Raw genomic sequence first — 65,716 nt, 5'->3', positions numbered from 1 at the left:
CAAGGTGGCGACCGAGCGGACATGTCCGGGAGCGGTGAGGACGCGTCCGGCGGCGCGAGGGGAGGAATTTTTAGGGTTCATCTGCGAATTTCGAGAGGGGAGCACATATTTATAGGTAGAGGGAGCTAGGAGAGTCCAAATGAGGTGCGGTTTTCGGCCACACGATTGTGATCGAACGACCGATATGATGGAGGAGGTTTAGATGGGTTTTGGGCCAAAATGGAGGGGTGTTGGGCTGCAACACACACGAGGTCTTCTCGGTCCCTCGGTTAACCGTTGGAGCATCAAACGAAGTCCAAATGGTACGAAACTTGACATGCGGTCTACCGGTAGTAAACCTAGGCCACTTGGCAAGTCTTGGTCCAATCCAGAAATGGTTAACCCCCACACACGAAAGAAAGGTAGAAACAACCACCGGAGAAGAACGAAGTGCCGAAATGCAAAACGGACAACGTGGAAAATGCTCGGATGCAAGAGACGAAGACGTATGCAAATGAAATGCACATGATGACATGATATGCAATGCATGACACGCCAGCAATGGCAAGGCAACAACAACGAATAACTGGACGGCACCTGGCACATCGGTCTTGGGGTGTTACACTGACACCCGCCAGCCACCTATGTGCAAAGCACGTCAGTAGAACCAGTCTCGCGTAAGCGTACGCGTAATGTCGGTCCGGGCCGCTTCATCCAACAATGCCGCCGACCCAAAGTATGACATGCTGGTAAGCAGTATGACTTATATCACCCACAACTCACTTGTGTTCTACTCGTGCATATAACATCAACACATAAAATCTAGGCTCTGATACCATTGTTGGGGAACGTAGTAATTTCAAAAAAATTCCTAGGCACACGCAAGATCATGGTGATGCATAGCAACGAGAGGGGAGAGTGTTGTACACGTACCCTCGTAGACCGAAAGCGGAAGCGTTATAACAACACGGTTGATGTAGTCCTACGTCTTCACGATCCGACCGATCAAGTACCGAACGCACGGCACCTCTGAGTTCAGCACACGTTCAGCCCGATGACGTCCCTCGAACTCCGATCTAGCCGAGTGTTGAGGGAGAGTTTCGTCAGCACGACGGCGTGGTGACGATGTTGATGTTCTACCGACGCAGGGCTTCGCCTAAGCATCGCTACAGTATTATCGAGGTGGAATATGGTGGAGGGGGGCACCGCACACGGCTAAGAGATCCAAGGGATCAATTGTTGTCTATGGGGTGCCCTCTGCCCCCGTATATAAAGGAGGGGAGGAGGAGAGGGCCGGCCAAGGGGAGAGGCGCGCCCAAGGGGGGAAATCCTACTCCAAGTAGGATTCCCCCTTCTTTCCTAGTCCAAGTAGGAGAGGGGAAGGAAGGGAAGGAGAAGGAGAAGGAAGGAGAGGGAGGAAAAGGAGGAAAGGGGGGCTGGCCCCTTAGTCCAATTCGGTTTGGGCTAGGGGGGCCGCGCGCCCTGCCTCCTCTTTTCCACCACTTGGCCCATGAGGCCCATTGCTTCTTCCTCGTATTCCCGTAACTCCCTGGTACCCCCGAAAATACCCGAATCACTCGGAACCTTTCCGATGTCCGAATATAGTCGTCCAATATATCGATATTTATGTCTCGACCATTTCGAGACTCCTCGTCATGTCCCCGATCTCATCCGGGACTCCGAACTCCTTTGGTACATCAAAACTCATAAACTCATAATATAACTGTCATCGAAACTTTAAGCGTGCGGACCCTACGGGTTCGAGAACTTTGTAGACATGACCGAGACACGTCTCCGGTCAATAACCATTAGCGGAACCTGGATGCTCATATTGGCTCCCACATATTCTACGAAGATCTTTATCGGTCAGACCGCATAACAACATACATTGTTCCCTTTGCCATCGGTATGTTACTTGCCCGAGATTTGATCGTCGGTATCTCAATACCTAGTTCAATCTCGTTACCGGCAAGTCTCTTTACTCGTTCCGTAATACATCATCCCGCAACTAACTTATTAGTTGCAATGCTTGCAAGGCTTAAGTGATGTGCATTACCGAGAGGGCCAGAGATACCTCTCCGAGAATCGGAGTGACAAATCCTAATCTCGAAATACGCCAACCCAACAAGTACCTTTGGAGACACCTGTAGAGCACCTTTATAATCACCCAGTTACGTTGTGACGTTTGGTAGCACACAAAGTGTTCCTCTGGTAAACAGGAGTTGCATAATCTCATAGTCATAGGAACATGTATAAGTCATGAAGAAAGCAATAGCAACATACTAAACAATCGGGTGCTAAGCTAATGGAATGGGTCATGTCAATCACATCATTCTCCTAATGATGTGATCCTGTTAATCAAATGACAACTCATGTCCATGGTTAGGAAACATAATCATCTTTGATCAACGAGCTAGTCAAGTAGAGGCATACTAGTGACACTCTGTTTGTCTATGTACTCACACATGTATTATATTTTCGGTTAATACAATTCTAGCATGAATAATAAACATTTATCATGAAATAAGGAAATAAATAATAACTTTATTATTGTCTCTGGGGCATATTTCCTTCTGTTATATGATCTAATTATGTTATCATTGTTGAGAGAACTTGCACTAGGGAAAGTATGAACCCTAGGCCTTATTTTCAAGCATTGCAATACCATTTTCGCTCACTTTTACCGCTTGTTACCTTGTTGTTTTTGTATTTTCAGATTACAAAAACCTATATTTACCATCCATATTGACTTGTATCACCATATCTTCGGCGAACTACTGTACGTATACAATTTAACATTGTATTGGGTGTGTTGGGGACACAAGAGACTCTTTGTTATTTGGTTGCAGAGTTGTTTGAGAGAGACCATCTTCATCCTACGTCTCCCACAGATTGATAAACCTTAGGTCATCCACTTGAGGGAAATTTGCTACTGTCCTACAAAACTCTGCGCTTGGAGGCCCAACACGAGTCTATAAGAAGGTTGCGTAGTAGACATCAACAACTTCCAAAAATTTTGAAATTTTGCGACATGAAACTAATGCAGACCTCTACTGTCCATGCATTGCTGGCGAGTGCAAACTCTAGCTAATAAGGATTTAAAGCAATGCTTGAGAATTGAAACCGGACTTCAACTCGTTTTGCTGATAGTAGTTCTTGGTTTATATAGAGAAGATGTTCAAGGCTAGCCTCAACTCAGTCCATGACTTGAAGTGAACAGATTTAAGAAATGTTGAAATTTCTTGCCCTAGTGAACATTTTGAAATTAGATAATTTTGTGCGAGAAATGAATTGAACCTTGTATACATAGTTATTATAAATGTGTTGCCATTCCCAAAACTTTATCAGTAAATAAACCCAAAACATATTGTGAAAAATAGCATGATAATCAAATATTGCTCTCCTCATAGGAGAATAAATAATAATCAAATATTAAGTATTTGTGTTAAAGTTCAAAAATTGTATGTGGAACTTGGACAGAGGTGTCGCCTTAATGGAAGACAACTTGGCAAACATGGATGGGAAGAGTGTAAAAGCTTTTCTTTTGGTGTCAATGATGAAATAATACATCACTTATTTCCGTGTTGTCTACTTGCCACCTGCCTCTAGCGCATTGCCATATAGCATATGATTTGCCTGACCTATGGGTACAATGACTATGTTCGGAACTGGTTGGTGGCAATTCACTTAGGCTAACAACTCAAATCTGTATTGGGGGGGGGGGGTATGAGTTTGAGCTATCTACAATAGTCAGAAATGATTGTGTTTTTAACATAACTAAAGTTTCAAAATATTTATCGTTTATCTTCAGGCTACCATCTGGACCCATACATGGTATTATCTACAACGTGTGGAGAGCCGCCGGGAGTCTAGGGCCTCCAGGTGCAGCCAATTGGAAATGATGGCGCAGACTATTTTCAACTGATATGGATGTGGGTCCATAATATGATTAGTGAAGCATAAGGGTGTTGTCTAATCTAATTACGATTTTTGTTATGCTACCATTTGCACTCTTGTATGACATGTTTAGATGACGAAAAAATGAAGTACCAAATAGTTGTGTGCATCAAACAATGTAGAGGCCATTTTTCCCCTTTTCGGAAAAATGTAACCCTGTGATTATTTTTAAACCCTAGTCGCAATTCTGGTGGGTTTTTTTCCAGCTTACTCCTACATTAAAGATGAAAATCCTTCTAGGAAGCTCAAACTACAAGTGTTCTGATCTTTCAAACTTTTAGTCGCTATGGACACACTGACCTTTGTGACCATGCCTCATGGGTTGTTCGTGGTCCACTCATATCACTTGGGAAATCTACTTGAAACCGGCGTTCCCATGAGGGAGACACACACGAATTTAATGAAGCGAACCACAAACATAAACAAATTGTATTTCTCATCTGTGAAGTGTATGTTCTTTTCTCAAGAATGGCAATGTACACATGAGAAGTAGGCAAGAACTGTATGAGACGATTTTTTGTTGAGATACACCTTCACTTAAACTCCTACATGTCTATAAATAGTATGCGGCTAGGAGTCGTGGGAGCATGTTTTTCCTTGTCGAAATATAGCTCGGGATGAATGAAAATATTTTTTTGTATGCACGGCGTTTCATGAGATATTTGAGTAAACCAAACAAATAGTCATCCACCTTCCCCTTCAACGATTCCATCTTCGCCTCCTCCTCCTTTCCAACCACTTTCATCGCCTTCTACACTATACATCTTCCAGGTCCAACACTATCTCTCGCAAGTCGAGGTATTTAGTTTGGATCCATGGTTATGTGGATACAATTGTAGCAGGTCACCTCTTATTGAGAAAGTTGAGGTATCAGATGCTATCGATGGAAAGTCAAGTGCCCTTAGGGGATCCACTTGTGGAAAAGTAAGACCGGTGTATCCACGTCAACTAATACAATTATTTGATGCAAGCAATGGACTCTGTGTTGATGCACTCGTGGGAAGGCCGTACTGGGAAGGTGTTATTGTTGATCATGCTGAAGGCTCCATGGAGAGGAAGGTTTTTTTTCCTTGATGAAGGTCATCAAAGCATTATGCAGTCAATCAAGTACACGTACTAAGAACTAGGATGGACTTACTAGAAAATGGAAACCGCCCGGAATCTAGTTGTTTCTCTAGATGCTTTTGTCACATGAAGAGAAACGTAGTTTACGTGTATCAGTCAGGCAGATATGGTATGAATTGAGGTCAAATCCTTCCTTAATAAAAAAAATCAAAATGTGGATGTGTGGAACACAATCTTTTTGGAGAGATCAGTTGCAACCCTTATTCTTGAATTATAGTCTGTGTGTGATAGACCTCCCCAAGATGGAAACCAAATACCAAACTCTTGTAGATCTGCAGAAACTTCATCATCTACAACCTTTCAAAATAAAAACGGGATAATCTATAGAATCCACATCAGCTGCTATCTCGTGGACCATGTCAAAATTCAGCCCATGCTATCATGATAATGACATGATAGGTGATCATGCCAAACGAGAGTATGCAAAGTACCATATTAAATCATTAGTGTTGACCTTTGTAGATGATAGAAAGTATTGTGTCTCACCTAATAGGAAGCGGTTCGCATCGGTTAAGCATGTGAGGCTTACGTGGCGCAGAAGGAGAGAAACAATTGTCCCAGGTTTTTCATATAAATAATTTTTTCTTTACATAATGTGACTCAAAATAGTGAAGATTACAACCCAACTGGCACAGATCATACCCTAAGGGAGAACAAACCCCATAATAAGTTGAGTATGGATGCCTCAACTTCTTGGGTACCAGTGCAGCTAGATGCAAAAGTTTCCCCACACACAGTGTCACTTACTGCAGTATAGGAGTGGCGGTAGCGGCACATTAGTGGCTCGTTCTGGTGGCGACAGTGATCGTTCGGTGGTTCAAAGACCTTGATGCAATTTTATTATGTTTGAATGGTTTTGTGCTTCCAATGAATTTTATAACAGATCTGAGTCCTTTCCACACAAAAAAAGACGTCATATAACAGAAGCATGCCTGGTACTCCTCCATAATATACTAGCACGTGAATAAGTTCTTTATATAATCCTAATTAAAGATTTAGGTACTCCTCTAATTAATATGACTTAGACTATTGTGTTCACTAACGAATGCATTTTGCATCATGTTTTACTTGGTCTTTTTGCATCGTAGATGTAAGATTTCTGCATTTTACCATGATCGCTCACCTGTTTTCATATGATTTCACCAGGATTCCCAGAATCGGTAGACTTGTATTGTTCATTTGAAAACACCCATTTTTGGTCAAAAATATATTTATTGGACCTCATAAAACCATCCATACAAAAAGACAAACACGTAAGAAAAAACAAGTTGCATTTGGCCTCCCAGAAGAGAAGATGGTGGGTGGTATGTGCGCACCTACTCGTACCAATAGTCATACCACTCGTTGTCGCCTTCTCCTGGTTAACTATTTCCACCCTAGGCAATCGGATATTAGTTACGACAAACAAAGAGACTCCGTCGTACGAAACAGTACCAGTAACCTCGCATCCGAAAGGGATCCGCTCGGCAAAGGGGTGTCCATCTCGCCACTGCTTCGATCATGGAGGACACGACATCGAGTTTGATCCTCTCCATCACTATCAATGACATCGTCGTCGACTCTCCCATCCATCTTGTTGTAATACCAAAACTATTGTGTATTCATATGCATATCACTTTAATCATTCATTTGCTATTCATGTGAACACCTCGATGGTGTATTGTACAGTCATGACTGAGTAGTTTCCTTAGTTCTCGGAGATATGAAGGAACCCTAGTATTTATATGAACTAGATGCAATAAGATATTTGATGTACGTGATAAGGTTTGTAGTAACGTTCTACATGATATTTGTGTGAACATCGGATGTGTAATATTTTTTCCCTTCGTGGACATTAAGAATATTATTACCATTCCAAAAGAGGAGTTAGAGGTATTGTGGTGACAGAAGCTACCTCTCTCCTTAGAGGATCATTGGTAAGGGAATAACGAAGACTCATATGATTTACGCCACATTCATGAAGAGACCTTAATCATTATTGTACTATGGAGGCAGCTATGGATGGGTAATGGTAGTTGTGCGTGATACAAGACTAAGGCATTAATATATCTCTTATTATTGGATTTGCCCTCACATCAAAGATATTACAAAGATTCGATGTCTACACCTACGACTATCTTAAATATTGGTGATGAATCCCGAAACCCTGAGAATGCCTTTAGCCATATTGCAGTTTCATAAATTCAGTTACTCTCTTGTTCTTTGTTATAATTCTTGTGCACTTAGTTCTTGCTGTCAAACACACTTGCAATCTCGCAACCATCACATCACTTTTGCTTGAAATCTAAGGGCATACCAACGGTTTGCCTCAAGTCGGACACATTAAACATCCGCGCACGCGTCCGCGGACCCCTATACGGAAGTCGGGCATCCCATCCTATGCATTAAATGTTCATCTCTATTTTTTCGTATGTTCCCAGCACTCAAAATAATTATAGAAATAACATAATCCATCAATAAATAGTATGCAAATATTATAGTACAACAATAGTTCAAATATAAATATTACGTCCGAAATAAACCTAGAGCAAAGTATTTTTCATACACAGATTGTGCCCCTTGAGCTTCATCCAACAATGCATCAACATGAATGGTCCGCCCTCCGTTATTTGATACAACATGGCAGCGCGTGCGGGCTATACAAGCCCGTGATCATCAAATTGGAACATTGAGTGAATCAATAAATTGACCAATATATAGATCAACAAAAAGAAAAACTTATGATCTCCATGATTTTTTATCTCGGTGGCCACCCTCTTTCCTCGTACAGTCGCACTACAATACTTCATGACAGAGTTTGGGATGGTCTACCGTCAAAATGGGCTAGCAACTCCACATTTCATTCATGGATCACGTGCAAGTTGTAGGGCTCGAAGTGTTTTTGCTCATGAAACCAAGAATGCATATTTTGCCAAATTACCGCGCCCTCTTGCTTCAGGCCTACAAAGTCCGCATTTCTGGCCAACCAGGATCGCACAACAACTCATCCACCATTATCGAGTATGCCCATTCTGCTTGACTCAAAGTAAACATCGATAACATCAAAGAAAATCTCATTAGCATTTGGCCGAACATTTGTCGGGCGTGGTGTCCGCCATGGACCACGTCGGCAGGAGTATACCTAGTTGCGGACAGATCCAACGCGGATGGTGGCGTAGTCCAAGGCGGACATCCAGCAAGTCCTCAGGGTGGCAGATGTCCGACGCCTGGGCGGTGATTGAAGTGGTAGAGCGGCAACGTCAAACTTGAAAGGTGTGGATATAGAGCAAGGGGGCGACGGAGTGGGGGAAGTGGTTTTGGAGAAGGGTTTGGGTGGGTTGGGGGTGTCGGAAGCCTACATGGTGCATGTCCGGACTCTCACAAACCTCCCACTAATTTGTGGCTGGTTTGTGGGAATTCGGACACCCGGACGTGTCCGCGGACGTTTGTGCACGGCGTTGGGTGACAGAAAATGTCCGGACATCGTGGTCCAGATGTTTAGGGACGCTTTGGAGTATGCCGTTGGAGATGCCCTCAGAGAACTTGCAGGCACTTTGCGATCAATCTCTATAGAGGCAAGTGACCATTTTCTCAGCTCTTTGTAGGATCAATATTCTTACTTCGAAAGCAGCTACAACAAACCCTGCACACTTACAAGACATCATTCACCTTTTTTTGATAAAGAGCGATTTTATTATCTCAAAATGTAGCATCAAGTGGATATAAATCATTATGAGTAACACCCGGCCTCTGCATAATTAAGATGCACATAACCAAAACCAAAAGCCTGACAAAAAAATTACGAAATACAAACCGACAAATCGGCAACAGTAGAGTCCTATAGACCGACACTATGCCTATGTCGAAGAAGGGGGTGGACCAATCCGTAGGTTATGCTGCCATCCATGTCACGAAAAAATCTCCGTAGCCACCTGCTCCAATCGCGTACACACTACCTTGAACAGTGGTTGGTACTCCGGTCATTGTAGCATAGACTATGTACGTAGCGAGTGTGTGTTCCCGCTCTTCAAAAGACCTTGGTTGGGGGCTCTTCATCACACCGATAAGCTTCTCGCCTTCAGTTACTGCAGCCCTTGTGCGTTCCCGCTCTTCAAAAGACCCAGTTAGAACTTCCTTCTCGTTGCGATCTTTCACAAGAGAGAGCTGCACCAACAACTGGTATACGAAGCTTCGGTTCGGCAGATCACCGGAGACCATGGTGCTCGTCCCACACGGCAGCGGCGCGGGTGGATCGGCGACGATGGCGATGGCGATGCTGACCGCGGACAACTACACGGTCTGGGCCATCAAGGCGCATGCGATCCTCGACGTCCACACCGTGTGGGAGGCGGTGGCGCGGGGCGACGCGGCGGTGAACGCGCGGAAGGACAAGATGGCGCGCGTGTTGCTTCTCGGGGTGTTGCCGGAGGATGTGCTGCTGCAAGTGTCGACGAAGCTCACCGCCAGGGAGGTATGGGACTCCCTGAAGGTGAGGTTCGTCGGTGCCGATCGGGTCCACGCGGCGAGGCTGGCGACGCTGCGCGGCGAATTTGACCGCCTGAAGATGGCGGACGGCGAGGAGCTCGACGTGTACGGCGGGAGGCTCGCGGTGATGGCGGCGAGGTATGCCAACCTTGGGGAGACGCTGGGCGACGCGGCACTCGTCAAGAAGCTGTTGGATATGGTGTCGGATCAGCTCTTCCCCGTTGTCGCCGGCATCGAGCAGTTCCACGACGTGACGACGATGGCGTTCGACGAAGCGCTCGGGCGGCTGCGCGCGTTCGACGAGCGAGTTCGGCGTCGACGGCAGGACAACGGCGAGCGGGCGGACGGTCAACTCCTGTTCACGGCGGCGCAGTGGCGGGCGCGGGAGCAGCAGCATGGCGGAGCACGGGACGACGACGACGGGCGCAGCATGGCGTCGGGGAGCGGCGGCAACAGACGGCGCTGCTACAAGTGCGGGGAGCACAGACACTTCGGGCGCGAGTGCCCGCAACTGCGGAAAGGACCGGCGGCGGAGCAGGCTCTCTTGGCCGGCGCCAACATCAACGACGACGGACTTCTCTAAACCGTGGCTTAGGGGGTGTGTGTTGGAATAAACCACAATGTGTGTGGTCGGGCTCGTCGGACGTGACGGATTCGCGCAGGACGCACTGGTGCAACCGGACTCGTCGGGCGCGTCAATGGGCGCCGAGCGTGCGGGACACAGCGGCGGCGTGGCGTATATGTGTGTATGGCTGGTGTGTGGCCGCGTCAGGTTCGTAGGTGTGCGTGCGTGTGTGTGCTCGTGATGTGCGTGGCGTGGTGGTCAGCGGCGTGGGTTAGCTAGATGGCCACGTCGTGCGCGCAACGCACGTTCGTCTGCATGGCCGGGGCGGAATGCTTGCATGCAGCGGAGTTAGCTATGCATTCATGTGTATGTGCGCAACGGAAACGTGGGCGCTGTGCTGCTGTGGACTACAAAGCCGCAGTGTGTGTTTGTACGAGAGTTTGGTGCTCGGGGAACAGTAACGAAACTGCTCTGCGTACGACCGTTCTCTCATCCGACCGGTACGACCAGAGAGCAAATCACCTTTAAATGCTATGGCTCACAAATTGAATTATCTACAATTGTCTCTGATCGTACAGTGTTGGACAGGCACTCTATCGTACGTATAGCAAGGTTCGAACAGTAACGAGGTTGTATGTGCAACCGGGTGAAACTCCAGTGTATTGTGCTCCTCCTTCTTCTACCTCTAGTCTTGAGAGAAAGAGCGCTGCACCAATAATCTTTCCCAGTGGACCAAGTCCAGTTAGGTTCAACCTTTGGAGGAGCAACTGTCAATATAGATGGTCCGCCACGACACCCGTACCAGCTCAAAGCACTGAAATCCACACCACCAGGTTTCTTCTTCTTCAACATAGCTGCAGTTGAGAGAGCTAAAAGCAGCGTTAAAAGAGACCCTGACCACCTGATCATGACATATCGTCCTTTTAACATTAGTGATATATGGTTCATATTACTTCTAACAACCAAAATGTGCCATATTACAGCAGTCAGAAACAAAATATTCCCTCCGTTCCAAACTACTTATCTTATATTTGTCTAGATACAAATGTATCAAACACTAAAAGGTGTCTACATCCGTTCATATCTAGACAAAGCTAAAACAAGTAATTCGGAACGAAGGGAGTGGACAGGATAAGACAGTCCAACTTGCGATGTTTGCTAATGCAACTTTAGGGAAGGGAACACTGGATCTATGTAATCATGATAAATGCGTTCTTTAGCCTATAGCCCTCCCTAAGTGGTCAACCTATGGACTTCTTCGGTGGCCCAAATGAGGGCTTGAGCCTCGGACCCTCTGTTGAGCCCACTGTCTGAAGGATATGTTGGTGAGATAATGCAAGGGCTGTTGATACAACTACTTCACCGATCTTCCAAGTCCCAGCCATGATGTGGATGCGATCAGGGAACCGTAGTGATCAGGAATTGGGATGTGCTTCATGTACTCTTGATACATTTCATCCCTCCTAAATAATGCACATGCATATAGTAAGAGTACAAATATGCAACTCTATGCAGAAAAATAATAATCATGTACATAAGTTGTTCCAACGTAGACCTCTATTGTCCATGGCTGGTATGTGCAAACACTAGCTCAGGAATCTTTTTGCTGACACTAGTTCCTGGTTTATTCCATTGATATATAGAGAAGGTGCAGCACTGAGGGTCGAGGCTAGCACTAAACTCAGTATACAACTTAAAGCGAACAGGTTTAAGAAATACTGAGGTTTCTTGCCCGGGATACCATTACAAAATTAAATACTTTTTGCGAGAAATAAATTGAATCTTGAGAAGCTCTAACTACAAGTGTGCTGATCTTTCGAGTTTTTAGTCACTCTGCCACACTGGCCTTTGTGACCATTCCTCATGGGTTGTCCATGGTCCGCTCATCTCACTTGAGAAATCCACCTGAAACCAGTGTTCCCATAGCTTTGGCAGACCCACAAGAATCGGATGAAACAGACCACAAGCAGAAACAAATTGTGCTTCTCGCTTGTGAAGATTATATTCCTTCTCTAGAACGGCAATGTACGCATGAGAACTGGGCAAGAAGTGTATGAGACGATTTTGTGTTGGGATGCACCTTCACTTGTATATGTCTATAAATAGTGTGTGGCTAGGAGCCGTGATAGCATGTTTCTCCTTATCAAAAGATAACTTAGGATGAATGAAAATGTTTTTTTGTCTGTACGACATTTGATGAGATATTTGAGTAAACCAAACAAATAGGTATCGACCTCCACCTTCCTCGATTCCGCATCCGCTACCTCCGCCCTCCCAACCACCAACTCCAATGTCGCCTCTATCCAGCTCTTGAATCCTAGGTTATCCTTCGTTGTTCACGTCGCGCGCAATGTAATGCGGGGCCACGATGTGGAGGCATGAGATGTCCCTATCGCCACGGTAGGGGAGAAAAAGCTTCTTCCTGTTGACCAAGTCGAGGTCTTTTGTTTGCATCCAGGGCTATGTGGATCATGGCATCAGGATGTTCTCATTAGTATTTTCGACTGGAAAAGTAAGACCGGTGCATCCACATCAACCGATGCGGTTATCTGATGCGAGTTATGGATTCTGTTGATGCACTCTAGGAATGACTCTACTGGGAAGGTGGTATTACATTGATGATCAAGCTGAAGGCTCTATGGAGAGGAAGGACTTTTTTACTAATAGGTGATGAATGCATTATGGCAGTCAATCAACCACGCCATACTCACGACTGGGATGAAGTTACTGGAAAATGGAAACCACGTGGAATCTGGTTGTTTCTCCAGGTGCTTTCTTCACATGAAGAGAAACATTGCTTACCTCTATCAGGCAGGCAGAAATAGTATGACTTTGAGATCAAATCCTCCATGATGACAGAAGTTAATATATGGGACATTTTCTTTTGGGGGGAGCGATCACTTGCAACCCTGATTTCTGAATTATGGTATATGTGTGAAATCAAATAGTAGACTTGTAGATAGCAGAAACGTCAAAAACAGTTTTTCAAAATAAGAACATCGAGCCTAGCACGACCCACTTAGCCCTGAACAAGTATTGTGTCTCGCCTGATGGGAAGCGGTTTGCATCTGTTATATAAGCATTTGAGGCTTAGAGCATCTCTAGCCCATCCACAGTAACATAATTTACCGTTTTATTCCCCATCCTTTAATTGCTCATTTTGTAGGAATTAAACTTTCGTACATAGAGCCCAACGCCTAAAATTTAATCATCAGTTTTTTGTTTTTTCCCATTCAGCCAAACGTTTTTCATACAAACTTCATTTAAACATTTATGTTTGCAACATATTAATTCAAAACTTAAAAATTCAAGTACACATAGTTGAGATACATATCAAATTTAACGTTTCCTTCTCAATTGAAACCAATGACCGTGTTCCACCATAACTCTTGCAATAGTGTTGAAGAGATCCTAATGCATCCGGAATCATCGCCAAAAATAGTGAAGGGAACATACTGCGTTGGGTGCAAAGTAATTGCTGGTTCATAATACTGGCATATCCATTTATAGGATTTCTCGTGGGGCGCAATACACATGAATATTATATTGGGAGCACACAGGACGAATGATTTACCAAGGTTCATGACCTCATGGTGGAGGTAAATACCCTACGTCATGCATGTCAAATTATATTGATTGATATTTCGTATGAGAGATTTTGACATAAATTGGATGTCGACTTGGGAGGCCCCTACCTCCCCCTATACAGGTCAATGAGGGGCAGGATATGCTCTATGTCATTTGACCGGATATGCAACTTGTTGGCCGGATATGCTCTATGTGTTGGTCATTGGCCATATGCACCTTCATGACAATGTCTGTTTATTAGTCTTCCCATGCATGCAACTTGCCTTTGAAAGTGAAAAACAAGATTTTCGTCCTCATGCATTATTGGTTGAATTTGAATATGCAACCCATGTGGCAAAATTGCATTGCCAATTCTATCAAGACTGTTGACATTGGCAATGAGGAAGAAGCGGGTGATCCAATTGACCCAACAAAAGAGCCGTGCAAGAAGGCTAGAAGAGGGATCTAGAGAAACAAGTGGGAGGATAAGAAAGGTTTAAGCGAGAAGGGGCAGCGGTCAAGATGGCGGAGAGATTCGAGGACTTCCGGGCGAAGAAGGAGGAGGCATGTGGCAAGCACTATGACGTGAAGGAGAAAAAGAAGGCAGGGAGGTTTAACATCTTGATGGCGGCGACCGAGAAGAATATCAAGCTCGAAGAGAAGAAGGTGAGCTTGCAGCCTCTTAGGAGGATACCAAGATGTTGACCATAAGGGTGGACCAGTAGGATCCTGATGCGGCAATGATCGTGCGCGTTGTCCGTGTTAGGATATTGAAGCGCTTGGCAGCCGAGAAGTAAGAGGATGGTGAGGAGGAGGCGGTGGCATAGTGAGAGAGGAGGCTCGGACAACCGGTCTGGAAGGGCAAAAATGCATATTTTTTGCATGGACTACCAGACTGGATTTTATGTGATGAGGTGCATGTAATAACTATGAACATCCGCCTCTTTTTGATTGCGAACAGAAGGTATACAGACCACACTTTATTTTTCTTATATTGCTATGCATTTGAAATGAAGAATGACCAGACCTGGGAAGACGTTCAAGGTATGCGGCTGGGTGACTGGCTTCCATATCCGTACCTGCAAACTGGTCCGGATGAGTCTGTGGACAAATGGTGTATCTATTTTAGAGGTCATCGTTGAAGATGCCCTAACTAGATAGTAAAAGCTGGATCTGTGTTGACGAGTCTATCAAATACAGACTTTGTAAATTATACACATAAATTGTATGGAATACATACTCAAATTGTTTCTGACCTTGCACCAAGGAGGTGTCGCTCTGTTTTCATATTATGGCCAGGTTTTTTGTGGCTTTTTTGGGCTTCTAGAATAAGCTGCCCCTACCCACCTTATTCTATAAGGCCAACCAAAAATATTTTTAGAGCCTACTAGTCAAGCCTTAATTAGATGCCTTCTAAAAAATTAAACTTAGTTGGGCATCTAGAATAAGCTGGGTAGGGGCAGCTTATTCCAGCTTTTTCTATAAGCCAACAAAAGAACTGGCACTTAGTAACACCGAGTACACATCTCGGTTGTTTTTTCTCTAAAGCACGCCATTCTATATTTTTAATGGTACAATCGAAGTTGTTCACATACACAGGCATACACTCATCCCTATGAATGCACGCATATCTACCCTACCTCTATGAACACATCCGAAAGACTCAGCCAACACATGATCTTAAGATTGACGAAGTAGCCACAGATGCCTTCATAGTCAACAGAAACATCTCATTTCACTGAACGCACATTGCCGGAAGGCCTGAAATAAATCCAGAAAAATACGAGCAACAATGTCAAGTCTAGGACTTGAACTCTCGTGGGCTGGGATACCACTGTCCTCCTAACCATCCAACCACAGGTTGGTTCGCCAAGCCATTCTATGTTAATGGTGCTTTCTCTACCTAGCATGCATACCGTGCAACAATGTAACTAGACATGAATTGTTTATACGGTTGTGTTACTTGCAAGATTTTTAAGTTGTACTAGGATTAACTATTGCAAGTTTTTTAAGATGTATTGGGAGTAAAGCTATGGATGAGATATTGCACACATGTACCCCTATATATCTTCCATGTTAGATGTTATATATTAGACATCTTACGCTTGAAAATGTATCCCCCTTTTGTTTTTATTTCTCCTGTCGCAAGGCCAACTGGGCAAAGCTTTCCTTCCCTCGATCTACGCAGGCGAGCCCATGGATTTGCCACCCCTCTACCCACCACTCCAGTGGCTAGTAGCGGTGACGGGAATTCCGGTGTCTCAGTTCCAGTTAGTAGATAGGTTAGGGTTTTAGTTGGCGGCACTCGGAAAGATGGCGGCGCTTCTTCTTCTAGTAAGTCTTTCGAGCTCTGACCCTCTCAAGTTCGTATGTCGGGACGGACCAGACGGTGCTCCCACGTAGATTCCTGCCAACTCCTCGAGGCGACAAGGTTAGGACATCTCGTCGTGTGCACGTGACGATAAGATTTGGTGTCGGGTTCTTCAGATCGATTCAAAGGTTCAATGGAGACAACAATGGTTCTGGGGTGTTGTTCCTTAGAGGCACGTGCACGAAGATTTTTCAGTTGTCATCGACAAGGTCAGGCCTACTGCAGTATGGGAGTGGTGACAGCGGCACACTAGCGGTGGCAGTGGTTGTTTGGTGGTTCAAAGACCTTGATGCAATTTTTATTATGTTTGAGTTGTTTTGTGCTTCGAGTGAACTTTTATAATAGATCTGAATCCTTTCCACACAAAAAGAATACGTCATATATTAGAAGCATGCCTAATATTCTCTCATAATATACTAGCACATGAATAAGTTTCTTTATATAATCCAAATTAAAGGTTTAGGTACTCCTCTAATTAATGACTTACACTATTGTGTTCACTAATGAATGCATCTTGCATCATGCTTTACTTAGTCTTTTTGCATCGTAGATGTAAGATTTTCTGTATTTTACCATGATCGCTCACCTGTTTTCATATGATTTCACCAGGATTCCTAGAATCAGTAGATTTGGATTGTTCATTCGAAAACACCCATTTTTAGTCAAAAATATATTTATTGGACCTCATAAAACCTTCCATACAAAAAGACAAACACGTGAGAAAAAACATGTTGCATTTGGCCTTCCAGAAGAGAAGATGGTGGGTGGTATGTGTGCACCTACTCGTACCAACAGTTGTACCACTTGTTATCGCCTTCTCATGGTTAACTATTTCTACCCCTGCAATCGAATCTCAGTTACGACAAACATATAGACTCTATCGTACGAAACAGTCCGGTAACCTCACATCCGGAAGGGATCCGGATGGAGAATCAGCGGAAGGGTGTCCTTCTCACCACTGCTTCGATCACGGTGGACACGACATCAAGCTTGATCCTCTCCATCACTATCAATCCCATCGTCGTCGACTCTCCCATCCATCTTGTTGTAATACCAAAACCTATTGTGTATTCATATGTTCACCTCTATTTTTGTTATTGCTCTCAAACACACTTTCAACCTCTCAACCATCGCATCACTTCTGCTTGATATCTAAGGGCATACCAATGGTGTACCTCAAATGGACACACTAAATCGTTCGCGGACGCGTCCGCGGACCCCTATACAGAAGCCGGAGATCCAATCCTATGCACCAAATGTTCACCTCTATTTTTTTCGTATGTTGCGAGCACTCAAAATAATTATATAAATAACATAATCCATCAATAAATAGCATGCAAATACTCTAGTACAACAATAGTTCAAATATAAATATTACGTCCGAAATAATCCTAGAGCAAAGTACTGTTCATACACAGACTGTACCCCTTGAGCTACATCCAACAATGCATCAACATGAATGGTCCACCCTCCGTTATTTGATACAATATGGCAGCGCGTGCAGGCTATACAAGCACGTGATCATCAAGTTGGAACATTGAGTGAATCAATAAATTGACCAATATGTGGGGCAACAAGAAGAAAAACTTACGATCTCCATGATCTGTTATCCCGGTGGCCACCCTCTTTCCCCGTGTAGTCGCACTACAATACTTTATGACAGAGTTTGAGATGGTCTATCGTCGGTGGGCTAGCGATTTCACATTGCATTCATAGATCACGTGCAAGTTGCCGGGCGCGAAGTGTTTTTGCTCATGAAACCAAGAATGCACATTTTGCCAAAATATTGTGCCCTCTTGCTTTAGGCATACAAAGTCCGCACTTATCGCAACCATGCATCGCACAACAACCCATCCTTCATTATCGAGTACACCCATTGTGCTTGGTTCAAAGTAAACATCGATAACATCAAAGAAAATCTCATTAGCATTTGGCCGAATACTTGTCAGACGTGGTGTCCGCCATGGACGACGCCAGCAGGGGGGAGTATACCTGGTTGCGGACGGATCCAACGCATATGGTGGGGTAGTCCGAGGCGGACATCCGGCAAGCCCTCACGGTGGCAGATGTCCGGCAAGGCCTGGGCGGCGGCCGAAGTGGTAGAGTGGCAACGTCGAACTCGAAAGGTGCGGATACAGAGCAAGGGGGAGGACGGAGTGGGGGGGAGTGGTTTTGGAGAAGGGGTTGGGTGGGCTGGGGCGTCGGAAGCCTACATGGCGCATGTCCGGACTCCCGCAAACCTCCTACCAATTTGTGGCCGGTTTGTAGGAATTCGGACACCCGGACGTTTGTGCACGGCGTTGGATGACAAAAAATGTCCGAACATCATGATCCATATGTTTAGGGACACTTTGGAGTACGCCGTTGGAGATGCCCTTAGAGAACTTGCAGGCACTTTGCGATCAATCTCTATAGAGGCAAGTGACCATTTTCTCAGCTCTTTGTAGGATCAATATTCTTACTTCGAAAGCAGCTACAACCAGCCCTGTGCACTTACAAGACATCCTTCACCTAAGTTTTATGAATCATATTTTGTTTACTATTTTTATCCCTTTACAAACAAGTACAAATTCACAGTAGTTATTATACACTCTATGTACGCATGTTGTATGTATCCACTGTAGAGCTTTGTCGAAGCCTATGCATCTTACGTGTAGATGGTAAAGTTATTCTACAATCATGACGGAAATCCTGCTCGGTAGCTGGAGAATTACAGCTTGTGTTTTTACCTTGAAGTTTTTAGTTGATGATATCGATACACGAGCCTTTGCCACCATCCCTCACAGATTATCCGTGATCAGCCCATAAATCCGCCTGAAATTGCCATAGCAAAGGGAGGCTGAGACGAACCGAATGAAGTGGTCCGTAAGCAGAAGCACGGTCCACTTCTCTTATGCTGAGATTTTTTTTCCCAGGAAAGGCAATCTACGCATGATAACTGGGCAAAAAGTGTATGAGACTGACTTGTGTTGGGATGCACCCTCCACTTATATATGCCCGCAAATAGCGTGTGGCTAGGAGCCACAAGAGCATCTTTTTTCTCTTCTCAAGTGAGAGCTCAGGATGACACTTATATATCCCTGCAAAAAATATTTCTTTATCTTTTGCTGTCGTAGTGAAACGTTTCTTGAGATATTCGAGCAAACCAAGCAAATAGAATTGAGTCCTAGAAAATAGCAGCAGGAGATTAGAATAGATCTTGCGAAGGTAGAAGAGATTGATCGAACAAAGCTCCATATAGATTCCGCAGATTGTTCCCATGTGAGGCACAACGACACCTCGTTCTGATAAGAAATTCCCAAGGGCTTACAGGTGCGGGGGCACGCACCTGCTCGGCACCGCCCGCCGGGAGCATTGCCCCACAATCCGCAAACTCATTTGATTCCATTTGATTCCTTGCAATTCCCTGTACAGTTTTAAGTTTTAGTTTCTGAAAGTTATTGAATTAATTAGTTCATTCCTACCAAGTTTTAACAGGTCAAACTTTGTGAAGTTTTAAAAGCTTGTTATAACGTATTGGAAGTGATCTTATTTCAAAGACCTTGTCACAAGGAACCCGAATATGCAAACTAAACATAAATTACACTTTTGGTTCAAGAGATATAATAGATTTAAATTTGAAAGTCCAAAGAAAAAGCATGAGAGATGGGGTCACAAATCGCCTCCCTTATTCTGATCCAAATACCATTTGATGCATGTCTCTGCGAAAATCAAGAACGCATGATTCTGATCCAATACCATTTGATATCTCTCCCTGTAATTTCATTAGCAAGAACATAAGAATGCTGTGCCTTTTGTGGACGAGTTCATTGAGTTGACCAGTTTAGTCGGTAAACCCATTTAGTCAGCCTTCCGAGACAGAAAAGAGAAAGAGAAAAAACACTTCACCGTAACACACAGATTCTCACCAGTAAGAATGGCTATGATACATTGCCGCAAAGCTGGTTCGCAGGATCTATCATAGCCGAAGATGGATACGGGAGCACACAGAAAAGGGAGCACTGCTCTGGCAAAATAGCAGGCGTGTCAAAGTTTAAACCAGCCCAAAGACAGATAGGTGATACAGAATAAGCATAGCCCGGAGTGAACTTCGCGACAAAACTAAACAGCAGACACACCAACAGTGACGACCGAAGCTAACACGGACAAATAACATATGTTCTGGACACTGTCAAGTATCGAAGCCAGAGTAGACACCACTCCCCCTCAGGAGCCGCTTCTCCTCCTCAACGTAGTTCTTCCCCCTGCTGGCCTGCCCGCGGTCTCTCTTCCGCTTCTCCTTCTGTGAGAATGAAGCAGCATCCTTCTCTTTCTCGGTCTGCCTTGGTTGGGGGTTCATCACACCGATAAGCTTCTCTCCTTCAGTTACTGCAGCCCTTGTGCGTTCCCGCTCTTCAAAAGACTCGGTTAGAACTTCCTTCTCGTTGCGATCTTTCCCAGTGGACCAAGTCCAGTTAGGTTCAACCTTTGGAGGAGCAACTGTCAGTATAGATGGTCCGCCACGATACCCGTGCCGGCTCAAAGCACTGAAATCCACACCACCAGGTTTCTTCTTCAACATAGATGCTGTTCAGAGAGCTAAAAGCAGCGTTAAAAGAGACCCTGACCATCACATATCATACTTTTAACATCAGTGACATATGGTTCATATTACTTCGCTAACAACCAAAATGTGCCAGATTACAGCAGGCAGAAACAAAATAGACAAGGATAAGACGGTCCAACTTGCGATGTTTGCTAATGCAACTTTAGGGAAGGGAACACTGGATCTATGTTAGCATGATACATGGGGTCTTTGGCCCAGAGCTTCTCTAAGTGGTCACTAGAGGTGGTCAGCCTATGGACTTCTTCAGTGGCCCAAATGAGGGCCTGAGCTTTCATAGGGTGAATGATAGCATCCAGAGGCTGGTGCTCATTATCGCTCCCAACCCTCTGTTGATCCCACTGTCTCAAGAGGATGTTGGTGAGGTAATGCAAGGGCTGCTCGTACAACTGCTTCACCGATCTTCCGAGTCCCAGCCATGATGTGGATGGGATCAAGGAGCTGCAGTGATCAGGAATTGGGATGTGCTTCATGTACTCTTGATACATTTCAGCCCTCCTGATCAATGCACCTGCAGTATTATCTCATAATAGTAAGAGTACAAATATGCAACTCTAATACTCTATGCAGAAAACATATAATCTTAAAACCACAGGAGCTAATCCAATGCAGATCTCTACTGTCCATGGCTGGTTGAGTGCAAACTCTAGCTCAGGATCTCAAGCAGTGTTTGAGGACAGAAACATGACTTGAAACCTTTTTGCTGACATTAGTTTCTGGTTTACTCCATTGGTATATAGAGAAGGTGCAGCACTGAAGGTCAAGGCTGGGCCCCAACTAAGTATACAACTTGAAGCAAACAGGTTTAAGAAACACTGAGATTTCTTGCCCAGGTGAACATTACGAAATTAAGAATCTTGTATACATAATTATTATAAGCATGTTGCCATTTGCACAAATTTATCGCTGAATGAACCCAAAACACATTGTGAAAATTAGCATGTTAATTAGATATCACTCTCCTCGCATAAGAATAAACAAAAATCAGACATTGGCCTCACCCAGTAAAACATGCTACAGTGGTTACCAGTCCAGGCTGATCAGAATCAGTTAGCGTATGCCCTAGTGTGTAACAAAAACTATTATTTCCGACACAACCTAAGCTATTCCTCTGTTAGTAATGGTAACAAACAAGATAAGCGGTATCTGGATACCAAATCTCAAGTATACAAAATACTAATAAGATAAATATACATGATAAACAGGCAATAACTCCACAACACTTGCGATAGCTCATGATTACATGACAACAAAAAACATTTATATATGGCACAGTATTAAAATTTCACTCAATCACATGAAATAAATATATAACATGTTCAAATATGGACCTATACAATATGTTGCTAAAGTGGGGGTTCAATACACAACTACTTAAGAAAGATCGTCATAACAATTTAACATCTAAGCCAGTTTGTTAGGTGTGTGCAGAATTATTACCCCAATATCTAATCCTAGGCAGGAAATCAATTCTCTTGGACTTTTTGGTGAATTATTAACCCCAACATTGTTGCTTCTCCAAGAAGGCAAAATAGCGAACCCCTAAGAACAAACGCTGTGCATAGACTAAATTGTGCCTTGTGCGCACCAATACAAGCAAATAAAAGCTATAAATTTTAGAGTCGTTTAATTCATCTTAGAGCCATTGGACAGATACAAGCTAAAATCACACCAAAATTTAGCATAAACAAGGAGTCGGAGACGTTATATCAACTCTAATGAGCGCGCAAATCGATTATTTTTGTAACAAAAAGCGACCGAAATAGCTCTCACCTTTTGCTGGAGCTGTAGATTTGGAGGACATGGGCAGCCGGAAGGAGTTCTCGCCTTTCCCGTTCCCGGCCTCATCGTCGGAATCCGAGCTCAGGTCGTCGCCCGAAGAGAGCTCCACCGGCTCCTCCGACGGCGCGGCCCTCTTCATACCTACTCACCGGCCCACAACAACGTCAGCGTCACTCCGTCCGAACAAGACCGTAGAAGAGCGAAGTTCTGTGCCCTCACCTGGTCTACGGAACGGGGAAATACGCCGCCGGCGAGAGGGCGGGGGTTGGAGGTCTCGCTCCCGGGTCGCCGGCGTCGGAGACGGCGAGATGACAAGGAAGCCGAAACCCTCGATTCTCCGCTTGGCCTGTCCTTTTTTTTTCTAGAAGAGGCCTGTCCCTTTTTTAACATGTCCCTGGGGTTGTTGGGCTGGGATGAGAGAGTTCTCTTCCTGGGGCGTCCTAGGTAATTGGTTTATTTTTCTCCTTAAAAAACGACATAATTTTCAAAAAGCGCTCAAATATTAATTTTAAAAAGCGCCGCTTGTATAAAATTTAAAATCAGATTCAGAATTTAAAATAAATACCTGAAAAAAGACAAATCACGATGCGAATTATAGATAATACAAATTGGGTCATCGATCCGGTCCATTTTCTTTATCGTAAATGAAATTTGTAATTATTTTTTCTACGAAAATGTTAACGCCCACACGTGTGGGCGTTAGCCAACTCACCCACACGCCTCCATCACCGTCCAATAACTTCTGCACGAATCTTAGCACGAATTAGCTGATTTTGTATGCTACATAGGACGACTCGCGTGTGTGGTGTGTAAGAGAGGTCGCCCACACATCCATTTTACCACACGGAGGGGCCGGTGTGTGGGCGTTTAGCAGTTCGCCCACACACCAGTTTTCAGTCACGCACAAGGGCTGGTGTGTGGGCGTTTGCCATCTCGCCTACACGCCTGCCTCCTCTCCCACACCCAAGTTGCCAGTTGCCATGCGTTTTGCAGTGTACATGGCAACTGCCCTAGTGTGATTGCAAGCAGATGGCAACTCTCTTTTTTTTATCCAAACATGTCAGTTGCCATATGTTTGGCATGGTACATGGCAAACTGCCCTAGCGTGCACATAAGCAGATGGCAACTCTTTCTTTTTAAATGGCAACTGCCCTAGCGTGCTTGTGAGCACATGGCAACTCTCTCTTTTACCCAAACATGTTTTTTGCCATGCCTTTTTTTGTAGCGTTACATGGCAACTGCCTAGTGTTAGTAGGTGGCAACTCCTAAAGTTTTGAAATCATGGCAACTGCAGTAGATCAGACCACGCATGGCAACAGCTGTAGTTGTCCAAAAAATGGCAATCTGAAACTTTGACCTGAGATGGTAACTGCAGTTGAGCAAACATGGCAACTGTAGTTGTCCGACATGGCAACCGTAGTTCAGCGACATGGCAACTGCACTTAAACGAACATGGATGAGGGTCCGGCCAATGGCAATTGCGGGGCGCGCGGTAAAGTGTCACGTGGGGTGTGCGGGACCACGAGGTACGAGGCCTGACGTACCAGGCGTGTGGGCGTTATCTATTTCGCCCACATGCACGCGTGTAAAAGGGACCGGGAGGGGAAAAAAGAGGCGTGTGAACGCTAGTTGTTTTGCCCACACACAAACGTGTGGGCTAATCCTCTTAGGCACCACACAGAACATGTGGGCAGATTTCTTAACATCCACACGTGTGGCAGTTAGCGGCGTCCTTTTTCTAATACTATGTTCGAATGTGGATTTTTGATGAATTCTTATACTACTACTACTACTACTACTATATGATTTTTTTTAAATCAACAACTATAAATATGACAATTTAACTCGGGTGCACTAGTACCACTAGATATTTCCCCATGCCAGCCCAATTGCCCTATTAGGCCTGCCTCCTTGGTTGTAGAAATTTTTGCACCAATTCTATAGGATAGGATTTTTAAAGAAAAATTAAAATTTTCTTTGGATCTTTGGTTTGTAGGGATGGATTCCTATTCCTATGTAGGATAGGAACCAATCCTTCGCATTTCAAAGAAAAAAAACATTAGCCTAGACTCAACGACAAAAATCTATTATGTGTGTCAAATGATATCTTTTTCTCTATAGAAATTAAGATACATAAAACCTTATTTCTTATGATTTTCCTATTACTACGATATTACCATCCCACGAACAAAGGAATAGAAAGCTAGAGGAAGTGACCAGCTTATTGATAGCTATAGGATGGGTAAGAGGGTAGTGGTACCCAGCACCAGGGATCAATCTCAGGTTAGACGCTATGGTGTCTCCTAAAAGCAAAATATTTTTTTAATGAAGGCAATGTTCCCGTTGGTAGTGAGGCATCTGTGGTGACTTCATCAATACCAAAACCCATCGACTCAGTGCTCACCGGGATACGGTGTGTGCGCGTGTGCGTTTATAGGGTGAGTATATGTACTTGTTTGTGAGTGTTTGTATTTGTATTATTTGTATTGTATTTCTAAAGAAACACGGGGATTTTACAAAGTTGTCGTGTAGTTGTTCTAAGAAATTTACATAAATATCTTGCCTCAGACATCTCAAAGTTAATTTAATATGTGGTTTGATCTTAGGTTTCGACTCCTACAAAATTTAGAGGAAATTGATGTTTCCTACAGGAATTTATAGGTTAATTTCTTAAAGAAAAAAAATGTTATAGTATTCTCATCCTATGATTTTTTTTAGAAAAAACTGTTGTACCCAATGAGCCCTAAGAAATGACAGTCAGACAATGTAATAGCCAAATGGGGAGTTATATTGTGGGGGCAATGGTGAAAAGTTAGAAAAAAAATTCAAACAAAATTTTAAAACTAGGATGGAATGTATCAAGAATTGAGGGAGCAGAAGCCAAAAGGTAACATCTGTTATTGATCAAATTTATTTGTGCCATGCACCAAGAAAGCGTCACATTGTTCATCTTATTGTATCCCAACTTCCCACACTGTTCTTCTATCAATCTCTGAACCTCTAACATCAAACTTTGGGAATGGCACCCAGAGACTCCTTGAGCTTCTCAGAGGAGTGTGAGAGATCAATCATGTCGCCTCTCAGGTACCGGTCGTAGGCGGCGAGGTCGAAGTGGCCGTGGCCGCACATGGCGATGAGGATGACCTTCTCCTCCCCGGTCCTCTTGCACTCCAGCGCTTCCCTGATCGCCGCCGCGATCGCGTGCGTCGGCTCCGGCGCCGGGATGATGCCCTCCGTCCGTGCAAATTGTAATGCAGCTGCAGATAATTCATCAACGAAGGCAAGGAATGTCTGAGTGAGTTCAAATACACGGTCAAGAGACGAGAAATCGACTGCAAAATGTATGGACATGTACCTTCGAAGCACTCAGTTTGCTGTATGGACATGGCCTCCATGAACCCGAGCTCATACACATGGGAGATAAGAGGCGCCATTCCATGGTAGCGAAGCCCACCTGCACAAATGGCTTTGCGTCAGTAAACAGAGCAGGAAGCCAATTAATGGAGACAGATAAGGAGTTGCAGTGATGAACACCTGCATGGATGGGATCGGGGACGAAGTCGTGGCCGAGGGTGTGCATCTTCATCAGCGGCGTCAGCCCGGCCGTGTCGCCGTAGTCGTAGGCGTAGACGCCCTTGGTGAGCGTGGGGCACGCGGCGGGCTCCACGGCCCTGAACTGCGGGTTCATCCTGCCGGCCAGCTTCTCGCGCATGAAGGGGAAGGCGAGCCCGCCGAAGTTGGAGCCGCCGCCGGTGCAGCCGATGACGACGTCCGGGGTGTCGCCGATGGCCGCCAGCTGCTCCAGGCACTCCTCGCCGATGACGGTCTGGTGCAGCAGGACGTGGTTGAGCACGCTGCCGAGGCAGTACTTGGTGTCGGCGTTGGTGGCCGCGACCTCCACCGCCTCGGAGATGGCCATCCCGAGGCTCCCCGGGCTGCTCGGGTCCGCCGCCAGGAGCCTCCTGCCGGCCTCCGTCACGTCGGACGGCGACGGGTGCACCTTGGCGCCCCACGTCTCCATCATCAGCCTCCGGTACGGCTTCTGGTCGTAGGACGCGCGCACCTGCCACACCTCGCAGTTGAGGCCGAAGAGGGTGCTGGCGAAGGAGAGCGCGCTGCCCCACTGGCCGGCGCCGGTCTCGGTGACCACGTTCTTGACCCCCGCCGCGGCGTTGTACCACGCCTGCGGCACGGCGGTGTTGCCCTTGTGCGACCCCGCCGGGCTAGTGCCTTCGTACTTGTAGTAGATCTTCGCCGGCGTGCCGAGCAGCTTCTCCAGCCTCTTGGCCCTGCCATATCAACACCTTGTTTACTCCACGCTCCCTTGAATCACGACAGCAACAGCATCTTTCTTTACCTGATCAGCGGCGTGGGGCGCCAGAGCTCGTAGACATCCCGGACCTCGTCGGGTATGTCGATGAAGCGCTCCTCCGTGAGCTCCTGCCGGATCAGCTCGTCGGGGAAGAGAGGGGCCAAGTCGCTGGGGTTGAGCGGCTGGTGCGTCCCCGGGTGCAGCATCGGCGGCGGCTTCACCGGCAGGTCGGCGATGAGGTTGTACCATTGCTTCGGGACGCCCACGTTGCCTGGATACGAGCCGGCCCTGGCGGCGAAGCTCCTACGCCCGGTGACAGCGACTCTGTGCTTTGGTAGGCGATGAAGCGAGGAAGCCTGCTCCGGGACTGCTGCAATGCAGGTGGTGTTCGCAACGCCAGAATTCAGAAACCACAACGGTGAAAAATCTAACTGAAACAATTAGATAGTATATAATTACTAATTAACACAGATTAGATGTGCCTAATGATTTCAGGCTGAATAATAAGCATTGAAAATGTTGTTGATCTAGAAACTATTGATAGTCTCATGGAATGAAATGATTATTGGTAGGTGCCAACGACACAAGCGTGCTTCCCCCATCTACACTGTTCTGCTCTGTATTCATCCAACTTGGACCAACGCGATGCTGACTTGACGCCTAACCAAAATTGATTTTGTGATCTGTATATCCAGCTCCACAGATAGATAGAGATAGCCCTTCTTGATATCGACCCGTGTTGCGAATGGCCTCACGTTCTTTTACTGAACAAAGATCGCCGGCCGGCAATAACCACCTTGCACACATTGCAGAAAATAGATTTTCCTTTTTCTTTTTACTGTCATCACCCATGCTCTCTCTCTCTCAGTTCATCTATTATCTGAAACTGCATGGCTAGGCATCTAGTATTATCTGAAACTCCAAAGGGAAAAGGAAAACTTTGAGGATTGAGGAGCTGTTGTATTGGCTGGGGGTTGGGACTGGACAAGAATAATACGTAAGTGAATAACAGCACAACTAGAATCTAATAACATGGTGAGAGAGAAAATCCTTGGAATCCAAGCCCGCATAAACCGAATCAAACCTACGGATCGAAATCGTTTTGACTTTCGGGCGAGATCAGGGGTTCATGCACGGGCGGACGCACCTGGGAGCCGGGGAGGGCGGAGGGCGGTGGCCATTTCTTGTCGTCGCGATCGAGCCGCCGCCGCGGGGGCTGCTTTGCCGTTCCTGGCTTCCTGGATCGCGCCCCGAAGGCTGCTCTGCTCAGTGGGTAGTAGTCAACCACCCGGCCTGTGAGTGAGAGTGGCTGCCTGTGCCTGCCGCCGAGTGGTGTCGGGCGAGTAGTTATCGTTGCAGGGTGGCTTATCGGGCAGCGTTTCTTTTTGTTTGATGGTGGATTGGATTCTGCCTGCGACGACGTACCACGCACGGTGTCCTTTACTTCTACTTTGGTGGGTGGATGGTGGCGGCTATTCCGCCGGCGTCATGAATTTAAAAAACTGAACCGTGAAGCGATCTGTCGATCAAGGACAGCAGCGCTTGGCGCACTTATTATCGAAGGTCAGGAAGATCAGATCCGGGACCATTCTTTTTTTGTGTGTGTGATTTGATGATAGTGACATTGGACGATCCATGTTGCACAAAATCACCCATGTGGGGATAGAATAGAGCAATAAGGCTAAACATACAATACGTACTCCACGGTGAACACTAGCCCGTGGCTGGAGCTGATTATGCACTTGTCTTCCAGGCATCATTTTCTTTTCTTTTCGGCGAAAGAGGCGTCATTTTTCTTGGATGCTATGGTGTTTTTTCCAAGGGGGTGTTGACACGGTTGCAATTTGCAGATCGTTTTTCCTGGAGAAGTCCATCTTCTCGACCATTCTCGCCATGCTGAGCCATCAGCGACGACCACGGCAGAGAGCGAGCCACATTATCAGCAGATCGTCAATTGCTGGTTTGATTCCCGGTTCACCATGTGGCCAATCGTCAATGCAGCAGCTTGAGAAAGAAACCTTTAGAGTTGATTTTTTGTTGTTTGTTTGTTTCAAGGAATGTAGTAAGTAGGTACTTGAAAGTGATCGCATCAGTACTGATAATTTAGTTTAACCATGTGTGCGTGTCCCTGTCAAAGCTGATGGTCCGGTGGTTAGCAGACGGTGCAACAGTGTACAACTTGACGAGATGGAACGTGCGGCCAGCCAGCTGCTCAAATTCTCATTGCTCTTCCTTGGGGTGTGGCCATATCACTGCATGCACATCCTCTCTCTGCGGGGAATTTTTCCTTGACAAGAGTCGTAGCACTGAAGGAGTAGCTGGGACACGTTAGATTGTCCGAAGATTACATCGTGACGCCGCCAGTTAAACTGAAGCCAACCCACAGCGTCCCTTTGCAATGTCAGCAATTGAAAGAAAGCACAAAAACAATAATGCAATTGACAGAAACCACGGATAAAGTATGGGGTAATATACATACTAGTATCTTCAGCAAGCAAAATAGAACAAAGCCCTAAGAATATATTTCTAGATTATAACATACTAAAATCATATCTAAGTAACTCCAAAACACCAATCTACGTAGCAATGAACAAGCAAGCAAAGCACAAGAGAGCAATAGAGTCAACAGAAGGTGGCTTCGCCTACATGTCAACTATTTGTAGTACTAACATAACAACACGTGCTCATTCCATTTGAGACCAAGTTTCATATTTTTGTTCTTGCTGTTCAATATCTTTACTGCCCAGTCGATGAGTTAAAATCAAAGGCTAATAATCTGGAATGGACGCAAAGGTGTACCCTGGTGCTCCTCTCCATGAATAGTATGCAACTCGGGTCTCATAAAATCCTGCATAAGCAATGTAAATATGTACATGTAAGAGTTATATGCTTGTTTGGAAAGTAGAACAGTCCTAAAGAGCGAGATAATTTGTTTCAAGCGTAACAGTAGAGATGCAGAAGAACGGGAAAAGTTCTGTTTTCAGCATAATAATTGAGATGCAAAAACGGGCCTGTTTCGTCTAAAATGGAAGAGCCTATACCAGTTATGGTTATATATCAACAGTAAACATTGCCTTGCATACTCCAGTAATGCAAGTGGACACATTATTTTTATGGTAATGTTACCTGGCGAATGGTTGCCAGGAACACCCCCAACGAACCGCCTCACACGCCACTCGATCAAGATCTGATGGTGGCAGTTTTTGGGTGAAAACTGCACTAAAATTAAACAAATGCCATCCCAAAAAACACTAAAACTGCCACCCCGGCAATTCGCAAATGCCACCCCTAGCTGGCGAACGGTCGCCAGCTAGTGGGGTCCTATTTTTGTAGGAAGTATGTACATATGTAATGAGAAGAGAAAAAAACTGCACCATGCTTAATTACTCCAGTGGTGCAAGTGGCCGTTGTTTACGTTTCGCAAATGCCACCCCTAGCTGGCGAACGGTCGCCAGCTAGTGGGGTCCTATTTTTGTAGGAAGTATGTACATATGTAATGAGAAGAGAAAAAAACTGCACCATGCTTAATTACTCCAGTGGTGCAAGTGGCCATTGTTTACGTAGGAAGTTTTTACAGGAAGCATATGAGAGTGGCCATTGTTTTTATAGGAATATTTATCGAATAATTTGAATAAGATAATATTCACTCTGGAAGATGAAACAGTGGCATATCAACCACAATACGGAAATTGAAGTGATATAATTGTATAATTGACATACCAGGAAGAAAGGCAAGGATACCCAGGAACAATAGACCATACACCTGAGTGCTATCACCCTCCATGTGACCTGTGAATATAAAATACGAAAGGAACAGAAGAGAGCTTCCCAGGAAGAGGAGGAATAATGCTAGGGCAATCGACTTCGATAGGATCCTCCTCAAGGATTTTGGGGTGTATGTGAACCGACGGTCAATATTGTCCTCATCCCTGTCCTCCGTAGGAAGAACAGAATAAGGAATGTTGCGTCTGGCCGCCATGCTGCAGTATCAGCATTGGAAACACATACAGTGAGTACAAGTGCAAAAAATGACCAAGGTTATACAAGATAAGACAGAACAGCTGAGAAATGACTAATATGAAACCACGATAAGAAATCATCACCAAAGCATGAAAAAAACAGAGAAATGCCATTCAAGGAAAGAAACAGGGTCTGTTTGATTCCTACACTAAGCAACATGCCTGAGAATATTCCCTGCCTGAGAGTAACCTGAGTGTGCTTAACAAATTGCCCAGGCAGGCACACAAAGAATCCTAGGCCATGTTTGGTGATGTCTTGAAGATATGCCTGTGTGGATAGAAGCTCCACGCAGTGTTTGGTTCATTTTTTCCCTGGGTTACACTCACCACTTGTTGGTCACGTATTACAGGAGTGAATTAATAATCAGAGAAGACCAAACATAACCATATCCAATTATCATTACATTTCAGGTCTCAGTTTACATCATACCTTGAAGATATTGAACAGATCAGTACTTAGATTGTTAACCACTAACATGTCCAAAAGTCACATTTCCTACCAGATCAGTACTAGATCGTTTGAACACAATAGTGCATCAATCACATAACCAGAAGTCCACCAAAAGGAAACTCGTGTACTTATCTTTTGTAATCAACAATAACTTAAAGATTAGCAGGATCATCAGTACGACCATGAGTAGGATCATCGGTATGGTCATCAATAGGATCATCAGTACGGCCATCAGCAGGATAATCACCGGATAAATGATTCAACACCCAACATGAGATGTAATCCTCACCCATGCTTATAAGGAAGCTACAATGAACTTGAAACTCTGGCTTGCAAAGGTGCATCCCTACTGCCATCCTATCTTCAGGTGTTAATGCAATATTCTCGAGCATGTTCCAAAGAGGAGCATTTGGATCTGGTGGAGCTACAGTTTGTATTGGTTGTGTAAGGCTTTGCAGATACTGACATGGTTCATAAAATTGAAGTCATCCAGATAGGAGACCATCTAAATATGCTATGGCAATGCTTGATAATGGACATTAGGCATTTCATGTGCAATCACCCTTAGGTAAGAACTCAAATTTCATTAAATGACCAAGAAACCGTTTATCAAGATTTTTCTTCATTATATGATCATAATATAATGAAGAAAAATCTTGATCAAGAAACGATTTATAAAGACCCTTCCCCAGACCCTGCGCAAGCGGGAGCTACATGCACTGGGGCTGCCCCCTTTCTTCATTATATGATCAAGAAACGATTTATAAAGACTTTTCTTCAGTATATGACCAAGAAAGGGTTTATAAAGATTTTTCAGTGAAGCTCATCAGGAGTTCCTTTCTGCATGTAAGAACCAACTGAATGAACATGTAGAAGTAGAACAAATAGAAACAATGGCATAATACTTGTATTATAAACCATAAGGGCCTGTTCGGAAGTTCTCCAGCTCCGTGCTCAGCCTACTCGGTGGAGCCCGACCAAATGTTTTCCCGGATCCAGGAACTGTTTCAACAGTGCCATAGTAAAAATGCGGAGCGACATTTTCCTGGATCCAGGGAATCGTTTTCAGTGGAGTTGAAAAGATTACGAAGTGCTGCCACCGCCAAGTAACAGCGTACCGGTTCGGCGCCTGTTCTCTCCTTTCTTTCTCAAAGCGGCACAAAATATGCCCGTACAACTCTTGTCGGTTTCCTTGCCGGTGCCCTTCGTCTTCTGGGAAACGAAGAAGAACAGCTGCCGACGTGAGAGAATGGGCGGATGATCGAACCCGCCGCCTAAGCTCCGAGCTCGCCGCCACGAGCTTCTCTTCCGACCTCCAGCCATCCTGTTCCTGACGTGCCCCGAAGCCAAGTTCTCACCCACGGCTGAACCGCCCCTAGTTCGCCAACGCGTGCAAGGAAGAGCGACACTCACGCCAGAACAGCCCAGCACCACTACCGTCCTCCCGCTCCGGCAGGTGACCCTCGGATCCACCCGTTGTCATCAACCCCCACCTACCACGTGTGCCTTCCTGTAAACCCACAAAATCGATCCAGCGCTTCGCCCTAAACCTCCCGGACACCTCCGTTTCCCCAGCCGAGCATCACAATGACAGGGTGGTCCTCGCCATCGGTGCCGGCCGGCCTCTCCTCTGTTCCCAAGCTCATCCCGAATCGACTACGCTGACCTTGGCCAGCTTCTCCATGCGAACGGGCTGGCATCAGTGCTAAATGGGTTGTCACTTGTCAGCCCAGCCTACTGATCGGAGCCAGAGTTTGGCTGCCGAACGTTTTTCACTCGACCTGGAAACCCCAGCGGATCACGGATTTGCAGATTTAGCAGAGTGGAGATTTGGGATTCTCGTAACAACTTTCAACATTCAATTCAGTCCTTTCGCTTATGATTTTAGTCCGAAATCTCTGGTACACAATCGGTAGAAAATAAAATAATAGTGCTTATTACAATTCAAAGTCAAGAATATGCAGCTTCAATCGCTAAATTTTCTGCAATACTTCTACCATAAGTAGTAGGAAAAAAAATGAAGGTACGATTTCAAGTATTTATATCTCAAATATACGGATGTCATTTCCTTTTCATACATGTAATCCAGAAACTCGTGATGGTATCTTTGGTCAAAGCTGGATAGAGTTCTTTAACGAGTGGACGAAGTATCATGGTTTCCACTTAAACAATATATTGTTGTATGAAAGCATTAGACATCATATAATGCATCAAGTATATCGATGCGACTGGTAAAAGAACATGATTATAACTTGCATTTATATGTTGAGTTCGACCTCCAGTTCCATAAAACTTTGTGTGGACCTTTTAGATTGGAATACTTTGATAGGCATGGTGTTTAAGAAAGTTCTCATGTTCAGGAAACCGTGGATTTGGTAAAGACAATGCTATATGAACCATTGTCAAGTGCTCTCGGAAGATGAAAGATATAACGGCATGTGTTCTTAGTTAAGTGTGTTGGAAAGATGACTGTTTGCTTAGGCGGTGATGTATAAATGTTCAGCAGAGGGATGAAAGGCAAATGACATAAGGGGATGAAAGGAGAGAAATTAACATCATATCTACATGCAAACCTTATATGCTGGAATACAAATAAAAACCTAGCACAACATATTAGATATCATTTCTTCCTACCAAGCGTATAACAGCAATGCACAAATTTAACTCTAGTCAGGAAATAGCAGTATTCTCACAGTAGCTACCACTTGCAATAACCTTAGGCATGCATCTCGGGTTAAAACAAACTGTGTCATCTATCCTACAGCATATATTGATCTGTGTTCACAAAGACCATTCAACGACTCAAGTCCAAAACATTTCTGCTGTATAAGCCCGACTCTGATTGCAAACAGAGAAAACAGGAAACTAATATTAAAAAGAACAGTAATAACATCTTATTTCCTTGGATAAACAAGGATGATCCCTCAGCAGTGATTTGTGACTTGTGAGTGAGATCTTGCGGAACCTTTGGTATGGAACTTACTGTGCAAAATGCACAAAAGTTCAATCAATGGCAAACAAGTTCAGTATAGACACAGGTTCAATCTATGGGATGGAGAATATGGACTCAAGGTATGGATATTTTTTACTTTTTTTTATCATACCTGTTCCTCAAGGTACTCCTGGCAATATGGATCTACTTATGAACTCATTAAACTGTGGTTGATGTGTGCTTCTACATGCGTTGCTGACTTGAATAGGCATTAGTGGTACAAAGAACGAGGAAAAAAAAAATGGAATTCGAACTCAGTTAACAGAAACGGCATGGCACATCAGAGAACGAAGCATGTAGATAGATTAAATCTAGCAGAAAATGTATAAACAGAGCGCACTAACCGCGGGCCTGTTGTCGATGGTGAAGTGAGATCGGCAGGCAACAGAGACGGCGAGCGACGTCCGCAGAGAAGCGGAGAGGAGGCGGGCGTGCACCGCCGAGCTCGTGCGGGGGACGGTGGCCGGCGAAGTGGGGACTGGCGAGGTTAAGGGTTAGGGGAGGTGGCCGGCATCCGCCGTCGCGCGCGAGCGGCCGCCTTCGCTATGCCCGGCTGGAGGAGCAGTGGATGCGTTGGCTGGGAAAGGGATCGAGCGGGGGTGGTGGCCGGCGAAGTGGGGAGATGACCGGCGATCTCTGGTCGGTGAGTATGGCTCTTTTTTTAGGGCGAGTATATGACTTGAGGTGAGAGCTCCTCGACGCTCACCGCGTCCAATTCGCGGCGAAACGCTCAGGTACGCCTCATGGGCCAGCCCAGTTTGGCGTGCGCTGCCTGCCTCCACCTGTTTTTACGAGACGCGACGGTTTCGTTCAGGGCTGCAGCTCGTACCTTCAAGAGTTCTGCGTTCTAGTGATCATCGTAAATACGAGGATAAATCTACTCTTGTTCTTTGGCGGTTCCATGAGATTAAGAAGTTTTCTGTCCTTCCAAATTCACTTCAGATCTGATGAGTTTATATTAGTGTGTCAAACTTTTTTTGCTGGTTCGATTCTTTATGAAGTTGAAATCTTTCATCGACAACATGACAAATATATTGTGATTCAACGACCCGCATTTTCAGTGGATCATCGCTAGTCCAAGTGTGTTCATCCTCAAGGCTTCCCATCTTTTTGGATGGACGACTCAAGGCGTTTTTAAATATCGTTATTGGTATTGTTCGCGTAAGTGAAAGAGTGACAATATCGTTACTCCAGTCCATTTACAGGCTCTTTACCGAAGTCTTTGAAATAATTTTTATAGGAGAGATTGATACTACGAAGAAGGTGTTTCCAAAAGATTTCATTGTAATTCTTAGTCATATGAGTTATTATATATTCTCTTAGATTTTAGATCCAAATCAGTGTACCTGTAATTGTTAAATTTTGTCAGTTTTCTTTCATATTTTGTTTAAACACTAAAAAAAGGAAAAAAATACATAACTAAAATGAAAATCAGTGTTCTTACATTTAAAAAAACATGTCATTAGATAAAGTGTTCCCCCTTTCTTAAAAATAAATATTTGATAGCTTCGTGTAAATATACTGACACATGTAAAAATAAATATAAAAAAATCTTGTAGTTTTTAAAAATGTTCGTGCAACTTTTAAAAATTGTTATATAGTATAAAAAATGTTCATCTAGTTTTAAAAATTGATCATGCATTTCAAAATTTTCAAGTATTTAAATTTTTCTATGTGTTCGTAAACAATATTAATTTTAAAATAGAAAAAATAGAAAAGGAAGAATGAAAGAAATAAAATTCAGAAGAAAAAGAAAACCGAGAAAAAACCAAAAGGAAAAAAATGAAAAACTACGAAGAAACCCACCTGAAACACTTAGGACACAATGGAGAAAGAAAAATTGATGGTACAACGATCGCCAATGTGGGCTGACCATAGTGCGCTCATTTGTATGTGTTTGCCCATCAAAGTGTTGAACAGAGCGACAAACGGAATTTACCGATAAATGCAGGCATGTGTCTGTGCGGCTGGGGAGGGGAGGGGGTTGCGCACGCACATGTCTAGGTTAGGTTGGTTGTGGGCCAATTTTGGGTTGGGATGTGTGGGCAACACAGTCGAGTTGATGAAAAACCGATACTTACCAAAGTTTCTAGGTCGGATAACCGGACCACTATAAGGATAATCTGATATCCGTTGGATAATGTATGTATGGTATACTATCTCGTATCCAACAAAGATATCTAGTACCAGTTGTTGAATCTGATAGATAGTAAAAATGTGTTCCCACATTCCATTTTTTATTTGATAGCTTCAGTCAAAAATTATCCTAATCACTTTCACTCCTAGTTATCGATCTCAGGAAGCACAGGCTTGCTCTTCGTCTTCATTGTTACGGCTTCAGCGAACTGATCGGTCTAGAACCTTGCAGGGATTGCCCTTAGTTGTGGATTCCCAGGTTCAAGGTTTTTTCAATAGCTTAGTACATTGGCAAATTGGATCCGGTGAGCACTAGAAGGACAAATGGGTTACTAATGAAACATATGATGAGATTGTGCCCGCTCTCATCGTCCATGTCAGGACCCAAACTATAAACCGCCGCACGGTTAAGGAGGGTCTGAATCTGCATCACTGGGCATCTGTCACTGAGCTCTCAATGGATGGCCTTGTCCAACTAACCAGACTATGGGAAATCATGGTGACGGTTCAGCTTGATCAGGAGCGAAAAGATGTTGCCCTATGGGAGTGTACAATTTGGCTTCCACTTATGCAATGTTGTGGGCTAGGAGTATCACATGTGTCAATGCCAATGCCATATGGAAATGATGGGCCCCATTATCTTGCAAGATCTTCATGTGGTTGGCATTTCAATATTGACTATGGACCTCAAATAGGAGATTGCATTATAGACTGCAGGATCAAATCTCGCCTTGCTTCATATGTGACTAAGAGGAGGACATTGTGGATCACATCCTCCTACAATGTGTGTACACTTGGCAGGTTTGGTTCCAGTGCTTTACCTTGGCATGGACTGATATATCACTATTGCCATCGGACGAGGATTACATTGGAGATTGGTGGTGCAATGCTCGGAAGCGTCTGCGCAAGCTGCATAGGAAGGGATTCGACTCCTTGATAGCAATTGTCTACTAGAATTTATGGAAGCAAGTAAGCAACACAATGATCGGGTGTTTGGAAATAGTCATGGCATTTTCATAGCCTCTGATATCATATCTCGCATTTTCGAGGATCTCGGGTTATGGACGTTAGTCGGCGATAGAGAAGTTTCTAGTCTTTTGTGAGTAGTTCGTGTTGTGTTTAGGAGTGGGGTGGAGTTTGAGTCTGCCTTTACCATGTGTGGTGTGAGCTTACTCTTTGTTGCCTTGTACACTTATTTAACCTTGTATAATGTTATGGTACACTATTGCGTACCCTCGAAAAAATTGTTGATGGTGGCAGATCATCCGGGACTATGACGTATTCCAATCCAGTTTGTGAAGATAACTATAACACCCAATATGTAGTCTTAGCCCCATCGAAGACTTTGCAATCTCCTCTAAGGATAGAAGCACATATTGGTAGCCCCATTTGACTTCATAACATGCACATAGGATCATATGTTGGTAACAAGGTGGACATCACAACAAATACAAATACTCATGAATAAAAGAGATAATACGAGATAACATTATGGCAAACATATGCCACTACATAAATATTTGACCAATTAGAGGTCAACACGACCCAAGATCACATCAATCATTGCATCGGAAGAAGGCATGGATCCAAGTACGAATAAGAAACAAACTGCTCATAGAAAGGATGATGGATGGAGTACCCACCTACCTGGGCACCTTGCGGGTAGAGAGAGCCTCCTGGCCATGCGTCCAGTGGTGGCTTGCCCCAGGGGCTTCTCGGGGGCTCTTTGAGTCGTACGATCTGCCTGGATGGTTCGAACCCAGGCGAAACGGCCGAAGGGGCCATGAAGGGTGGACCGTGTGCCCACCCAGGGCCACCGTCATTCGGCAGCTTCGGTGGCGTCTGCCAGCGAGGCCACGTGTGTTGTCCCACGCGTGCAGGGTGAACCAGGCTTGACTGGCAGGTCCATGAATGGGGTGAACCGCCTAGTAAGATAAGGGCCACCATCATTGGGCGGCATTGGGCACACCCGCGAGGGTCCTGTCACGTGTTGCCCCACGTAGGAAGTTGTAGTCGGGCCCTCCTGTCGATGCCCTCGCCTCACGTTGGGCTAGTTGTTGGAAATATGCCCTAGAGGCAATAATAAAAGTGTTATTATTATATTTCTTTGTTCATGATAATAGTCTTTTATTCATGCTATAACTGTATTATCCGGAAATCGTAATACACGTGTGAATACATAGACCACAATATGTCCCTAGTGAGCCTCTAGTTGACTAGCTCGTTGTGATCAACAGATAGTCATGGTTTCCTGGCTATGGACATTGGATGTCGTTGATAACGGGATCACATCATTAGGAGAATGATGTGATGGACAAGACCCAATCCTAAGCCTAGCACAAAGATCGTGTAGTTCGTTTGCTAGAGCTTTGCCAATGTCAAGTATCTCTTCCTTTGACCATGAGAGCGTGTAACTCCTGGATACCGTAGGAGTGCTTTGGGTGTATCAAACGTCACAACGTAACTGGGTGACTATAAAGGTGCACTACAGGTATCTCCGAAAGTATCTATTGTTTTATGCGGATCGAGACTGGGATTTGTCACTCCGTGTAAGCGGAAAGGTATCTCTGGGCCCACTCGGTAGGACATCATCATAATGTGCGCAATGTGATCAAGGAGTTGATCACGGGATGATGTGTTATGGAACGAGTAAAGAGACTTGCCGGTAACGAGATTGAACAAGGTATCGGTATACCGACGATCGAATCTCGGGCAAGTAAAATACCGCTAGACAAAGGGAATTGTATACGGGATCGATTGAGTCCTTGACATCGTGGTTCATCCGATGAGATCATCGTGGAACATGTGGGAGCCAACATGGGTATCCAGATCCCGCTGTTGGTTATTGACCGGAGAACGTCTCGGTCATGTCTGCATGTCTCCCGAACCCGTAGGGTCTACACACTTAAGGTTCGATGACGCTAGGGTTATAAAGGAAGTTTGTATGTGGTTACCGAATGTTGTTCGGAGTCCCGAATGAGATCCCGGACGTCACGAGGAGTTCCGGAATGGTCCGGAGGTAAAGATTTATATATGGGAAGTCCTGATTTGGTCACCGGAAAAGTTTCGGGCGATATCGGTATTGTACCGGGACCACCGGAGGGTCCCGGGGGTCCACCAAGTGGGGCCACCGGCCCCGGAGGCTTGCTTGGGCCTAGAGTGGAAAGGGACCAGCCCCAGAGTGGGCTGGTGCGCCCCCATCCTTGCCCAAGGCGCAGCTAGGAGGGGAGAGGGGAAACCCTAGGGCAGATGGGCCCTAAGGCCCATGCTCCCTGCGCCTCCCTCTCCTCCCCCTCCTGGCCGCCGCCCCCCTTTGCCATCTAGGGCTGGCCGCACCCCTTGGGGGTGGGAAACCCTAGAGGGGGGCGCAGCCCCCTCTCCCCCTATAAATAGTGAGGCATAGGGCTGCCCATAACACGCGATTCGATCTCTCGTTGGTGCAGCCCTGCCCCTCTCCCTCCTCCTCCTCTCCCATGGTGCTTGGCGAAGCCCTGCGGGATTGCCACGCTCCTCCACCACCACCACGCCGTTGTGCTGCTGCTTGATGGAGTCTTCCTCAACCTCTCCCTCTCTCCTTGCTGGATCAAGGCGTGGGAGACGTCACCGGGCTGTACGTGTGTTGAACGCGGAGGTGCCGTGCGTTCGGCACTTGATCATCGGTGATTTGAATCACGACGAGTACGACTCCATCAATCCCGTTCACTTGAACGCTTCCGCTTAGCGATCTACAAGGGTATGTAGATGCACTCTCCTTCCCCTCGTTGCTGGTTTCTCCATAGATAGATCTTGGTGACACGTAGGAAAATTTTGAATTTCTGCTACGTTCCCCAACAGTGGCATCATGAGCTAGGTCTATTGCGTAGATTCTTTGCACGAGTAGAACACAAAGTAGTTGTGGGCGTTGATTTTGTTCAATATGCTTACCATTACTAGTCCAATCTTGTTTCGATGGTATTGTGGGATGAAGCGGCCCGGACCGACCTTACACGTGCTCTTACGTGAGACAGGTTCCACCGATTGACATGCACTTGGTGCATAAGGTGGCTAGCGGGTGCCAGTCTCTCCCACTTTAGTCGGAACGGATTCGATGAAAAGGGTCCTTATGAAGGGTAAATAGCAATTGGCATATCACGTTGTGGTTTTGCGTAGGTAAGAAACGTTCTTGCTAGAAACCCATAGCAGCCACGTAAAACATGCAACAACAATTAGAGGACGTCTAACTTGTTTTTGCAGGGTATGTCTTGTGATGTGATATGGCAAAAAGGATGTGATGAATGATATATATGTGATGTATGAGATTGATCATGTTCTTGTAATAGGAATCACGACTTGCATGTCGATGAGTATGACAACCGGCAGGAGCCATAGGAGTTGTCTTTATTTATTGTATGACCTGCGTGTCATTGAAGAATGCCATGTAAACTACTTTACTTTATTGCTAAACGCGTTAGTCATAGAAGTAGAAGTAGTCCTTGGCGTGACAACTTCATGAAGACACGATGATGGAGATCATGATGATGGAGATCATGGTGTCATGCCGGTGATAAGATGATCATGGAGCCCCGAAGATGAAGATCAAAGGAGCTATATGATATTGGCCATATCATGTCACTACTCTATTTGATTGCATGTGATGTTTATCATGTTTATGCATCTTGTTTACTTAGGACGACGGTAGTAAATAAGATGATCCCTTACAAAATTTCAAGAAGTGTTCTCCCCTAACTGTGCACCGTTGCTACAGTTCGTCGCTTCTAAGCACCACGTGATGATCGGGTGTGATGGATTCTTACGTTCACATACAACGGGTGTAAGACAGTTTTACACAGCGAAAACACTTAGGGTTAACTTGACGAGCCTAGCATGTGCAGACATGGCCTCGGAACACGGAGACCGAAAGGTCGAGCATGAGTCGTATAGTAGATACGATCAACATGAAGATGTTCACCGATGATGACTAGTCCGTCTCACGTGATGATCGGACACGGCCTAGTTGACTCGGATCATGTGATCACTTAGATGACCAGAGGGATGTCTATCTAAGTGGGAGTTCATAAGATGAACTTAATTATCTTGAACATAGTCAAAAGACCTTTTTGCAAATTATGTCGTAGCTCGCGCTTTAGTTCTATTGTTTTAGATATGTTCCTAGAGAAAATATAGTTGAAAGTTGACAGTAGCGATTATGCGGACACTAGAAAGCTCATGTCCTTAATGCACCACTCAGTGTGCTGAACCCCAAACGTCGTTTGTGGATGTTGTGAACATCGGACATACACGTTTTGATAACTACGTGATAGTTCAGTTAAACGGTTTGGAATTAAGGCACCAAAGACGTTTTTCGAAACATCGCGGAACATATGAGATGTTTCGAGGGCTGAAATTGGGATTTCAGGCTCGTGCCCACGTTAAGAGGTATAAGACCTCCGACGATTTTCTTAACCTGCAAACTAAGGGAGAAAAGCTCAATCGTTGAGCTTGTGCTCAGATTGTCTGAGTGCAACAATCACTTGAATCGAGTGGGAGTTGATCTTCCAGATGAGATAGTGATGTTTTTCCAAAGTCATTACCACCAAGCTGCTAGAGCTTTGTGATGAACTATAACAAATCAGGGATAGATATGATGATCCTTGAGATATTCGTGATGTTTGACACCACGAAAGTAGAAATCAAGAAGGAGCATCAATTGTTGATGGTTGGTGAAACCACTAGTTTCAAGAAGGGCAAGGGCAAGAAGGGATGCTTCATGAAACGGCAAATCGGCTGCTGCACCAGTGAAGAAACCCGAGGTTGAACCCAAACCCGAGACTAAGTGCTTCTGTGATAAGGGGAACAACCACTGGAGCAGAATTACCCTAGATACTTGGTAGATGAGAAGGCTGGCAAAGTCAATAGAAGTATATTGGATATACATTGTGTTGATGTGTACTTTACTAGTACTCCTAGTAGCACCAGGGTATTAGATACCGGTTCGGTTGCTAAGTGTTAGTAACTCGAAATAAAAGCTACGGAATAAACGGAGACTAGCTAAAGGTGAGATGACGATATGTGTTGGAAGTGTTTCCAATGTTGATATGATCAAGCATCACACGCTCCCTCTACCATCGAGATTGGTGTTTGCGTTGAGCATAGACATGATTGGATTATGTCTATCGCAATACGGTTATTCATTTAGGGAGAATAATGGTTACTCTGTTTATTTGAATAATACTTTCAATGGTCTTACACCTAAAATGAATGGTTCATTGAATCTCGATCGTAGTGATACACATTTTCATGCCAAAAGATATAAGATAGTAATGATAGTACCACTTACTTGTGGCACTGCCATGTAAGTCATATTGGTATAAAACGCATGAAGAAGCTCCATGTTGATGGATCTTTGGACTCACTCGTTTTTGAAAAGTGTGAGACATGCGAACCATGTCTATTGGTGTATATGCATGAAGAAACTCCATGCAAATGGACTGTTTGGACTCAATTGATTTTGAATCACTTGAGATATGCAAATCATACCACATAGGCAAGATGACTGAAAAGCCTCGGTTTTCAATAAGATGGAACAAGATAGCAACTTGTTGGAAGTAACACATTTTGATGTGTGTAGTCCAATGAGTGCTGAGGCATGCAGTGAATATCGTTATGTTCTTACTTCACAGATGATTCGAGTAGATGTTGAATATATTTACTTGATGAAACACAAGTCTGAATTATTGAATGGTTCAAGTAATTTCAGAGTGAAGTAGAAGATCATTGTGACAAGAGGATAAAATGTCTATGATATGATCATAGAGATGAATATCTGAGTTACAAGTTTTGGCACACAATTAAGACATTGTGGAAATTGTTTCACAATTAAATACCGCCTGGAACACCATAGTTTGATGGTGTGTCCGAACATCATAGTTACACCCTATTGGATATGGTGCGTACCATGATGTCTCTTATCGAATTACCACTATTGTCCATGGGTTAGGCATTAGAGACAACCACATTCACTTTAAATAGGGCACCACGTAATTCCGTTGAGATGACACCGTATGAATTATGGTTTATAGAAACCTAAGTTGTCGTTTCTTAAAGGTTTGGGGCTGCGACGCTTATGTGGAAAAGTTTCAGGATTGATAAGCTCGAACCCAAAGCGGATAAAATGCATCTTCATAGGACACCCAAAACAGTTGGGTATACCTCCTGTCTCAGATCCGAAAGCAATAAGGGATTGTTTCTAGAATCAGGTCCTTTCTCGAGGAAAAGTTTCTCTCGAAAGAATTGAGTGGGAGGATGGTGGAAACTTGATGAGGTTATTGAACCGTCTCTTCAACTAGTGTGTGGCAGGGCACAGGAAGTTGTTCCTGTGGCACCTACACCAATTGAAGTGGAAGCTTATGATATTGATCATGAAACTTCGGATCAAGTCACTACCAAACCTCGTGGGATGACAAGGATACGTACTACTTCAGAGTGGTACGTAATCCTGTCTTGGAAGTCATGTTGCTGGACAACAATGAACCTACGAGCTATGGAGAAGCGATGGTGGGCCCGGATTCCGATAAATGGCTCGAGGCCATAAAATCCGAGAACGGATCCATGACTTTGGAAGAAATACTTGATGGTCGTAAGGCCATTGGGTACGGATGGATTTTAAAAGGAAGACAGACAATGATGGTAAGAATTACCATTAAGAAAGCTCGACTTGTCGTTAAGATATTTTCCGACAAGTTCAAGGAGTTGATTACGGTGAGGTTTTCTCACTCGTAGCGATGCTAAGAGTCTGTTGGAATTGGATTAGCAGTTACTGCATGATTGATGAAATCTTGCAAATAGGATGTCAAAACATTGTTTCCTCGACGTTATACTTGAGGAAAGGTTGTATGTGATACAACCAGAAGGTTTTGTCAATCCCAAAAGATGCTAATAAGTATGCAAAGCTCCAGCAATCCTTCTAAGGACTGGAGTGAGCATCTCGGAGTTGGAATGTATGCTTTGATGGTGATCAAAGATTTTGGGTTTGTACAAAGTTTATGAGAAACTTGTATTTTCAAAGAAGTGAGTGGGAGCACTATAGAATTTCTGATAAGTATATGTTGTTGACATATTGTTATGGATCAGAAATGACGTAGAATTTCTAGAAAGCATATAGGGTTATTTGGAAAGTGTTTTTAAATATAAAACATGGATTAAGCTACTTGAACATTGAGAATCAAGATCTATAAGGATAGATCAAAACGCTTAATAGTACTTTCAAATGAGCACATACCTTGACATGATCTTGAAGGTGTTCAAGATGGACCAGTCAAAGAAGGAGTTCTTGCCTGAGTTGTAAGGTACGAAGTTAAGACTTAAAGCTCGACCACGGCAGAATAGAGAGAAAGGACGAAGGTCGTCCCCTATGCTTAAAACGTAGGCTCTTCAGTATGCTATGCTGTGTACCGCACCTGAAGTGTGCCTTGCCATGAGTCAGTCAAGGGGTACAAGAGTGATCCAAGAATGGCTCACAGGACAACGGTCAAAGTTATCCTTAGTAACTAGTGGACTAAGGAATTTTCTCGATTATGGAGGTGGTAAAAGAGTTCGTCGTAAAGGTTACGTCGATGCAAGCTTAACATCTATCTGGATAGCTCTAAGTAGAGATACCGGATACGTACAATGGGGCAACAATTTAGAATAGCTCCAAGTAGAACAGTTATTTGGAACAGCTCCAAATAGAGCGTGGTAGCTGCATCTAGGAGATGACATAGAGATTTGTAAAGCACACACGGATCTGAAAGGTTCAGACCCGTTGACTAAAACCTCTCTCACAAGCAACATGATCAAACATAAAACTCATTGAGTGTTAATCACATAGTGATGTGAACTAGACTACTGACTCTAGTAAACTCATGGGTATTAGTCACATGGCGATGTGATCTGTGAGTGTTAATCACATGGCGATGTGAACTGGATTATTGACTCTAGTGCAAGTGGGAGACTGTTGGAAATATGCCCTAGAGGCAATAATAAAAGTGTTATTATTATATTTCTTTGTTCATGATAATAGTCTTTTATTCATGCTATAACTGTATTATCCGGAAATCGTAATACACGTGTGAATACATAGACCACAATATGTCCCTAGTGAGCCTCTAGTTGACTAGCTCGTTGTGATCAACAGATAGTCATGGTTTCCTGGCTATGGACATTGGATGTCGTTGATAACGGGATCACATCATTAGGAGAATGATGTGATGGACAAGACCCAATCCTAAGCCTAGCACAAAGATCGTGTAGTTCGTTTGCTAGAGCTTTGCCAATGTCAAGTATCTCTTCCTTTGACCATGAGAGCGTGTAACTCCTGGATACCGTAGGAGTGCTTTGGGTGTATCAAACGTCACAACGTAACTGGGTGACTATAAAGGTGCACTACAGGTATCTCCGAAAGTATCTATTGTTTTATGCGGATCGAGACTGGGATTTGTCACTCCGTGTAAGCGGAAAGGTATCTCTGGGCCCACTCGGTAGGACATCATCATAATGTGCACAATGTGATCAAGGAGTTGATCACGGGATGATGTGTTACGGAACGAGTAAAGAGACTTGCCGGTAACGAGATTGAACAAGGTATCGGTATACCGACGATTGAATCTCGGGCAAGTAAAATACCGCTAGACAAAGGGAATTGTATACGGGATCGATTGAGTCCTTGACATCATGGTTCATCCGATGAGATCATCGTGGAACATGTGGGAGCCAACATGGGTATCCAGATCCCGCTGTTGGTTATTAACCGGAGAACATCTCGGTCATGTCTGCATGTCTCCCGAACCCGTAGGGTCTACACACTTAAGGTTCGATGACGCTAGGGTTATAAAGGAAGTTTGTATGTGGTTACCGAATGTTGTTCGGAGTCCCGAATGAGATCCCGGACGTCACGAGGAGTTCCGGAATGGTTCGGAGGTAAAGATTTATATATGGGAAGTCCTGATTTGGTCACCGGAAAAGTTTCGGGCGATATCGGTATTGTACCGGGACCACCGGGAGGGTCCCGGGGGTCCACCAAGTGGGGCCACCGGCCCCGGAGGCTTGCTTGGGCCTAGAGTGGAAAGGGACCAGCCCCAGAGTGGGCTGGTGCGCCTCCCACCCTTGCCCAAGGCGCAGCTAGGAGGGGAGAGGGGAAACCCTAGGGCAGATAGGCCCTAAGGCCCATGCTCCCTGCGCCTCCCTCTCCTCCCCCTCCTGGCCGCCGCCCCCCTTTGCCATCTAGGGCTGGCCGCACCCCTTGGGGGTGGGAAACCCTAGAGGGGGGCGCAGCCCCCTCTCCCCCTATAAATAGTGAGGCATAGGGCTGCCCATAACACGCGATTCGATCTCTCGTTGGTGCAGCCCTGTCCCTCTCCCTCCTCCTCCTCTCCCATAGTGCTTGGCGAAGCCCTGCGGGATTGCCACGCTCCTCCACCACCACCACGCCGTTGTGCTGCTGCTGGATGGAGTCTTCCTCAACCTCTCCCTCTCTCCTTGCTGGATCAAGGCGTGGGAGACGTCACCGGGCTGTACGTGTGTTGAACGCGGAGGTGTCGTGCGTTCGGCACTTGATCATCGGTGATTTGAATCACGACGAGTACGACTCCATCAACCCCGTTCACTTGAACGCTTCTGCTTAGCAATCTACAAGGGTATGTAGATGCACTCTCCTTCCCCTCGTTGCTGGTTTCTCCATAGATAGATCTTGGTGACACGTAGGAAAATTTTGAATTTCTGCTACGTTCCCCAACACTAACAGCCGGGTGCACGTGAGCTGGGTCACGGTCATAGTGCCCGACTCTCACGTGGGACTCGTTGCGAGCTATTTTGTTGGCTCCATGTGACCAAATGCATGCACCGTTCATGGTGCGTCGCCCGCGTACAGTGGCTCTATGGCCACCCGACTGTTTGGAGGGTAGCCTAGACGGCCATGCTTCAGCCAGTCGTGCGGATGCCCATTCAGCCGGCCAGTCTATAGCCAGCCATGTGGGCGCCTGTTCAGCCAGCTGTTGCTACTTCTTGAGCTTGCGTTGATTTTTCCCTTGAAGAGGAAAGGGTGATGCAGCAAAGTAGAGATAAGTATTTCCCTCAATTAGAACCAAAGGTATCAATCTAGTAGGAGGCACAGGCAAGTCCCCAATATATGCACATGCACAAACTAACAAACACTTGCACACAACGCGAAAAAATGGCTGTCAATCCCTTCACGGTCACGAACAAGAGCGAGATCTAAAAGAGATAGGTATAAAAGATAAATAAAAGAGCAAACTAAAGTAAATATAAATAAATTGCAGCAAGGTATTTTTGGGTTTTTTGGTTTCTAGGTCTGAAAATATATGATGGAAAATAGACCTGGGGGGCATAGGTTTCACTAGAGGCTTCTCTCTTGAAAGAAAACATACGATGGGTAAACAAATTACTGTTGAGCAATTGATATAAAAGCGCATAGTTATGACGATATCTAAGGCAATGATCATGAATATAGGCATCACGTCAGTGACAAGTAGACCAAAACGATTCTGCATCTACTACTATTACTCCACACATCGACCGACTCCTGCCTACATCTAGAGTTTTAAATTCATAAGAACAGAGCAACACTTTAATTAAGATGACATGATGTAGAGGGATAAAGTCAAGCAATATGATATAAACCCCATCTTTTTATCCTCGATGGCAACAATGCAATACGTGCCTCGCTATCCCTTCTGTCACTGGGTGAGGACACCGCAAGATTGAACCCAAAACTAAGCACCTCTCCCATTGCAAGTGAGGGAGTCCTGGACTAAGGGGTCTCGGGCGTCCGGCCTGTTAGCCATGGGCCGGACTGATGGGCTGTGAAGATGCAAAGACCGAAGACTGCACCCGTGTCCAGATGAGACTCTCCTTGCATGGAAAGCAAGCTTGGCGACCGAATATGTAGATTCCTTTCTTTGTAACTGACCTTGTGTAACCCTAGATCTCCCCGGTGTCTATATAAACCGAGGACTTAGTCCGGAGGGGCAAATAATCATTATCATAGCCATACCAGCTAGACCTCTAGGGTTTAGCCATTAAGATCTCAAGGTAGATCAACTCTTGTAATACTCGTATTCATCAATATCAATCAAGCAGGACGTAGGGTATTACCTCCATAGAGAGGGCCCGAACCCGGGTAAAACATCGTGTCCCCTATCTCCTGTTACCATCGACCTTAGACACACAGTTCGGGACCCCCTACCCGAGATCTGCCGGTTTTGACACCGACATTGGTGCTTTCATTGAGAGTTCCACTGTGCCGTCGACGAAAGGTTTGATGGCCCCTTCAATTGTTGATAGTGACGTTGTCCAAGGAGAAACTTTCCTCCCCAGACAGATCTTCATGTTCGGCGGCTTTGCACTGCGGGCCAACTCGTTTGGCCACCTGGAGCAGATCGATAGCTACGCCCCTAGCCATCACGTCAGACTTGGGAGTTTGAACTACGTGGCGGACATCCGTGGAGATTTAATCTTCGCTGGATTCGAGACCGCGGCGACCGCTCCCGGTCAACCCGATGATCATGACCTAAATCTGTCATCAGACCGCATCCACGATATCGCTCCTGTAACCGCTCTGGCCTTAGAGCCGGAGCAGACTGCGCCATCCGAGGATGGGAGGATCAACCCCACCATGGAGGCCACAGATTCCACGGCGTTGGAGCCGCACGTAGACTTAACCTCTCACGACGTCTTTGTCACCGGAACTCCAGACTCGTCTCCGGTCGTAAGTTCCAAACCACGTGAGCCGCAGACGCCGAACTTGATCACTTATCGATCTTCGAGTTCAGCGCCGCAGACATCTTCCAGCACTCGCCTTTGGGCGATGTGCTAAACTCGTTAAAGAACCTGTCCTTGGTGGAGGACTCACAGCCGAACTATATCCGGTTCAAACTAGGGGCTAACGGTGGAGAATTTCTCTTCCCACCCGCCACCCACTTCATAGCCACGGTTGAGGATTTGACCGACACACTTGATTACGACTCTGATGACATCGACGGTATGGACGACGATGCCGGAGAAGAAGAGGCCCAGAACCCGCCGTACACTGGACGCTGGACGGCCACTTCCTCGTATGATGTATACATGGTGGATGCACCAAAGGAGAACAACGACGATGACAAGGAAGATCCAGCTGACGATAAACCTTCCGAAATACAACCCAAGCACCGACGTCAGCGGCGCCGCTCTAAGTCACGTCACAGCAAAGGCAACAACACCGGCACAGGAGAAGATAACACTCCAGAAGGTGCCAAAGACAACGAAGACCCCATTGAAACAACTAATGAACAAGATGAACGGGAAGATTGGCAGGCTAGCCCTGGTAAGCAGGCCACGCATGAAGACTCAGAGGATGGAAGTTACCTTCCGCTCTCCGAGGATGAGGTGAGCCTCGGCACCGACGATTTCATCGTGCCTGAGGAACCTCTTGAGCAGGAGCGCTTTAAGCGCCAGCTAATCGCCACTGCAAGGAGACTGAAAAAGAAGCAGCCGCAGCTTCAAGCTGACCAAGATCTGCTCAATGATAAATGGACCGATGTCCTAGCAGCCAAAGAATATGTCCTCAAGTGCCCAACCAAAAGCTACCCAAAGCGAAAATTGCTACCTCAGTTTGACGAGGAGGCGCCGGAATACATACCTCCATCGTACAATGCGGCTGACGGACCACCACGTGGTCGGGACAAAATGGCAACTCATGTCGAACACCAGCAAGCCCCGCCTCATCGCGCAGGTAGAGGTAAATTAGCCCACGGTCATACATATGACCTCAGGAAAAACCTGAACAATAAAGCAGGACATACCAGATCAATCTACGGATCGCGAGGACATACCTCGACACGCGACGACGGCCACCTATTCGGACGTGACAAACTTAGTCATGCGTGGGCTGAAAACCGCATATGGACTCCATCAGAGCTACGTCGCGATACGACCCGATATAGAGGCGCCGCACACCCTCATTGCTTCACTGATGAGGTCCTGGATCACGAATTCCCAGAAGGGTTCAAACCCGTGAATATAGAATCATACGATGGAACCACGGACCCCGCGGTGTGGATCGAAGACTTCATTCTCCACATTCATATGGCCCGCAGCGATGACCTCCACGCCATCAAATACCTCCCTTTAAAACTCAAGGGGCCAACTCAGCACTAGCTCAACAGTCTGCCTGCAAATTCTATTGGCAGCTGGGAGGACTTGGAAGAGGCCTTCCTCGATAACTTCCAAGGTACATATGTTCGACCTCCGGATGCTGATGACTTAAGCCATATAGTTCAACAGCCTAGAGAGTCCCCCGGGAAATTCTGTACTAGGTTCTCAACTAAAATGAACCAAATCATCGATTGTCCGGATGCCGAAGCCCTAGCAGCCTTCAAACACAACATCCGCGACGAATGGCTCGCTCACCACCTCGGCCAAGAAAAGCCAAAATCCATGATAGCCCTCACGGCACTCATGACCCGCTTTTGTGTGGGCGAGGACAGTTGGTTGGCCCGTAGCAAAAACAATGCAAGCGACGCCGGCACCCCTGAAGCTAAAAGTAGCAAAGACAAGTCTCGACGCAACAGATACAAGCGTCGAAACAACAGTGATAACACCAAGGACACGACAGTCAATGCCGGATTCAGGGGCTCTAAGTCCGGTCAGCGGAAGAAGCCGTTCCAAAAGAACAATTCAGACCCATCCAGCTTGGACCGCATACTTGATCGTCCGTGCTAGATTCATGGCATCCCAGACAAACCACCCAATCATACAAATAGAGATTGCTGGGTTTTTAAACAGGCCGGCATATTAAACGCCGAGAACAGGGAAAAGGGATCGTAAAGCGAGGACAATGACGAAGAGCCCCAACAACCAAACACAGTGGGACAGAAGAAGTTTCCCCCTCAGGTTAAAACGGTGAACATGATATACGCTACCCACATCCCCAAGAGGGAGCACAAGCGTGCGCTCAGGGACGTCTATGTGATAGAGCCAGTCGCCCCAAAATTTAATCCATGGTCGTCATGCCCGATTACCTTTGATTGCCGGGATCATCCGACCAGTATCCGTCATGGTGGCTCAGCCGCACTGGTCCTAGACCCAATAATTGATGGGTTCCACCTGACTCACGTCCTTATGGATGGCGGTAGCATCCTCAATCCGCTCTATCAGGATACAGCGCGAAAAATGGGCATTAACCCATCACGGATCAAGCCCACCAAGACTACCTTCAAAGGAGTCATACCAGGCGTAGAGGCTCGCTGTACGGGCTCAATCACACTAGAGGTTGTCTTTGGATCTCCGGACAACTTCCGAAGCGAGGAGTTAATCTTCGATATCGTCCCCTTCCACAGCGGCTATCATGCACTGCTTGAACGAACTGCGTTTGCTCGATTCAACGCAGTACCACACTATGCTTATCTCAAACTCAAGATGCCCGGTCCACGTGGCGTCATAACGGTCAATGGAAATACGGAACGCTCCCTCCGTACAGAAGAGCACACAGCTGCCTTAGCAGCAGAAGTACAGAGCGGCCTTCTCAAGAATAACCTTAATTCGACTGCCGAGCCCACGAACACCGTTAAGAGGGTCCAAACTACTCTGCAGCAGGAGAGCTCGGCTCGTCAGGAGCTTGACTAGCAATCCGGCCTCCGTCTCAGTCTCGATCAAGTGGTGGCATTTGTGCCGCGCGTACATAACTACGCACTCAAAATCCCATGGGCATGGACCGAGGCATAGCTAGCTTGTGGTCCATAGTACGGCTCAACCGACATCGGATACACACATAATTTCACTTTTACTTGTTTCCTTTTCAGGTCTCAATCCCACAGGCACCATCTGGTGGTTTGGTCGTCGGTCCTCTTGAAGGATAAACACACCAAGACGGCAAGAAACACAGACATATGGGGGACTTTTTAGGTGATTCCGTTAACGATAACTCTACCTATTTTTTAGGACCCACATGCAGCTCTCCCTTGGTTTCAGCATGTCAAATAGCATGTTGCTTATCGCACTAAGTGTATCAATGCGCCTTGATGTACTAATTAAATTACAATGAGAACAGTTTGCGGCTGGAGCTGTACGACCCCAACTTTTTACCTTTGTACCTTTTCTGTTTTCTTTCCCTTTTTCAGCTCCCCTGTGGATAACCCTATCAGGTAGCACCCGTACACTTTGGTACGTTTGATGTTTGCCAGGGGCTTCATAGCGCCCACTTTACGACAACAAAAGTCTGAACACTTTTTATAAGTATAGTTCGGCAACCCGAATCATGTCTTTGGTCAATAGTTGGGTTGCCCGGCTCCTGTGCTTGTTACTTTACGTTCTGCTATATCGGCTAAGGTAGTAAATGGAGAACTACTGCGATTGTGCCTTAGTTTATCCAACGGAGCACCTCGGTAGAGAAAGCTGAAAACTGACTGTCATGATGCGGCGATAGCCGGTCAACTGTTCGGAGGATGCAAATCGTTGGAGATTTCTTCCGCATTACACGAAGGATTGGTACTTCCCGATCAGACGCATATAACACCCTAGTTTGGATACTAGGGGCTGCGCCCATGTTTTTATTGTCGCACTCCTATGGCTAAGTGAGGGCATTATAGCCGCATGGTCTGGTTGCCTGGTTCATTGCGCTAAACAACTCCTTCATGGACCATCTAATTGGATCAAGATTGTTTAGATTCCATCCCGAACACCCCCATACTACCTACGTGGGGGCAGAAGCCGACGACTTGTTAACCCTTAGATTTCATACAACAGGGTCGCACAGGAAGTAAAAATTTAAAAACATAACAAGCATTATATTGCATAAACACTTTGTTTCATCATACAAGGTAGAGGGAGCTCGAATACATTCATTCAAAGATATTGTCTTTCGCACAATGATCCGCAACAATACGGGACCCTTCCAAGACATCGCCAAAGTATCCCTCGGGTGTGTGGTGCTCCCTGCCCTCCGGCGGCCCCTTGGTCGCCAACTTGACGGCGTCCATCTTCGCCCATCAAACCTTGACATAGGAGAAGGCCAGACGCGCGTCTTCAATGCAGAAGGACCGCTTGATGACGTCCAGCCAAGGATAGGCATCAACCAGCCTCTTCACAAGGCTGAACTAACTGCTGGGTATAGCTTCGGCTGGCCACAACCGGATTATTAAATCCTTCATGGCCAGTTCGGCCACCCTGTGCAGTTCGACCAGCTGTTTTAGCTGATCATTGAAGGGCATCGGATGTTCCGGCATAAGATATTGTGACCAGAACAGCTTCTCCGGGGAGCCCCCTTCTTCGGCTCGTAAGGACTTTGCGGCGTTGGTCACACTGCATGGCAGATCAACAAAAGCCCTTGGAGAACTTCGAATCCGAGTCAGTAAAAGATATTTCCTCTTCACATTCTTGCTTTGCATATTGAATGCCTTACCCGCCGCGATCTTCCTGGCCTCCTGGATCTTCTGGAGGGCGCCCTGGGCTTCACTCCGGGCCGTCTCTGCACTCTTACGAGCCTTGGCAAGTTCGGCCTCTTGAGCCGACACATTGTGCTCCAAGGTCTCACACTTCCTCACCACATCCTGAAGCTCCTGTTGGACTTCGTTAACCCGGGCCTTGAGCCTCTTACGGGCGGCCTACTCCTTGACAGCCTTCCTCTCGGCCTCGACCAGGGCCGTTTTCAGGGTCCCGACCTCGGTCGTCGCCTCTGTACACATCATGGCATTTCGGTCATTGCATATCATTTTCCCTTTTTCGAAGACATAACAGGTTATCACTTACCTTGTTTTTCCTGGAGCTGCCTCTTCACCTGGCCCAGCTCCTCCTCGGCCTCTGTCGTGGTATTCTCACGGGGGGTGCAAGACGACATATGCCACAAGGTGGCTTCGTGTGAGGGCAAGACTGCTGCCGGAATATCCAGGGACGGGTATGCGAGTAGCACGTGCTAGTTTACCCAGGTTCGGGGCTCTCCGAAGAGATAATACCCCTACTCCTGCATGTCTGAGTATATCTGGTATGTATATCTGTTATAGTGTGCTCCTGTAGCTGTATCCGAGGTCAGTGCCATGGGCATCTGGCCTCGTATCTGTGTAAATATGTGTGCACAAGAGTGTGTGGCGTGGTGCACTTGGCACTAGTGGCCGTGGGTGGAGCTTGTGGCCGTATGGGTGTGTGTCCATACGTGAGCATGTATGCATGTGTGTGTGAGTCCATCCCCTGATGGATGGATGGAGCTAGCTTATATAGTGGTAGGCATGGGTGGTGGTAGCATTGGTTGTAAGCTACCTTGGGTAGCTTACAAACCAAGCTATGTAGTGGCATGGGCTAGGCATGGTGCATGTCATGCTTGTCCCCTGGGGTACTTTATAAATCAGTACCTAGGGGACACGGTACACTATAGATGACATCGCGGTACGGTCGTCCCGTCGGTGTCTTGTCGGTCTATAGTTGACTTCGGGCAGCCGGCTGGTTGGAGCAGTCGGCAGCCAGCAGCCGGCCTGGTGGAGCAGTCGGCAGCCAGCAGCCGTCCTGGTGGAGCAGTCGACAGCCAGCAGCCGGTAGGGGCGGCCAGGCAGTCAGCAGCCAGCAGCCGGCCTGGTGGGGTAGTCGACAGCCAGCAACCGGCAAGGGCGACGGGCAGTCGGCAGCCAGCAGCCAGCAACCAGCAGTCGGCAGCCAGCAGCCGCCCTGGTGGAGCAGCCAGCAATCGGCAGCCAGCAGCCGCCCTGGTGGAGCAGCCAGCAGCCAGCAGCCAGCAGTCGGCCGGGTGGAGCAGTCAGCAGCCAGCAGCCGACAGCCGGTCGAGTAGTCGGACTAAGGGGCTTTACTAGCCCCAATGTCTTGAAATATCGTCTTGCCGTCTTTGGGATACCCGTCGCCAATAACTCCGACAGTAGCCCCCAAGCCTCTAGGCAAGTTGGCAAAGTTGGGCGGAGGTTTTTTGGCGAGTGTTCATGGAAATGATCATGAAAAAGACAAAGTTAGTCCACGCAGATATATCAAATGTTTGCTTTTAGCATTGCAAGTTTTGTGCGGAGGGTGCCGACTCGGTTTCGTCCGAGCCCCCTTAATCTTTTCATGTTCCCTCTGCTTTTTGGCTTGTGCTCTTGCTTCCCAGACAGCCGCTCTGCGGTCTGTGGCTGAGAGTGGGCTACGAAGTGGAGTGTATAGTACTCAGAGTCTGGGAGCAGATTCAACCGAGTAGATACTTGTAAAGAAAACGGTCGGGTCGCCCGAGCCATTTTTATTCCCGAATGTTTTTCGCGTGGGTGGCCTCCAGCGTTCACTCTTGCTAGTCGGACAACCGCTCTGCGGTCTGTGACTAAGAGTGGGCCTTTGGTACCGCGCACGCTACTAAGCCGCCTGCGGGAACTACGTCTCAGGCCAAGCGGCCAGCCTCCGGGCCAACTCTGGCTGGCGCCGGGGCGAACAGTGATGCAACTGTAATGAAATGCAGAGATGGCTCCCCGAGCATCGCTCGAGGTTATCCGTGCTTGCGTGGTGCAAAAATATGCGGCTGAGGAGCTCACATTGATTTTCGTGTAGCCGAGGCGGAGTTTGCCGAAATCAGCCGGCGTTGGTCAACGCTTGCTGAGCGCGCCGGCGCACCCGCTGGATGCAGCCTTCGAGCCTCCGGGTGCTCGAAGGGTCTCGGCCGGTCAGGCTTGACCGGCCAGGTGGCGAGGCATCTTGCAGCGCCCTTTTTCTTCTTTCTTCTCTTCTGCCGGCTGCTGGCAGCTGGACAAAACTCTTTTTTTGTCTCTTGTTTTTGTTTCTTGCAATCTTTCGTGGGGGCGCGCCAGCGCACCCACTGGGTGTAGCCCCCGAAATTCGGTCTGACTGCTGAGCAGTCGGGGCGGATCTCCCGGTAACTACTTTGTCTTCTTCTTCGTGGGGCGCGTCAGCGCACCCGTTGGGTGTAGCCCCCGAGATCTAGGCCGACTGCTGAGCAGTTGGGACGGATCTCCCGACAACTACTTTGTCTTTTTCTTCGCGGGGGCGCGTCAGCGCATCCGCTGGGTGTAGCCCCAAGATCTGGGCCGACTGCTGAGCAGTCGGGCCAGATCTCCCGACAACTACTTTGTCTTCTTCTTCGCGGGGGCACGTCAGCGTACCCGCTGGGTGTAGCCCCCGAGATCTGGGCCGACTGCCGAGCAGTCGGGCCGGATCTCCCGGCAACTACTTTGTCTGCTTCTTCACGGGGGCGCGTCAGCGTACCCGCCGTGTGTAGCACCCGAGATCTGGGCGAACTGCTGAGCAGTCGGACCGGATCTCCCGGCAACTATTTTGTCTTCTTCTTCGAGGGGGCGCGTCAGCGCACCCGCTGGGTGTAGCCCTGAGATCTGGGCCGACTGCTGAGTAGTCGGGCCGGATCTCTCGGCAACTACTTTGTCTTCGTTGTTGAAGTTTGTGCTTTCTTCTTCTTCTCTTTGTCCGCCCACATAGACGGACGGATACTTCTTCTTTTTGTCCAGCCGGGTAGGCAGCCGGCCATATTTTTCCAGCCGACTTTTTTTTACTGCCGGCGTACTGCGCTGACTCGGCCGGCCTCCCTCTTTTCTCTTTTTTACTAGTCGGCCACTTTTTTCAGTCAGCCGGCTGAACACCCGGCCTGACTTTTCTCCACACGACAACAATTTTTTTCCTTTTCTTTCTCTTCTGCTAGCTATGGGCAGCCGGACGCGGAGTATCTTTTATTTTTTACCGACTCAGCAGTTGGACTCTTTTTGTCAGCCGGCCTTTGGCACCCGGTCTTGGACTTTTTCAGCCGTCCCTCCTTCGTCTAGCACCCGGCTCCTCTCCTTCTTTCTTTTTTCTTAGCCGCCATTGACTTTCTTTTAGCTAGCGTGGGCAGCCGGCCACTCCTTTCCTTCTTTCTCAGCAGGCGGCCGCGGCGGGACCCGACGGGGGCTCGCGGGGCGCAGCCGGACGCAGGAGCAGCCGGTGGAAGCAAGGCGGAGCCGGCCCGCGTGACGACGGGGAGCCGGCGGACTCGAGGCTAGGCGGCGTAGGGGAGCCGGTGCGGGGCGAACGACCGGCCAACGCGGGAGTGCGAGCGTGCCCTGGGCAGGCGCACGCGGCGCGGGGAGGCGGCACGCAGCTGGGAGGCAGACGGCGGAAATGGCGAACGGCAAGCCGACCGTCAATCGGAGACGGCGCGGGAGGCTGGGGCCGGCGAGCGGGAGGCGCGGCGCAGAAGAGAAGGCGGAGGCGCGGCCCAGGCGGCGGGGAGGACCCGGCGGGGGCTTACGGGGTGCAGCTGGACGAAGGAGCAGCCGACACGAGTGCAAGCCGGCAATCGGCCAGGCGGAACAAGCGGCCTGGCGCGCTAGCGGAGCAGGCGGAGGCGGCCATGGCGAGGCCGAGCCGGCCCGAAGGCGTCGGCGCAGCAACGCAGGGGCAGCCGGACCCGGCGCAGAAGACGGAGGACGCAGGGGCGCGGCGGTGCCACTGGACGGGTGTGCGGGAGGCGGAGCTTGCACTCGGAGACGGCACGCGCGGCTGAGCGGCGCAGCCAGAGCAGCGAGCAGGCGCGGTGAGGTGGCATGGAGGCCGTAGCCACTGCTGGAACGCGGTCCGGTGTGAGGCGCGAGCGTGGCAGCAGGGAGATGCACCAGCGCGGGGAACGCGTCGGCGGTACGTTGTGGCCGCACACGGAGGAGCGCTCCGGGCGGCAGCACACACGGGGTTGCACAGAGCAGCTCGAGGACACATCAGGAGCAGCTTCAGCTAAGGCAGCAGTGCCATGAATTTTGGAAGTGTATAGCGATTGTCTGGCTTGTGTACAGGTCGTGTCCGTCCTGTATCTGAGAAGTGTATGGGTGGTGTATAGGGTTTATACAAGGATTATTTGGGGCTTGTCCGACTCGCGTCTGATCACTATACAAGCGGTGTATGGGTAGTGTACAAGCGTCTTGTGTATGGCTATGGTTTGACCATTGTATGACTTACATCTAGCTAGCTTGCATAGATGGCATGTGGAGAAGCGAAAGCGTGTTTTGGCCGGAGCAAGGCGCAAAGCGGAGGGGAGTAGACGCGAGCGGCGCGTGGATGGACACGGCCGACCGAAGCGAGGTCCCGCATGCGGCGCGCGCGTGGACGGCCGGCCGGCGTTGCAACGGTGGTGACGAAGACGCACCGCCCCGCACGGACGCGCCGAGGACGTGCTGATGTCGAACCCTCGACCGGCGCCGGAGAGGTGGCGACGTCATGGTGATGATGAAGATGACGAGGCCGACGGCGAGGACACGCCACCCCACGCGGCCGCTCAGGGGGCGCGTCGATGTCGGGCCCCCGAGCGCTATCGGAGAGACGACGGCGACGTCGCGGTGGAGATGACTAAGATGGTCCTGCCCGGACCGCGAAACCAGCAGCAGCGCGGTAGCATAGTATCGCCCCACGCTGGGCGCCGAATGTCGTGGTATTCTCACAGGGGGTGCAAGACGTCATATGCCACAAGGTGGCTTCGTGTGAGGGCAAGACTGCTGCCGGAATATCCAGGGACGGGTATGCGAGTAGCACGCGCTAGTTTACCCAGGTTTGGGGCTCTCCGAGAGATAATACCCCTACTCCTGCATGTTTGAGTATATCTGGTATGTATATCTGTTACAGTGTGCTTCTAGAGCTGTATCCGAGATCAGTGCCATGGGCATCTGGCCTCGTATTTGTGTAAATATGTGTGCACTAGAGTGTGTGGCGTGGTGCACTTGGCACTAGTGGCCGTGGGTGGAGCTTGTGGCCGTATGGGTGTGTGTCCATACGTGAGCATGTATGCATGTGTGTGTGAGTCCATCCCCTGATGGATGGATGGAGTTAGCTTATATAGTGGTAGGCATGGGTGGTGGTAGCGTTAGTTGTAAGTTACCTTGGGTAGCTTACAAACCAAGCTATGTAGTGGCATGGGCTAGGCATGGTGCATGTCATGCTTGTCCCGTGGGATACTTTATAAATCAGTACCCAGGGGACACAGTACACTGTAGATGACGTCGCGGTACGGTCGTCCCGTCGGTGTCTTGTCGGTCTACAGCTGACTTCGGGCAGCCAGCTGGTGGGAGCAGTTGACAGCCAACAGCCGGCCTGGTGGAGCAGTCGGCAGCCAGTAGCCGGCAGGGGCGGCCGGGCAGTCGGCAGCCAGCAGCCGGCCTGGTGGAGCAGTCGGTAGCCAGCAGCAGGCAGGGGCGGCAGGCAGTCGGCAGCCAGCAGCCAGAAGCCAGCAGCCAGCAGTCGGCAGCCAACAGCCGGCCTAGTGGAGCAGTCAGCAGCCAGCAGCCAGCAGCCGGCCAGGTGGAGCAGTCAGCAGACTGCAGTCGGCAGTCGGCCGAGTAGTCGGACTGAGGGGCTTTGCTAGCCCCGATGTCTTGAAATATCGTCTTGCCGTCTTCGGGATACCCATCACAAATAACTCCGACAGCCTCCAGTTTATGCTTCATTCCAGAGACTTCGACAGTATGCGAGGCTACGGCCAACAACGACGCCTGTGTATATATTTCAGACAAATTCAGTTAGTTTCCTCCAATAGGAGATTGATCCTCTATCTGGTTTTTTCTTTCTGAACACCTGACAGTGTCTCAGGGGCTACTATTTATATTGGGATTTTCTCCTTTTTGCGCCGCTTACCTCAAAACCTGTCAATAGGTTGCTGCAGGCTTCGGTTAGTCCACTCTTGGCAGACTGAACCTTTTCAATTACCGTGCCCATAAGGACATGGTGCTCATCCACAATGAAAGCACCTGGCAGCGCTTCTAGCAGATTATCCGGTGCCCCTGGTTGGACAGGGGTCACCGGGGGAACATGCATCCCCCCTTCTTTCAAAGGAGGTTGCGTGCCGGATTCCGGAGCCGCATCAGACTCCGGAATCGAGTCCGGCTAAGGGCCGAACTGAATACAACCCTCCCCGCCAGTCTCCATGGGGATTGACTCCCCTGGTGTCCGGCGACGGGGGTTTCAACTTCTGGCGCCTCCTGAGCCTCTCCCCCGCCTGGAATAGTCCTTCGGGACAGCACCTCCGCATCGTCCTTGGCCTTGGGGGAGTGCGTGGCCGGTGGTGAATCGTTGGCCATCACCTTTGAGTCTAGCAAACCTCGTGATGAGGATTGCTGGGAACCGTCGTGGGCTGGACTGCAATAGCATAACTAATTATATCAATACAACGAAGAGGAAAGACTTGGTTTACGGGAAGATATGGGTTTTAGCACTTACAATGCGTCCCGAGGCTTAGCGCGGGGGCGTCTCTCCGGACTACTGCCGACGTCCCACGCAGTGTTATCCGCAAGGGAGCTCTTTCCTTTCTTGGACGTCTCCACCTCCAGATTCGCCGAAGCCGCCCTCTTCTTCCTCCCCTCATCAGGGGGAGGGTTGTTCTCCTCCTTCTCTTCATCGTCGTCGTCTTCGGCGGCGGAGGAGCGGGTCTTATCTTCGGACGTCATGTCCGAAGCGCCCCTGCGGCGGGGGCCACTTCGGACCCCCTTGGCTTTCCCGGTGGCATTCTTCTCCGGCGCCTTATAGGGCACCGGCACCAGCATCTTCGCTAAACGCGGGATGACTGATTCTTCAGGCAGCGGAGCCGGACATTGGACCAGCTTCGCCTTCTCCGTCCACTCCTGAAGAAGCCATGATAATAAAGGCTTAGATCTCATCCTTGAAACAAGCAAAGTAAGGGATGCAGTAAGAATAATGTACCTCGTTGGCGAGGTGGTTGATGTCATGCCCGCGGTCCGAATCTGTGGCCGGCGGTGTTCCATTGCCCTTAAAAGCAACCTCCAGGCATCTTCGTTAGTGGTTTCGAAGAGCCTCTTCAGGGTATGGTGCTTCTTCGGATTAAACTCCCAGAGAGGGCGGCTTCGGCTTTGAGAATCCGGCGAACTAGCATCACCTGGATTATATCGATGAGTTTGATATCTCTATCCACCATGCTTTGAATGCGCGTCTGCAGTGCTGTCAGCTCGTCTGACGAACACCAGTTCGGGCCCTTCTCGACCCAGGAGGTGAGTCGCATGGGAGCGCCAGACTTGAATTCGGCAGTTGCGGCCTAGGTGGTGCCGCGGGGCTCTGTGATATAGAACCAATGTTTCTGCCATTCTTTTACAGTCTCCATGAAAGTGCCTATCATCCAGGAGACATTGGCCAGCTTGCTAACCATGGAGCCTCCGCACTCCGCGTGCTGGCCATCCACCACCTTCGGCTTCATGTTGAAGACCTTGAGCCACAGCCCGAAGTGGGGTTGGATGCGAAGGAAGGCCTCACACACGACGATGAACGCCAAGATGTTGAGGACGGAGTTTGGGGATAGATCATGGAAATCTATCCCGTAGTAGAACATCAGCCCGCAGACGAAGGGGTGGAGCGGAAATCCTAACCCGCGGAGGAAATGAGGGATGAATACTACCCTCTCGTTGGGCTTCGTTGTGGGAATGATTTGTCCCTGGGTTGGAAGGCGGTGGGCGATTCCCTTCGCCAGGTACCCGGTGATACGTCTCCAACGTATCTATAATTTTTGATTGCTCCATGCTATATTATCTACTGTTTTAGATATTATTGGGCTTTATTATCCACTTTTATATTATTTTTGGGACTAACCTATTAACCGAAGGCCTAGCCCAAAATTGCTGTTTTTTGCCTGTTTTAGGGTTTCGAAGAAAAGGAATATCAAACAGAGTCCAAACGGAATGAAACCTTCGGAAACGTGATTTTCTCATCAGATAAGATCCAGGAGACTTGGACCCTCCATCAAGAAAGCCACGAGGGTGGAGGGCGTGCCCCCTGCCTCGTGGGCCCTTCGAAGCTCCACCGAGGTACTTCTTCCTCCTATATATATCCACATACCCCCAAACGATCGGGGACGGAGCCAAAAACCTAATTCCACTGCCGCAACTTTCTGTATCCATGAGATCGCATCTTGGGGCCTGTTCCGGAGCTCCCCTGGAGGGAGCATCGATCACGGAGGGCTTCTACATCATCATCCAAGCCTCTCCGATGAAGTGTGAGTAGTTTACTTCAGACCTACGGGTCCATAGTTAGTAGCTAGATGGCTTCTTCTCTCTTTTTGGATCTCAATACAATGTTCTCCCCCTCTCTCGTGGAGATCTATTCGATGTAATCTTCTTTTTGCGGTGTGTTTGTTGAGACCGATGAATTGTGGGTTTATGATCAAGTCTATCTATGAATAATATTTGAATCTTCTCTGAATTCTTTTATGTATGATTGGTTATCTTTGCAAGTCTCTTCGAATTATCAGTTTGGTTTGGCCTAGTAGATTGGTTGTTCTTGCCATGGGAGAAGTGCTTAGCTTTGGGTTCAATCTTGCGGTGTCCTTTCCCAGTGACAGAACAGGCAACAAGGCACGTATTGTATCATTGCCATCGAGGATAATAGGATGGTTTTTTTTATCATATTGCATGAAACTATCCCTCTACATCATGTCATCTTGCTTAAGGCGTTACTCTGTTTTTAACTTAATACTCTAGATGCATGCTGGATAGCGGTCGATGAGTGGAGTAATAGTAGTAGATGCAGAATCGTTTCGGTCTACTTGTCTCGGACGTGATGCCTATATACATGATCATACCTAGATATTCTCATAACTATTCTCAATTCTGTCAATTGCTCAATAGTAATTTGTTCACCCACCGTAGAATACTTATGCTCTTGAGAGAAGCCAATAGTGAAACCTATGGCCCCCGGGTCTCTTTCTCATCATATCAATCTCCATCACTTTATTATTGCTTTGCTTTTACTTTGCTTTTACTTTTTACTTTGCATCTCTATACCAAAAATATTATTTATGATCTCTATCAGATCTCACTTTCGTAAGTGACCGTGAAGGGATTGACAACCCCTAAGCGCGTTGGTTGCGTTGAGCTATTGTTTTTGTGTAGGTACGAGGGACTTGTGCGTGGCCTCCTACTGGATTGATACCTTGGTTCTCAAAAACTAAGGGAAATACTTATGCTACTTTGCTGCATCATCCTCTCCTCTTCGGGGAAATCCAACGCAGTGCTCAAGAGGTAGCAAGAACAATTTCTGGCGCCGTTGCCGGGGAGTCTGTGCAAAAGTCAACATACCAAGTACCCATCACAATCCCTATCTCCCGCATTACATTATTTGCCATTTGCCTCTCGTTTTTCTCTCCCCCACTTCACCCTTGCCGTTTATTTGCCCTCTCTCTCTATCCTCCCTCTCTATTTGCCTCTTTTTGCCATTTGCTTTTTCTTTGCTCGTGTGTTGGATTGCTTTTTTGTCGCGATGGCTCAAGATAATAGTAAATTGTGTGACTTCACCAATACAAACAATAATGATTTCCTTAGCACTCCGATTGCTCCTCTTACCGATGCTGAATCTTGTGAAATTAATACTGCTTTGCTAAATCTTGTCATGAAAGATCCGTTCTCTGGCCTTCCTAGTGAAGATGCCGCTACCCATCTTAATAGCTTCATTGATTTGTGTGACATGCAAAAGAAGAAAGATGTCGATAATGATATTGTTAAATTGAAGCTATTTCCTTTTTCGCTTAGAGATCGTGCTAAAGCTTGGTTTTCATCTTTGCCTAAAAATAGTATTGATTCTTGGAACAAGTGCAAAGATGCTTTTATCTCTAAGTATTTTCCTCCCGCTAAGATCATCTCTCTTAGAAACGATATTATGAATTTTAAGCAACTTGATCATGAACATGTTGCACAAGCTTGGGAGAGAATGCAATTAATGATACGTAATTTCCCTACTCATGGTTTAAATTTGTGGATGATTGTTCAGAATTTTTATGCCGGATTGAATTTTGCTTCTAGAAATCTTTTAGATTCGGCCGCGGGAGGCACTTTTATGGAAATCACTTTAGGAGATGCTACTAAACTCCTAGATAATATTATGGTTAATTATTCTCAATGGCACACTGAAAGATCTACTAATAAAAAGGTGCATGCAATAGAAGAAATTAATGTTTTGAGTGGAAAGATGGATGAACTTATGAAATTATTTGCTACTAAGAGTGTTTCATCTGATCCTAATGATATGCCTTTGTCTACTTTTATTGAGAATAATAATGAATCTATGGATGTGAATTTTGTTGGTAGGAACAGTTTTGGTAACAATGCGTATAGAGGAAATTTCAATCCTAGGCCTTATCCTAGTAATGCCTCTAATAATTATGGTAATTCCGACAACAATTCTTATGGAAATTATAATAAGATGCCCTCTAATTTTGAATCTAATATTAAAGAATTTATTTCTTCGCAAAAGAATTGTAATGCTATGAGTGAAGAAAAATTGCTTAAGATTGATGATTTGGCTAGGAACGCTGATAGAATTGCTCTTGATGTTGATTCTTTGAAACTTAGATCTATTCCACCTAAGCATGATATCAATGAGTTTCTCAAAGCCATGAGAATTTCCATTGACGAGTGCAAAGAAAGAACCGCTAGGGTGCGTGCTAAGAAAGATGCCTTTATAAAAGCGTGTTCTTCTAGTTCCTATGAAAATAATGATGAAGATCTAAAAGTTATTGATGTGTCTCCTATTAAATCTTTGTTTTTCAATATGAATCTTGATAATTATGGGACTGAATATGATCCACCTTTACCTAGAAGGCGTTCTAAGAATTCGGAATTTGTTGATCTTGATGCTAAATTTTATAAAAGTGGGATTGAAGAAATTAAAACCCTAGATGTTGCTAAACCAACTATTATGGATTTCAAGGAATTTAACTATGAAAATTTCTCTTTGATTGATTGTATTTCCTTGTTGCAATCCGTGCTAAAATCTCCTCATGCTTATAGTCAAAATAAAGCGTGTACTAAACATATCGTTGATGCCTTGATGCAATCTTATGAAGAAAAACTTGAATTGGAAGTTTCTATCCCTAGAAAACTTTATGATGAGTGGGAACCAACTATTAAAATTAAAATTAAATATCATGAGTTTTATGCTTTATGTGATTTGGGTGCTAGTGTCTCTACTATTCCCAAAACTTTGTGTGATTTGCTAGATTTCTGTAATTTTGATGATTGCTCTCTAAACTTGCATCTTGCGAATTTCACTATTAAGAAACCTATGGGAAGAATTAATGATGTTCTTATTGTTGCAAATAGGAATTATGTGCCCGTAGATTTTATTGTTCTTTATATAGATTGCAATCCTTCTTGCCCTATTATTCTCGGTAGACCTTTCCTTAGAACGGTTGGTGCAATTATTGATATGAAGGAAGGGAATATTAGATTTCAATTTCCATTAAAAAAGGGCATGGAGCACTTCCGTAGAAATAAAATAAAATTAACATATTAATCTATCATGAGAGACACTTATGGATTGCCTACCAAAGATGGCAATACCTAGATCTATTCTTGCTTGTTATGCCTAGCTAGGGGCGTTAAACGATAGCGCTTGTTGGGAGGCAACCCAATTTTATTTTTATTCCTTGCTTTTTGCTC

General features: G+C 46.6%; 3 protein-coding genes across 5 annotated transcripts; all 3 read right to left on the bottom strand.

Moving 5' to 3' along the window:
- Positions 1–19,911: 19,911 nt before the first annotated feature.
- On the bottom strand, positions 19,912–22,798 carry LOC119329507 (protein RDM1-like). 2 transcript variants are annotated; one of them, XM_037602568.1, is made up of 3 exons: positions 22,633–22,798; positions 22,405–22,554; positions 19,912–20,594 (listed from the first exon to the last, which is right to left on the bottom strand). In XM_037602568.1, the coding sequence occupies exons 2-3, from the start codon at positions 22,550–22,552 to the stop codon at positions 20,200–20,202; spliced, it is 543 nt and encodes a 180-aa protein (XP_037458465.1). In that variant the 5' UTR covers positions 22,553–22,554; positions 22,633–22,798; the 3' UTR covers positions 19,912–20,199. The 2 variants fall into 2 exon arrangements, with proteins under 2 accessions (XP_037458465.1, XP_037458466.1); XM_037602569.1 differs by lacking the exon at positions 19,912–20,594 and adding an exon at positions 20,619–21,142 and having other exon boundaries at positions 22,633–22,793.
- A 2,480-nt stretch (positions 22,799–25,278) lies between these two features.
- LOC119328799 (tryptophan synthase beta chain 2-like) lies at positions 25,279–28,130 on the bottom strand. Of its 2 annotated transcripts, none has more exons than XM_037601782.1 (5): positions 27,873–28,130; positions 26,771–27,095; positions 25,948–26,702; positions 25,769–25,867; positions 25,279–25,670 (listed from the first exon to the last, which is right to left on the bottom strand). In XM_037601782.1, the coding sequence occupies exons 1-5, from the start codon at positions 27,904–27,906 to the stop codon at positions 25,420–25,422; spliced, it is 1,464 nt and encodes a 487-aa protein (XP_037457679.1). In that variant the 5' UTR covers positions 27,907–28,130; the 3' UTR covers positions 25,279–25,419. The 2 variants fall into 2 exon arrangements, with proteins under 2 accessions (XP_037457679.1, XP_037457680.1); XM_037601783.1 differs by having other exon boundaries at positions 26,771–27,092.
- A 1,010-nt stretch (positions 28,131–29,140) lies between these two features.
- LOC119328800 (transmembrane protein 230-like) lies at positions 29,141–34,902 on the bottom strand. Its single transcript, XM_037601784.1, has 3 exons — positions 34,532–34,902; positions 30,446–30,705; positions 29,141–29,573 (listed from the first exon to the last, which is right to left on the bottom strand). Exons 2-3 carry the CDS (start codon positions 30,702–30,704, stop codon positions 29,494–29,496), a joined length of 339 nt encoding a protein of 112 aa, XP_037457681.1. The 5' UTR covers position 30,705; positions 34,532–34,902; the 3' UTR covers positions 29,141–29,493.
- Between the last annotated feature and the right edge of the window lie 30,814 nt (positions 34,903–65,716).

The sequence above is a fragment of the Triticum dicoccoides genome, chromosome 7A (assembly GCF_002162155.2).
Source record: "Triticum dicoccoides isolate Atlit2015 ecotype Zavitan chromosome 7A, WEW_v2.0, whole genome shotgun sequence".
Lineage (NCBI taxonomy): Eukaryota > Viridiplantae > Streptophyta > Magnoliopsida > Poales > Poaceae > Triticum > Triticum dicoccoides.
The sequence above is the reverse complement of the archived record's forward strand: the minus strand, read 5'-3'. Positions and strand labels throughout refer to the sequence as shown.

Bases quoted from the DNA above. Each gene is read 5' to 3' on its own strand.
- LOC119329507 (XM_037602568.1), bottom strand. From the start codon at position 22,552: ATGAAGAGGGCCGCGCCGTCGGAGGAGCCGGTGGAGCTCTCTTCGGGC. The intron at 20,595-22,404 runs GTGAGAGCTATT...CTCTCTGAACAG, and splicing joins ATCTACAGCTCCAGCAAAAG to CATCTATGTTGAAGAAGAAA.
- LOC119328799 (XM_037601782.1), bottom strand. From the start codon at position 27,906: ATGGCCACCGCCCTCCGCCCTCCCCGGCTCCCAG. The intron at 26,703-26,770 runs GTAAAGAAAGAT...TTGATATGGCAG, and splicing joins CGCCCCACGCCGCTGATCAG to GGCCAAGAGGCTGGAGAAGC. The intron at 25,868-25,947 runs GTGTTCATCACT...CCATTTGTGCAG, and splicing joins CCCCGATCCCATCCATGCAG to GTGGGCTTCGCTACCATGGA.
- LOC119328800 (XM_037601784.1), bottom strand. From the start codon at position 30,704: ATGGCGGCCAGACGCAACATTCCTTATTCTGTTCTTCCTACGGAGGAC. The intron at 29,574-30,445 runs GTATGTCAATTA...TTGCTTATGCAG, and splicing joins TATCCTTGCCTTTCTTCCTG to GATTTTATGAGACCCGAGTT.